General features: G+C 40.0%; 2 protein-coding genes across 2 annotated transcripts; one reads left to right on the top strand and one right to left on the bottom strand.

The window, feature by feature from the left end:
• Positions 1 to 21,616: 21,616 nt before the first annotated feature.
• On the top strand, positions 21,617 to 23,620 carry LOC131692317 (uncharacterized). The gene is made up of 2 exons (XM_058979299.1): positions 21,617 to 21,897; positions 21,949 to 23,620. Exons 1-2 carry the CDS (start codon positions 21,775 to 21,777, stop codon positions 22,435 to 22,437), a joined length of 612 nt encoding a protein of 203 aa, XP_058835282.1. The 5' UTR covers positions 21,617 to 21,774; the 3' UTR covers positions 22,438 to 23,620.
• A 23,155-nt stretch (positions 23,621 to 46,775) lies between these two features.
• On the bottom strand, positions 46,776 to 49,049 carry LOC131692316 (serine protease 53-like). Its single transcript, XM_058979298.1, has 7 exons — positions 48,846 to 49,049; positions 48,691 to 48,785; positions 48,532 to 48,641; positions 48,060 to 48,474; positions 47,821 to 48,004; positions 47,188 to 47,762; positions 46,776 to 47,129 (listed from the first exon to the last, which is right to left on the bottom strand). Exons 1-7 carry the CDS (start codon positions 48,976 to 48,978, stop codon positions 46,941 to 46,943), a joined length of 1,701 nt encoding a protein of 566 aa, XP_058835281.1. The 5' UTR covers positions 48,979 to 49,049; the 3' UTR covers positions 46,776 to 46,940.
• Between the last annotated feature and the right edge of the window lie 23,040 nt (positions 49,050 to 72,089).

The following is a 72,089-nucleotide window of genomic DNA, read 5'->3' as shown; positions in this document are numbered from 1 at the left end:
GCCGCCCCTACCCCCCCCCCCCCCCGCCTTGCCCTTACACCTCCCTCCTTCATCACTTCCCTCCCCTTGTACCACCCTCACGCCCGCATTTTCTTCATCCACCCCGTATACCGAAATAAGATGAAGGATTTCTGACGCATCCTCCACTCCCACTCTACTAACCCCCCATTCCACCAACATTTCAAAATATAATCACATGAAGATAACATTGAACTCATGCTGATTAAGCTAATTAAATATTATTCTTTTGCCTTTCTCATATAGAAAGGTTATGCAATTGCTCCAAAAACCGACTTTCTATCCGAGGCCCGGAGGGCCGAGTCTCATATAACATTCGACTCAGTTCGCCGAGATCGCAAAATATCTGTGTGTATGTATGTGTGTATGCATGTATGTATGTATGTATGTATGTTTTTTTTTTTTTTTTTTTTTTGAGAGCAGTAAAAAAATTTTCAGAAAAACCCTGAGTGAGGAAAAATGTACAAAAACCCCATTGTCAGGGAACGGGTTTGGGCTGCCATCACCCGACCCGCTAAAAACCACTGCTCTTGCCCGGAACCTGATTCCTCCCCGGCACTACCTTACGGCATTACTTCGGGGAGGGGTTTTTATGTGCATAGCACGCACTCTAATTCAACTGCTTACTAGTTCGTTTCTTCCGTAGGGTGACAGCCCCACTCCTCTACACACCACCAATTCTCTACCATCCACACAGACTGGCAAGCTCTGCATGGCAGTTGGGAAGCTGGCTGTGAGTCGAGGCTTAGTACTCCTCCCCTACGAGTACAGTCTGAGCGGCAAACTTCTGACTGTCTATTTCACCGAGCCCTGCGGCTCGCTTGTGCCGGTTAGCACCGCAACTCCCTTCTCGCACCATTCAACGCCGTTTACTCTTTGAGCACCAGACTTGTTCGCGAACTACTCGGTCTAGTCCCCGACGATGGACCTAGCCTACTCCGACGGAGAATTCCCCGGCGAGAGAAGTTCTCCCGAAACCGAGCCAACCAACCAGATGTCGAGGTCAGTTCGGCGATTCCGGTGGAGCAGAGCGTCCGGTTCGCTGATGCCCCGACGACCTGCGACTGGTGGTATTTCGTCGCGGTCTACTCAGTCTAGTCCCCGGCGGTGGATCTAGCTTACGCCGACGGAGAGTTCCCCGGCGAAGGAGGCTCCCCCGGTACCGATTCTTCTTTTGTTTTAGCACCACAATTTCATGAGCTCTTTGGCTTCCTCTCGTTCCGTTTCGCCCGATCTACTCGATCTAGTCCCCGGCGGTGGATCTAGCCTACTCAACGGGCCATACAGTAGGTGCTGAGGTCTATCCGGCGATTCCGGTTGGAGCGTAACTTCCGGTTCACCGGCGCCCCAGCGACTCACTGCTAGCTCTGCGACGCGGTCTACTCGGTCCAATCCCCGGCGGTGGATATAGCTTACTCACGAGCTACCCGGAAGGATGTCGAGGTCGGTTCAGCGATTCCGGTGAAGCTTGACGTCCGGTTCCCAGGCGCCCCGACGACCCAACTCGGTGCTACATCACGCACTACTCAACTGGTCCCCGGCGGTGGACCTAGTCTACACAGTTGGAGAGTTCCCCGGCGGCGGAATTTCTCTCGAAACCCGATTTGCGGTTTCTTGTTGGTCTCTACGCCACTTCCTCTGCAACTCGGAGAGTATGCTCGAGACCACTCTGTTGACAGCGTCCCAGGTATGTTCGTCACGGCACATCTCTTCGACGATATTGTCCGCTGTCATACCAGGTATACCCCTACGAACTTCTTCGAATCTAGGGCATTCGAAGACCGCGTGTTCCGGTGTCTCCTGCACGGTCGCACAACCCGGGCAAAGGGGTGACGAAGCATGTCCAAACCGATGCATGTACTTCCGGAAGCATCCGTGCCCGGACAAAAACTGCGTCAAATGGAAGTTCACCTCTCCATGCTTCCTATGTACCCAGGCCGATACATTTGGGATGAGTCGGTGGGTCCACCTTCCTTTCTCCGCGTTGTCCCACTCCTGTTGCCATTTAGCCAACGAGTCCGCTCGAACCTGTCTCCTAGCGTTACGTGCATTTCTCCGCTGATAGCATTCCACGTCCTCCGCCAGGGTAATGCAGATGGGGATCATCCCGGCGATAACGCATACTGCCTCCGACGATATTGTTCTGTAGGCACTCGCGACTCGTACGGCCATCAGTCGGAATGTCCTGTTTAGCTTTTCACGGTTCCGCTTGGTTTTCAGCGCAGCACTCCAGGCAGGAACCCCATATCGGAGTATCGATGACGAAACAGTAGATAGCAGACGTCTCGTGCTGCTTCTCGGACCGCCGACGTTTGGCATGATTCTCGCTATTGCGTTCGTTGCCTTCGCCGACTTTTCACAGGCGTAATCAACGTGGTTGTTGAAGCTCAACCGGTCGTCGATTATAACTCCCAATTGCTTCAATGCACGTTTCGATGCAATCACGTGCCCTCCGACGTCGATCTGCATCCGTTGGACCGATCTGCAGTTACTAACCAACAACACCTCCGTCTTGTGGTAAGCTATTTGCAGCTTGACCCCGTTCATCCAGCTCTCGATCGCGTCTATTGTCTCCGTCACCGACACCTCCACTTCTTCAAGTGTCTCACCCATCACCGTTAGTGACACGTCGTCCGCGAAACCTACGATTTTCACTTTCCTAGGCAGCTGCAGCGTTAACACCCCATCGTACATCCCGTTCCAAAGGGTTGGACCGAGAATGGATCCCTGAGGAACGCCCGCTGTGACGCGCAATGACTTCTGTCCTTCGCTCGTCTCGTACAGTAGCACTCTGCTCTGAAAGTAGCTCTTCAGGATCTGGCACAGATAGTCGGGAACCCTCATTCTATGCAGCGCTGCAGCGATGGCTTCCCATTTGGCACTGTTGAACGCGTTCTTCACATCTATCGTGACCATAGCGCAGTATCGATCTCCTCTTCGCTTCTGTTTAGATGACTTCTCGGCACTCTCGAGCACTATCCGAATTGCATCCACTGTCGATGCTCCTTTGCGGAAACCAAACTGCATCTTGGACAGTCCGCGCTCACCTTCCGTGAATTTCGTCAACCTGTTAAGAATGATCCTTTCCAGGAGTTATCCGAGTGTATCCAGCAGGCATATGGGTCTGTACGAGGTCGGGTCGCCAGGTGGCTTCCCTGGCTTCGGCAGCAACACCAGCTTCTGGACCTCTCACATTTCGGGGAAGTTGCCTTCATTTAGGCACTTCTGCATCACTATCCTGAACATGTCCGGATATGCCAGGATCGCAGCTTTCAGTACCACGTTTGGTATTCCATCCGGACCAGGGGCTTTCTTTGGTTTTAGGCGCTTCGATGCTTCTACTAGCTCGTCGTTAGTCACTTGCCGATCCATGTTTGTTCCTTCTTCCTCGCCGTGCGGTGACGGTGGCCATATAGTTGGGTCGTGCTTCGGGAAAAGACCCTCGACGATTATCTTCAGCTTGCTCGGACACATTTCGGCTGGCGTCGTCGGACCCTTCATTTTCGCCATCACGACTCGGTATGCGTCACCCCAGGGATTGGCGTCTACTTCTCGGCATAGCTCCTTGTGGCACTCTGACTTGCTAAGTCTGATCTCCCGTTTTAGAGCGGCCCTAGCTTCCCGAAACGATGCCTTATGCTCTTCTCTATCTGGTTCCGACCTTGCTCTTTGGGCCCGCCTTCTGGCTCTGAGACAAGCAGCGCGTAACGTACTAAGCGTCTCGTTCCACCAGTAAGCTGGACGCCGTTTGTTGCGTGGTTCCAGTTTTCGCGGCATTGTGGCGTCACAAGCCGCCACAATCCTTCTTGTTAGGTCAGCCGCATCCACGTTCTCGATCCCGCCGTTCGGCCGAAGTGCCTCAACAAAGAGGTCTTTGTTGAAGGCTTTCGTCTTCCACTTTCGTTCGCCGGTCACCCTTCTCTGTACTGCCGCGGGGTTCCGTTGGCCGATACGGTAGCGAATCTCCTGGTGGTCACTATGCGTATACGTTTCGCATACTCTCCAATCCATGTTCGCCGTCAATGAGGGACTACAGAATGTGACGTCTATGATGGACTCCCTCCCGTCTCTCCGAAATGTACTAACAGAGCCTTCATTGCACAATCGTACGTCTAACTTCGCTAGAGCTTCCTGCAGGATACACCCTCTTGTGTTGGTTACTCTACTGCCCCATTCCACAGCCCAGGCGTTGAAGTCACCACCAATGACTACCGGCTTCCGATCGATCAACTGCTCGGTTAACTGCTCCAGCATTAGGCTGAACTGCTCTACTGTCCACCTTGGGGGAGCGTAACAGCTACATACGAAGATGCCGTTGATTTTGGCTATCACGAAACCCTCATAGGAACGTTCTACCACTTCTTGGATAGGGAATCTTCCCATTACTTGTATCGCTGCGGTTCCTGATCTATCCGCCACCCAGTTACCATTATTAGGGGGGACTTGATAAGGCTCTGCGATCAAAGCGACATCGCACATAGTTTCTGTCGTAGACTGCCACAACAGTTGCTGTGCGGTATCACAGTGATTCAGGTTTATCTGGGTCATCTCCATCACCGTTGGCCTGCAGTCGCCTTCTTGTACGCTGGGCATTTAAAGCCACCCGTCTGATGGTCGTTTCCTTCCGCTGGGGTGCAAAGCAAGCACTTCGGCATCTGCGTGCAGTCTCTCGCCATTTCCAGCACATCCCGGATCTGTCCGGGCCTTTGCAAGCCCCTGCTAAATGTCCAAAGCCTAAACATTTGAAGCATTTCTCTGCTTGTTTGTTTACTCGTGGGGCGGCTCTCAGTAGGCATCTCGACCATCCAACTGTAACCTTACCTACCTCCAGTGCCTTGTCTGCAGCGGTTACCGGTAAACGTATCATCGCTATCTGCGTTCCTCCGTATCCCTTCCTTAACCGGATCGTCATGTGCACCTCGCCCAGTTTGCACTGCTGCTTCATAGCACCTCTCAGCTCGTCTTCCGTCGTTATTTCGTCGAGGTCTTTGCACACGATTACCATCTCCGGGCTTAAGGCTTTAACTTCTGCCTTTCCACCCATTGATTTAGTTATAGTCTCCTGCAAGGCAGAGCTACTAGTCGTAGTATTCTTCTTAAGCTCGAGGAGCATCTCATTTTTTTGGGTACGCCTGACTCTTAACACGTTTTCCCCCAAATCTTTCAGCTCCGGGTCCTCTCTGACCTTTTTGAGCAGTGCTGCGTACGTAGTCTCGTCATTTGCTTTGACGAGCACGGCTTCTCCCTTAGGCGCCTTCTGACGAGTCGAGGGTTCTGATTTCCTCTTCTGCTCCCCTTTTCGCTCCTCCTTCTTTTTTTGCTGTTTCCCGCGTTTCTCCTTCCGACCTACAACGGTGCTCCAGCTTTCACCCTGTAAGGTGGCGTCCTTTTCTTCGGCAGCAACAGCATCCTCGAGCGTCTGCCTCTTTGACCCGCCTGGTCTTTCTTCTCCTGGTGAGGATCTTGTCCGCTTTGGAGTTATGGGAACTGGCGTGTTCTCCACTCCAATCTGCCTCTCCTTACCCTGTTTCGGAGAGGCTAGGAGGACAGTGGCCTTAGCCGACGCGGATGCTCGCTCAGCTGAATCTGCCCTCTGCGTTGCCGTATCGTACTCTTTCACGGCAGACAGTAGCGCCTTCCGGATTTTGATGACCATCTCCTTAATGTCTTTGTGGACATTGTTTCTCGTGTCCACGAACTTGTGGAGCTCCTCCACCAAGTGCCTCGCTACCACTACCTTTGGCGTTTGTGGGGTGTAGCTCCTTCCGCTCTGCTCCGGCTGTTTTTGTTGCTGCTGTTGCTGTTGCTTCGGCTTCCACTCCTCCTGCTCTTGCTGGGTGACTTCAGCTACTATTGGTGGTGGTGACCTCACCAACCCACCTCTGGCAAACGGATTTGCCGTGCCTGCTCCATTTATATCGGTTGCTTGTTGTTTCTCCATTTTATTTTATTGGGTCCCAACTCCGGGCCGCTATCTCCACTCGCTGCACATAGTCGCCTCTCGCGATCCCATGATTATCTATGCTGCCGAAAAGCAGCAGTGAGGTCATGCAAGGGTTGACACCATCTCTCATGGGGAGTAGTGTTCAGAGCCGGATCGGCGTAAATCGGGAATGCTTCAACCGAACCTAGTACCACCAACCAAATGATGGCGAGTTTCGAACGTACCCGGAGACCTGCCAGGGTTTTGTTGGAATGGAGGCAGCCATGCTGTTAGCCCACTCGCCATTTCAAGTCGGTGTCATCCTTCCTTACTCAGGGAGTAGAACAGCACGCCTGTCAGCCCTAAGTCGCCATCCTTTTCGTCATCCGTGTCCTGTCCGTTGCCGTTCGCCATGGCCTGTATACCATAATCAAGATGTTACTGGCGTCGATCCTGATGTGCCGGTTGGCACTCCGGTTGGGCTAGAGTGCTTTTATTGCCCAGATCTTATATGTATGTATGTATGTATGTATGTATGTATGTATGTATGTATGTATGTATGTATGTATGTATGTATGTATGTATGTATGTATGTATGTATGTATGTATGTATGTATGTATGTATGTATGTATGTATGTATGTATGTATGTATGTATGTATGTATGTATGTATGTATGTATGTATGTATGTATGTATGTATGTATGTATGTATGTATGTATGTATGTATGTATGTATGTATGTATGTATGTATGTATGTATGTATGTATGTATGTATGTATGTATGTATGTATGTATGTATGTATGTATGTATGTATGTATGTATGTATGTATGTATGTATGTATGTATGTATGTATGTATGTATGTATGTATGTATGTATGTATGTATGTATGTATGTATGTATGTATGCATGTATGTATGTATGTATGTATGTATGTATGTATGTATGTATGTATGTATGTATGTATGTATGTATGTATGTATGTATGTATGTATGTATGTATGTATGTATGTATGTATGTATGTATGTATGTATGTATGTATGTATGTATGTATGTATGTATGTATGTATGTATGTATGTATGTATGTATGTATGTATGTATGTATGTATGTATGTATGTATGTATGTATGTATGTATGTATGTATGTATGTATGTATGTATGTATGTATGTATGTATGTATGTATGTATGTGCGGATTTGTTAACAAAATGTCCACATCGGTTTCTCGGAGATGGCTGAACCGATTTTTACAAACTAAGATTCAAATGAAAGGTATAATATTCCCATAGGTTGCTATTGAATTTCATTTTCAACCGACATCTTGTTCCGGATTACGAGTTGAAGAGTATGAGTACAACACAAAATTTATTGATTTGTCCACATCGTTTTCTCGGAATTTTCTGAACTGTTTTTGACAAACTTGATTTTAAATGAAAGGTCGATCAGCTGCTGTTGAATGTTGTGTGGATCCGAGTTCTGGTTCCTGAATTACAGGGTGATACGTACGATCACGCAGCAAATCCCGATTCTAACGAATTCTGCGATGAATGTAAAAAGGTGAATTTTTTCCAAAATGTAAACACATTTGTTGAATTTGTAGATCTAGGTCACCAACAGTCATTCAAAGTCTCTTTGGCCACACTGGCCACCATCGACGGAAGCATCCAAATTCAGAATAACGGTTATATTGGTTTCTCGAAAATGGCTAGACCGATTTCATCAACTTAGTCTCAAATAAAAGGTGTTGCGTTCCCAGAAACCGATATTAAATTCCATCTCCATCCGACTTCCGGCTCCGGAGTTACGGGTTGTGGAGTGCGATCACATAGAAAACTCCGATTCAAACCGATACCGCGATGAATGCAAAAAAGGTGCTCTTATATATACTTACCAAGTGCAATAAGAATGAAAGACATTTCCATAATGTTATATTGTACGAACCAGCTATTAAATCATAGTGTGGAGAAATGAGAAAGGCGCAATTGCACCTTTAGGTGGATTAAAACAGGTTTTTATAGTAAGGTTTAAAAAGCTTCAAAAGCCTGGCCTGTAGTGTATTGGCACTGTGTGAGACTGGTGTCGGGCCATTAGGCCGAAAGCCGTTAGGCCGAATGCTGCAAGGCCGAACGCCATTAGGCCGAATGGGTCATAAAGCCGAATGTCATTAGGCCGAATGGGTCATTAGGCCGAACGCCATTCGGCCGAATGGGCCATTAAGCCGAATGGGTCATTAGGCCGAATGGGTCATTAGGCCGAATGGGTCATTAGGCCGAATGGGTCATTAGGCCGAATGGGTCATTAGGCCGAATGGGTCATTAGGCCAAATGGGTCATTAGGCCGAATGGGTCATTAGGCCGAATGGGTCATTAGGCCGAATGGGTCATTAGGCCGAATGGGTCATTAGGTCGAATGGGTCATTAGGCCGAATGGGTCGTTAGGCCGAATGGGTCGTTAGGCCGAATGAGGCAGTAGGGCCAAATGGCTCATTAGGACGTATGTACCATTGCGCTGAATGTCATTTTATTAAAAGCATCGTTTCAGAGACTTATTGAGATGACGCGTTGATAATCGAAGGTGCTTGGCTTTTCTCTGAAGAGTGCTGTATATTCCTTAACATCGGTTGTGATGGGTTTATTTATATGTATTTTATTTAGAAACTTTTTTTTAATTTGCTGATTGCGGATACCAATACGTTATTCATTAGCATTGCATGTATTATCCGGAACATTAAGATACACAAGCCGTATGTCATGAGATCAAAAATTGAGTGTATGTCATAACGTCCGAAAAATTAAAGTTTCAACCCAAATTGTTTCCGATGTTTACAACGTACCCCTAGTGCGTCATAAGGTCTCTCTGGCACAATGACGCATATTCGCTATCAGTTTTAATATTAGCAAGCGTCTCAAAACATCTCGTCATAAAATTTCTTTACGAGTACAAGTGGAACCTCCCTTTGAGTACTTAATTCCCTCACGCTTCACCATTCTATTGACGATTTTCCTAGTCCATTTAACGAGCTACTTTCTCCCAATCTCGGTGGAGTTGCATGATTTAAATATCTTTACGCATTTTTGCTCGTAAAAAATAACAGATGCATATAGCAACGATCCTAGAAACGAGCTTAGCAACGAACAATAAACAATTGCTACCTGCTTTACGAGCCTGATTGAAAATTCGATCATCAAATTTGTTTGTCAAGGCCGCAAAAACTGAAGGGACCGTTCTTTCTTCTTTACTTCAAAAGATCTAGTATACGATGTACCATGGAATTTGGAATACTTCTTTGTGAGTTGGTAGTCTCGATTAACCTCTGATCGTTAGCTAGTTAGTCCCCGCTGCGCTGTCTTCCTATATACCCTCCGTCTTTTTGATCTGTATATTCCAATGTATTGAATTATCAACAAACCAGGTCGAAACGTGGCATAACCAGTCGAAACTTGTTGGAGCACCGCATGTGAGAACATGGAAGACGATTGACGAACTTCGTTTGGACAGATAGCTGGTAGTGTATGGGCGAATGTGTTCCTTGTTGGAGGAAGAACCGCACAGAGGAATGAATACGCTCAGAAGAATGAACGACTCCGTAAAGTCGTTAAAAATTTTAATACCTATGCAATTAATGAATATATTATTGCTTTTGTAGGAATCATTCCCGAAATAAAATATACGATGTTAACTGCAATCAGATGGAGTCCAACGTGGTTCTATAAGTTTTAGCTAAACATTCCCTAGAAAATATAATGTCGAAGAGTTTTCCCTAGAAATTACAATTACCAAACAAAACCATTCTGATTATAATATCAATATCCGGAAATAATTTCTCAGAATGTACCGTTCACCAGAAAATCAACCCCAAAGTATATTGCCAATGATTGATATTTCAAAATAAAATCCCATTTATAAAAAGCATTGGCAATAAAAGAAAATTAAAATAAAAAAATCAGTTTAACTTAATATAACCACTAGCTATAACTATTTTTCGGTTGTTACACTGCTCTAGCGCATGCGGCCTAGCCGCATAACCGAGGACAAGGATCCGAAGCGGCGTAAAGCCGCTGAGGATCCGCCGGACGAGGTGGCCGCCGACCCGCCGTCGGAAGCGGCGGCCTTTCGCAAGAAAACCTGTGATCCACTCGTTTGCCCGGATTACTCAAACATAGGGGCTTTTTTTTAGTTTAAGTCCGACGGAGCGGAGCGATGTCGGACAGCACTTGACATAAAGCGATGTGGCGTAGCCGCATTAGGCGTCGCTTTCACTTATTTGTTCCCTTACAGCAACGAGAAAGGTGTTGTAAATATTCTAAACATTATTATTGTAAGTTTTGAAAAAATCGTAAAAAGTCCCCCTTCATTGAAAGTTTTCAGTTACAACCGCAATACATATTTATCATTCTCTTTGGTTTATTCGGCCTAATGACCCATTCGGCCTAATGACTCATTCGTCCTAATGACTCATTCGGCCTAATGACCTATTCGGCCCACTGACCCATTCGGCCTAATGACCCATTCGGCCTAATGACCCATTCGGCCTAATGACCCATTCGGCCTAATGACCCATTCGGCCTAATGACCCATTCGGCCTAATGACCCATTCGGCCTAATGACCCATTCGGCCTAATGACCCATTCGGCCTAATGACCCATTCGGCCTAATGACCCGTTCGGCCAAATGGCCTTCGGCCTAATGACCCTTTCGGCCTAATGACAGTCGGCCTAACGGCATTCGGCCGAACGACATTCGGCCTACCGGCTTTCGGCCTAATGACCCAGCACCGTGAGACTCACGACTCATGTTGGTGCCTAACCACTAAAACCAATCCTTACTTTTTTACGCCCTTCTTCCTCACGGAACTACGACAAGGTATAACTTCGAGGGGGGATCGCTGTGCTTTCGTCGCACCTCTTTCTTCTGCTCTATCTCGGAGCATTACTTGGTTCATGGAGTGGCTGATTTATCTCTCGACTCTTCTCTCGCTTCTTGTCTCCATCTATTATGTCGCTGTTTAGCTCTCGTCCCCGTGATCCGTTTAGGTGCTGATTCCTTGAGTGATTTAGCTCATGTTTCTGTGAGTCATTCAGCTCCCGGCCTTATCACGATCTACATGGATAGTCCCCAACGGTGAGCTCACCCTACTCCGAGCGATAGTTCCCCGACGGAGAAATTTCCCGCGACACCGCGTCCTTGAACCATTTAGCTCCCAGCTTTATCGAGATCAACTTGGATATTATCCTACTCCGACTAAGAGTTCTCCGGCAACAAAATTTCTCTCGGTACCGGTGTTTGTTTCGTTAGCCAATTAGCTCCCCTTTTCGTCACGGTTCTGTCCGGTAGTCTACGACGGCGAATCTACCCTACCGTGAATTCCCCGGTGCTAGATTTCTCCCAACACCGATACCGATTTGTGGTTTCCCGGCGGCGTTCTAGCAATGGCGCTACTTTGTTGGTACCTTCGCCACTTCTACTGCAGCTCGGAGAGTATACTCATAACCACACTGTTGACTGCGTCCCAGATATGCTCGTCGTGACATATCTGTTCCACGATATTGTCCACTGCCACATCAGGCATACGTCCACACATTCCAGGCAAAGGGTTCAGAAGCATATCAAAACCAATGCAAGTAAAAACGGATTAAAATGGATATTCACCTCGTCATGCTTCATACACACCCATACCGAAACATTTGGGATAAGTCGGTGGGTCCACCTTCCTTTCCCCGCGTTGTCCTACTCTTGCTGCCACTTAACCAACGAATCCGCTCGGACCAGTCTCCTTGCATTACGTGTATTCCCCGCTGGTAGCATTCCACGTTCTCGTCCAGAGTGATGCAGATGTGAATCATCCCGGCAATTACGCATACTGCCTCCGACGATAGCGTTCTGTTCGCGCTCGCGACGTGAACCGCGATTAGGCGAAACGTGCTTGTCAACTTCGTCTGGTGCTGCTTTGAGTTCAGTGCAGCAGCCTAGGCCGGTACGCCATACCTCAATATTGAAGGTGGGACACCCGCCAGGAGACGTCGTGCTGCATTTTGCGCTTTCGATATTCGGCATTATCCTTGTTGTCTTTTTTTACCATTTTTTTGTTAACCATTTTTGTTAACGACCTATTGAGTTAATTTGTCAACAGTTTTTTCGGCATTTAATTAGCAAGGGACTGGAAGGTGAAGTATATTTTTCAATATTTAGAGCCATAGAACTCAAGGGAGAGCAATGTGTTGAAAGGAGAAAGTTTAGAAAAGCGTGGAAGGATCATATATGCAAGCTTAGAGCTCACCGGCGACTTAACCCTTTGTCTGCTACCGTAGGGGTCAGGGTCTTTTGGCATTAGAAATGCGAATCACCTGAGTCTACGGCATGTCCGAACAAGCGTAAAGTAACTTGTTACTTCATGCTGTCGGAACCGACAAAACACGCATTTCTAATGCCAAAAGACCCTGACCCCTACGGTAGCAGACAAAGGGTTAAGTCGCCGGTGAGCTCTAAGCTTGCATATATGATCCTTCCACGCTTTTCTAAACTTTCTCCTTTCAACACCTTGCTCTCCCTTGAGTACTATGGCTCTAAATATTGAAAAATATACTTCACCTTCCAGTCCCTTGCTAATTAAATGCCGAAAAAACTGTTGACAAATCCTTGTTGTCCTCGCAGTCTTTTCGCATACATAGTCGACATGGCTGTTGTAATTTAACCGATCGTCGACTATCATACCTAAGTGCCTCAGAGCCCGCAACGGTGGAACTGCGTGTCCACCGATGCTGATCACGACACCCTAGATTTTTTACGGTTACTGACCAATACTACCACTGTCTTGTCAGTTGCAACTTGACATCGGCCATCCAGGTTTCCACGATGCCTATTTTCTCTGCCGTCAACATCTCCACTTCCTCTCACCTAGGATCTCACCGGTTATCGTCAGGACAACGTCACCTGCAAAGCCGACGATCTCAACTCCCCTGGACAGTTGCAGTGTAAAAACTCCGTTCTACATCATATTTCAGAGCGTTGGCCCAAGTATGGAGCCCTGATCTACTACCACCGTTACCCTAATCGAACACGTCACATAGACTTTTCAGAAGCTTGCACAAATAGTCTGTGCAGCGCTACGGCATTAGCCACCTAGCTGGCGCTGTTAAACTTGTTCTTCACTTCGATCGTTACTACAACGTAATAATGATTATCCCTTCTCTTTTGCTTAGATGCTTTCCAATGTAATTCAATGGCGTCCACCATGGAGATCACTTTCCGGAATCCGAACTGCCTCTTCGATAGTCTGTTCTCACTTTCAGCGTATTTCGTCGGCCTGTTGAGGATGACCCTTTTGCGAAGTTTACTATTAGTATACAGCAGGCATATAGGCCGATGCGATGTTGGATCTCCTTGTGGTATCCCTGGTTCTGGCAGCAATACTGTTCGGTGTATCCGCGGTGTAGCCTTCGTCCAGGCATTTCTGTTGAACTATACTTGGGTCTTCAGTGCCACGTCGAAGTTGCCGGGACCGGACCAGAGCTTTCTTCGCGTTCACTCCTTTCATCACTACAAGAAGCTCGTCGTTGGAGACTCGATTGTCACCAGCACTTCCACTGTCTACATCAACGTACGGTGTAGGTGGCCATCTGGTTGGGTCGCTGCTTCGGGAAAAAAACCCTCCACGATAATTAAGTCAGTCAGATTTTAAGTTTGTCAGTGTACATTTCAGCTGGCATCGATGGACCCTTGATCTTGGCCATCACGATACGGTAAGCGTTGCCCCAGGAATTAGCTTCTACTTTTCTGCACAGCTCCTTGTGGCAGGTGAACTTACTTAGTACTCTCTCGCGTTTGAGAGAGGCCCTAGCCGCACAAAATGTCACTTTACGCTCTTCTCTGGCCGCATCAGATATTACTCTCTGAACGCGTTTTTTGACTTCTAGGCAGGCAACACAGATGATGCTGAGCCTTTCGTTCCACCAATGCGCCGGACACCGGCAGTTCCTCGGCTTCATTTTTCTCGATATTGGTACATTACATGCCCTCGCTATTGTTTCCAACAGCTCATAGGTATTCGGAATTGGAATGAAGCTGTCAGCACGAACTGCTTCCACAAGTAGGACGTTATCGAAGTTTTTTATTTTCCGCTTACGCTCGCCAGTCCTCGCTGTCCGCGTTACAATGCAATGCAATCAATCTTGTAGTGGATCGCCTGGTAGTCGTTACGTGTGTACTGTTCGCCAATTCATGTTTTTCATCATCGACGCACTATTGAATGTTACGTCGATGATGGATTACCAGTCATCTTTACACAATCTTCTAATCTTTCCCAACAGCTGTGTAGTCAGCAAATTTAAAAACTGATGTCTCAGTAAAGTGAGATTTGTTTGCTGATTTTCGGTGGAATATTTTCCGATACTCAGCTATTTAACGTCACTTTTACCGAGATCTCAGCAAAAAAGTTGTTTGCTGAGAATTCGGCAAAATATGCGAAAAAAGCTGAGATTCGGCAGAAAAAAATTAAGTGTGTAGCCTTACATCCAGCTTTGCCAAGGCTTCCAACAGGAACCTCTTGCGGTGGTCAGTCTGCTTCCCCCTTTCCAAGGCCGCAGCATTAAAATCTCCTCTTACAACATCCGGCGTTCGTCCGACTAACGAGTCGACTAGTGCGTTCAGTTACCGATTGTATTGCTCTAGTGTCCACCATGGGGGAGCATAACATACGAACACGCCGTTGATCCTGTTGATCACTTTCTTCTTTTTCTTCTTTTCATCCTTTTCTTTCTGTTTTGTTCTTCTCTCTCCTACGGTTGCTACGGGTGCCCATCAACTCTCCATATGTTGAAGGTTTTGCTGGGTTTCACCAACTTTCTTGAGCTGCATCAGCTCCTGCTCCCCCTTACTTTCATAGAACGGGAATACCGGTCACCCTACGGCGTCTCAAAGACTTCTGCTTCCTCTATCTCTGTGATCGTCTGTGTCTTTTCGGCGTTTTCAACGCTCTCCAATGACGCCATCTGTTCGCATTCGGTTGTTGCTACGGATTAGATGCGAGTGATTAGATCCCTGATCTGTCCGTGCTTTTCACGAATTCGTAGAGCTCTTCGATTTTTTATTTCAGTTTCATCACTTTAGATAACCCAGACTGCTGGAGTCTTATTGGTTTGTCACCGCTCGTGCTTGGTATGGCATACCTGGACTGTTCCCGCTGTTGCGGTTATATTTGCTGTTACACTTGGTCACTTTGCTGAGTCGGCGACCCCGTTAGCCCATTCTCGCGAACAGGTTAACCACACTTGCTCTCTTAGATTTTTTATATTTTTGTTGTTTTTGTCTTCTTTTTGGATCCCAACTCCAAGCCGCTATACAGTGAGGTCGTATGCGAGGATTGACGTAGTCCTTCGTGGGATACCGCGTTCAGAACCAGATCGGCACTAGTCAGGAGCGTTAAAATGATCCTATTTCCACCGGTTAAGGGGCCTGGTTTTGAACGTACTTTCAGTTAAGTGTAATCCAACCTTACCAGGGTAGTGGAGCGTGGCTGTCGGTTGTCGATCCATTGTTCAATTTCGATGTAATCCTTATTCGCATAATTACGATCTTACTGACATCGATCTTGATGTGCTGGTTTTCACTCCAATTGAGTGAGGGTGCCTAATGCTAAAATCTTGGATAAAATCATAGCGGAAACGGCATCGACTCGCTTCGACGGAGCCGCTTTCGGATTTATATGGCTTTTTATAGAGGTTTAGAAGAGCTCAACATTGCCATGCCTCACCATAATCTAGCAAGACTCTCTAACTCGCAGCAGGACGTTAAGCCCCTCAGCTCTTGTCCTGAACTCCTGTTCCTGAGGCCTCTACTGTGTGACTGCATGTGTAGATGCGCGTATCTTAAACTCATACATGTGTCTCAGAGATCGCTGAACCGATTCGCCCAAACTTAGTTTCAAATGAATGGTATAAAGCTGCTATTGAATTTTTAGTTGATCCGACTTTCGGTTGCGGAGTTACGGAGTTCATTATCAACAATTCCGGCACATTTCTGAATTAAAGTCGTATTGGTTCTTCGGTGATGACAGAACCGATTTTCATAAAGCAAGTCTATTTGGAAGATGATGTATGTGTTTGTTTGTTGCACCCCACCTATCTCATCACCCCCCCTGCCTCTCCCCTTATAAAGGGCGAACACGAAATTATTGTGACACCGAAAATGTCATGCCAATTTTCTTATAATGTTTAAAATCAAACTAAAATTTTAGGGCAGTTTTATACATATATTTACTTCAAAAATCAAAAGAAAAGTTAATCGATGGAGCCTTGAGTGTAAAATTGAACGCATTTTCGCTTGATGCCCTCCATCAAAGTCTTTACAGTGTCATTCGTGCCAGTTTCTCCGTTTTTTCCATTTTCTTAGCATGTCCTTCTCGTCTTTGACTGTCTTCTTGCTCTTCCGAAGTTCCCGCTTCATCATTGCCCAGTACTGCTCCACCGGGCGCAGCTCCGGACAGTTTGGCGGATTCATGTCCTTTGGAACAAAATGGACAGAATTGGCCTCATACCACTCCAGGACACTTTTAGAATAGTGGCATGATGCCAAATCTGGCCAAAATAGCGGAGCTTCGTCGTGCTACTGCAAGAACGGCAAAAGGCGCTTCTCGAGGCACTCAGATTTGTAGATCTCGCCATTTACTGTACCCTTTGTCACGAAAGGCTCACTCCTCAGTTCGCAAGAGCAGATGGCCTGCCAAATGAGATATTTGGAGGCGAACTTCGACATTTTCTTCTTCTTAAATTTGTCGTTCACATAGAACTTGCTCTTGCCGGTGAAAAACTCCAACCCCGGAGTTTGCTTAAAATCGGCTTTTATATACGTTTTGTCGTCCATCACAAAGCAGCCATATTTTGTCAGCATCTTCTCGTAGAGCTTCCGTGCCCGAGTTTTAGCCGTCGATTGTTGCCGCTCATCGCGGTTTGGGAAGTTATGTACCTTGTATGTATGTAGTTCAGCTCTTTTCTTTGCATTCTGGACGTAGCTCTGCGACATGCCGATCTTTTTAGCCAAATCACGGCTTGAGACGTTGGGATTTGCTTTAATCATCCGTTTCACCTTTCCCTCCGTTTTTTTCTCCCGGTCCCGGTTTTCTTCCAGCTCCTTTGCCGTGGTCCAACGTCAACCGCTCCTGGAACCGCTTCAACACTCTGGAGACGGTTGAATGGTGAATGTTCAACATTTTTCCCAACTGCCGGTGCGACAGGTCAGGAAATTCCAAGTGTTTGGAAAGAATTTGTTCTCTCGACTCGCGTTGGTTCACCTCCATTTGCGTTGAATCGAAAAACACGATTTCTAGTTTGACAGCATGTAAATAATACACTTCAATGAGAAAGTGTGCAAAATTTGGTTGATTTTTACCCAATGGTGAAAAAGTTACGCCCTGTTGAATGTGTCGTAATAATTTCGTGTTCGCCCTTTATCCAATCCCCCTCCATGATTCCCTCTCCTCAGTCTCATACTAATTAAGCTAATTAACCCTTTCATGTCCAACTTTTTTCTAGAGTATATAAGGTCTCGGAATGCGTAAAACCTGTTTTGCTTAAGTGTTGGAAGCTGCTTAAATTTTTCTTTCCGATGTTCAATATACTACTGCAATATTTACAATAGTCCAACTGCAAGGAAAAGGTAGTTTAAAATAGTCTAGAATAATAAGGTACACTAATGTTTCGATTATATCACGCCTAGTTATATATAGGGATGGATGTATGTATGTATAAAACAATGTATATGTATTCATTGAAATATATACATACTGATTTAGATATGCATACTAAGGTTTGTACGTATACATATGTATATTCAGAGATACATGTCTACATATATGGATATATAAGCGTGATATAATCGAAACATTACTGTATATCAGTTTCCAAAATTATTTCACGATAAAGAAAATATATTAACATTTAATTTTCTATTCCAGCGGAATTTAGTCAAGCTAATTGAAATAACATCGGTTCTATACTGCCTACGATCGCAAATCAGTCCCATGAATAGAAATATTATTGTAAATTCCGTAGAAATTGGGACAAATATGCGATCATGGGCAGTACAGATAATTCTGACAGATTAACTGAAATATGTTAACGCAGAGAACAGACATCCATGATCAAACAAAAATATTTAAAAACGTGTGTAACCATTTGAAATAATATAATGAACACTAGCGCCGCCACACCAACCTATCCCAACTATCCGTCAACTTCATTCCGGAACCGGTTCGAAATCCTTAATGGATAGTATGGAATCTTGCTCAAAGAAAACAACCGATTCCGACTCTATCGGTTGATGCATTTGAACTGGAATTCATGCTGGAAGTCCGAACCGGTTCCGGACTAGTTTGACTGGGTAGAGGAATAATCGCTGTCAATTTTATCGAACCACAGCCACAAGGAAAACATGACGGCAGTAGCGCGCCTGGTTTGGATATCCCAACTACCTTCGAAACCGTTAGAGATTTTACACAAGTTGAATGCTGAAGATGGACGTCTGTTCTCTGTGATGTTAATCACAGTTAAAAGATTTACTTGTTTTTCTGACCAAATTTAGTTGAAACCAAAAGTTATGGCTGTTTATAAACGTTGTTGTTTATAAACAACGTGGGCTTTATGCTTCATTTGGGGATAAATGTTATATTTATTTGAAACAAGTGTGTCAGCGTCTACGTGTTGCTCACAAGGTTCGTGATAGTCGTGCGTTTGTGTGTACGTGCAAAATGTAATAATAATGTAATGAACATATTCATAATTATATTAGCTCTGATTGAATACTTTGGATGAATGCACCATTAGGTGGTTTAAAGCAGGTTTTTATATCATTGTTTCATTTGGTCGTTATCTTAAGTCAAAATGTCCAATTTAACATAAAAATATAGGTACTATTTATTGTTTATTTCTACTATACATTATTTTAATAATGTTTGGAAATAAATAAATAAATAAATAAATGAATAAATAAATAAATAAATAAATAAATAAATAAATAAATAAATAAATAAATAAATGAATAAATAAATAAATAAATAAATAAATAAATAAATAAATAAATAAATAAATAAATAAATAAATAAATAAATAAATAAATAAATAAATAAATAAATAAATAAATAAATAAATAAATAAATAAATAAATAAATAAATTGTGTAGCACTTAAATCACAAGAGTTTTTTCAATGTTCTGCTTGTAAATTATTTCTTAGCTAGAATATGGGTTACCTAAAGACGCACATATCGATACTATAATGGTTTCCTGATCAGAAGATCATAACAAAATCTATTAAAACTGTATCTCTCGTTTAAATTTGTTGTACTTGTCTATTCTTTTAGCTAATAACGATACAATTTGTTTGGAAAATTGCGTTCTGTTATAAACTTATTATTTCATTCTGATCAGGCAAGTGGTCACTTTGAATCCATTTTCTGATCACATACTATTTTGTGGTTATTGACACGATGTCAAACCATTCGCAAAACTTTACCTAACCTGAACTGGAAAAGCACTGAACAGGACCGATAAATTTTGCTCTGTGCAGTCATTGTCTGAAATGACAAAATTCAATTATTTTATGGGAATTTGATTGAGATTTATCGGTGCTGCAGATTGTGCCAACACGGTCCCGAGGAAGTGGCGACCAGATTCTCTGAGGCTGCAGTGCATTTTCATCTCTTCGAATGGTTCCTCAGGAATGAGTGTGTGTATGATAATAAACGAAACGATTACCGATTTGCAAGCGAATAGAATGCATACTCCAGCTGATGTCAGCAATTTGTGTTCGTTGGGATGCCTTTGTGGTGTTGATTTGATGGCTTCGGCGGGACCCAGGCGACGACAATGGTCAAAACATTAAAGAGTCAGCCATGTCAAGTGGTTGCAAGTTGACAAAGATATGCTGAAAATATGTGTATATAAACTTATTGGTAGGTTGGGTTTTATAACATGATTTTAAATTAGTTATGGAATTTGCGTTTCAGTTTCGTCTCATCAGAATCTGAAAAAAAACTTAGTGACAGGACTAAGCTAGGGCCGGATTGATGCTAGCTCTAAAAAATGGAGATACAATTTGTGTTCCTGAGCAAACTCCTAGTCAAGCGTGAAGTCCGCTAGAAAAGTAGCCTATGATAAGCTAATGAGAAGCAGGCTTATTCAATGCTCCGACACATATATCTTTTTTCCCTGATGATGTAGTAAAGAATTTTACAATCAAGTAGGCTACTGAAATCGATGAACATTCGATAGACTCTCTTCAAAATCGTGACAATGCAGAAATGTTATCCTCTATGGCTCGTCACCATGTTTTGAAGATACCCGTGCAATGTGCCGGTCACAAATTTGAAAAGTGGTGAGACTAGTAGTCCTTGATTAATATTGTGTGCGTGATCATTTCGTTTGCTCATTTCTCTACTGAGTATACATTTCGTTTTGCACAGTCACTACAGAGACAATCACAATGAGGTAATTGGTTTTCACTATGAAAATTACATTTCAATTTCAAATTTATTTTCAATTTTAAATTTAAAAAAAAAAGTCAACTCCCGTCGACATCTTCGATAAAGAAACCGAAAAAAGGGAAGCTTGTAATATTCGTGATTATTTCGAAATTATTGAAGATTCGTTCGGGTCAGCTGTCGGAATGAAATGTCGTGCGGACGGGTGTACAACTGTGTTAACTTGTATAACCGTTTTCAACCTTGAGCGCCATTTTGCCGGTAAACATCCGAGAATGGCGAGGGAGCTAGGAATCGTCGTTGGTTCGCTGCGGAAGCCCCAAAAGTTGACAATACTGATTAACAGGCAGGAATTCGTTCAAAACTGTGTAGAGCTTGTGACCGTATGCCATTATCCGTTGAATATTTTTACTAAGAAATGCTTTCGAGGTATCATAGATCCAATCGCAACTAAATTACAGCTTCCATCCTACGAACATCTCGGCATTTTGTGAATCAGCGGAATCGACATTCATTGAAATTATTACCAAGGAGTTGAAAAACCGAATGTTCTCGATGAAACTGGATCTCGCTACACGCCATGGACGGTCTGTGATTGGTGTAAACGTTCAGTTTATCCTAAACGGGATTGTTACAGTGCGAACCTTGGGATTAATTGAGACGACGGATCGACACACTGCTATCAATATACAAAAAGAAGTTATGCAGCTTATGGTTAAATTTAATTTAAAGGAAACCCAGCTTTACACTATAACAACAGATTGCGGCAGTAATGTTTTGAAATTTGTACGGTTGATGATTCAGGCACTAGAATCGGCTTTCCAGCTTGATGCAGAGGACCAAGTTGTAAACCAAGACAATGCCATTCCAAACGATTCCACGGACTCTAGTAGTGATGAAGTTCCGGAGGACACCGATGAGGAAATGATCACTGAGTTAGACTACGTGATTAATTCTGTAAGATGTGGAGCACATGGTGTGAACCTTGTGGTGACGCAAGCACTTTCAGACGCATCTTCGACTAAAATAATTGGAAAAGTAAAGGAACCGCTAGCAAAAAGAAACTTCCTTTTCTAGACTGCACGACGCGATGGGGTTACACCTATCTCATGCTAAACTGCTTAGTAGACCATCAGCAGTTTATAGGGGATATACTGCCAGATGCTTTGAATGATATGTTTGATAAGGACTTCTGGGAAACATGCAATTTGCTCCGTGACACTCTGAAACCAGTTTTCATACTAACAAAGAAGTTACAAGAACAGGACATCACATACGGAGATTTTTATATTTTGTGGAGAGAGCTGCTACTTGAGTTGAAGGACAGGAAGAACTCATTATCTGAAAGACTTATTAATGCAATGGAACAACGGGAACGCACATATTTCGAGAACGACGCATTTTTGGCTGCAATTTTCATGGACAGGAGGATAAATTACATTGGGACTCCATTTTTGAACGAAGAACAGCAGAACCAAGGAATGGTCAGTCTAGGTTTTTTTTAATTACTACAATAAAAATATTTTCACTTGCAGCAACATTTACAAAAGCTTTGGGAAGCAATGAGCTTAGAATCTGCTAAGCCTTGCACGTCATCCACTACAACTGCAAAAGATAGTTCATTCCAAATCACTCAATCTGTTCAGAAGGTTAGTCGATTGGAACAATTTCTGCTGGAAAACATTGCATCTGCGGCTACCAGCGACGTATCCACAATGGCGGTTAAACTGAAGAAGTTTGTGGTTCAAGACCGTCTACCGATTGAAACGGATGTTCTTCGATGGTGGGAACAGAACAAATGCAACGATCTGGATTTATACAACTTGGCTTGTATAGCTCTGGCAGTACCATGCACTCAAGTCAGCGTGGAACGAGCGTTCAGTGGATTCGCGCAGGTGTTTACCTCATTTCGCACCAGATTAGGGAAATCGAGAATGGAGATGATACTTTTTATTAAACTAAATTCAGATTTGTTCCGCACATATGATGTTGAAATCGCTCCTGATAGCACCTTATCTCAATAATATACGATACATCAGTTCTACAAATGCAATTAATAATCGCAGTAAATACATTATTATGAATTATTATATTTGAGGCTTATTTTGTTGAAAATCGATCTCGGCCTACAGTTGAAGAGTTGCATGTTGTATATTTTATCCGTTCATGGAAAGTATTTAGATCTGTTCTAAATGCACTAATTCAGGTTCAAATAGGTAGAGTAACTATAGAAATAAACGAATATGCTATTCGCATTGATCCCCGGTTCACGGCTGCTCCAAAATTCACGAGTGGTGTGCTTACTTTCTGGTGTAGGTCAGTTTTTTGTCGAAGTAGCAGTACTCTGGTTTTAAAAGACCTCTGGTGACCTAGAACTGCAAATTTAAGTAGTTTGAGAGACACATTTTAGCGAAATTTTCACCTTTTTTGCTTTCATCGGAGTATCGGTTTGAATCACAATTTGCTATGTGATCGCACGCCCCAAACCCGTAACTCCGGAACCGGAGTCGGATCGGGATAAAATTTAATAGCCATCTACGGGGACGCAACATCTTTCATTTGAGACCAAGTCGTTGGTTCGGTCTAGGCGTCTCCGAGAAACCGATGTGACTGTTATTCTGAATTTGGATACTTCCGCCGGGGCTTCCGAAACCGATGATGGTGGCCAATATGACCAAAGAGACTTTGAATAGCTGCTAGTGACCTAATACTACAAATCTAAGCAGTTGTGGTCACATTTTGGAAAAATTTTCACCATTATACTTTCAGTGCAGAATTTATTAAAATCGATATTTTATGCGTGATCGTACTCATCACCCTGTAATTCCGGAACCGGAAGTTAGATCCATTATAAATTCAATGGCAGCCTATGTGAACGTTGCACCTTTCATTTGGGACTAAGTTTGTGAAAATCGGTTCAGCCATCTCTGAGTAAAGTGAGTGAGATTGTGTTCGCGTACACACAGACGCACATACACACGCATACATACACACACACAGACATTTGCCGAACTCGACGAGTTGAATCGAATGGTATATGTCACTCTGCCCTCCGGGCCTCCGTTAAAAGGTCAATTTGCAGAGCAATTGCAATACCTTTCTATTGAGAAAGGCAAAAACATGACGACAGTAGCGCACCTGGTAAAGATATCCCAACTACCCTTGAAACGTTGAATACTGAAGATGGACGTCTGTTCTCTGTGATACCTTTATCACTACTATCAAAATGATGCAAAACCTATTAAAATGGGTGCAAATTAAACATTATATTATTTTTGTTTCGAGTGCTTTACCGTCCACACGTGGCTCGTCAAGTTTGTGGCTGGCGAGCCATTGTCTATAAGTGCAAAGTGTACTAAACATGTAATCAACATTTCCACAATTATATTGAACATAACCAGCCATAGTAATGGTTAGGAGAGGTGAGAAAGGCACGATTGCACCACTAGGTGGATTAAACAGGTTTTTTTGAAATGTACGTGAAAATTTGCTAATTTTTTTTCATGGCAAAAACCACTTCAATTTATTTTAGATACCGTCAAACGGGGTTACTTGCAACACTTTTCAACTTCAAAGCGGTATAACTAAAAATGCTGTAACATTAGAATAATTTTCAATATGTACAAGCGCTAATGGGAGTATAAAGACTACTAAATGGTATTTTACAAATCAAAGCATCATTCCCTGTTTTCACGATGGACAAAAATTATGCCTGTTGCAAGTAACCCCGCATATGGGGTAACATGCACCACATGAACTTCATTGAAGTCTATTGCTGTATATTTTTGTTTACCTTTAGTACATTGACCAAATGTACGATAATTTGGATACCCATGTTATTTACAAAGAACAGCGACCAAATGTACTATAATTTGGATGCCCATGTTGTTTATAATCAACAACGTTTTTGAACAGCGGGAACATTCGATTTATTCAAGAAATTCGTAGGAAAGGCTATCTAACAGGGTTTTAACCCTGCATTTCAGAACTAGTAAGTAACAAGTATTATCCATAGAACTATAACTTCAGTTCTATCGCAATTAACGTGATTAGATTCCACTGGAACAGTGCAGTGAAACTATCAGTGAACGGCGAGAACTAAATTATACTACATCTTTGTTGTCTTCAGATATTATTGATAACAGATAACCTATTAATTTACACTGTCAACGACTATCTTTTCCATGCAATCGGACTATTATAAATGCTAGAACAATCCAGTTGAGTCAGTGGTGGATCCAGGGGAAGGGTTCAGGGGGTCCGGACCTTCCCGAATTTTTTTTTATCTCATTGAGAAATTTTAAAATAGTTTCTATTTTAAATTCATTCTAAATTCCAAATCATTCCAAACCAGATTCCAAAACTGATTTTAAAAAGAGGGGTATTAGATATTACGTATTGTGCATTGAATATTTCAAAATCGAAATTTCGGACCCACTCCGAAATTTTTTTCTGGATCCACTCCTGAGTTGAGTATGAGAAGATAGAAATTGAGCATTTTCTAGTATTGCTAGAGAAGCAAGTTCACGTAAAGACGACTTCCTGGTACTGTTCTGTATTTAAGGAGCATTTTCATATTCTAGTTGTAGGTCCGGACCTTCCCGAAATTTTTTTTATCTCATTGAGAAATTTTAAAATAGTTTCTATTTTAAATTCATTCTAAATTCCAAATCATTCCAAACCAGATTCCAAAACTGATTTTAAAAAGAGGGGTATTAGATATTACGTATTGTGCATTGAATATTTCAAAATCGAAATTTCGGACCCACTCCGAAATTTTTTTCTGGATCCACTCCTGAGTTGAGTATGAGAAGATAGAAATTGAGCATTTTCTAGTATTGCTAGAGAAGCAAGTTCACGTAAAGACGACTTCCTGGTACTGTTCTGTATTTAAGGAGCATTTTCATATTCTAGTTGTAGGTTAATTTGATTCAAAATGCTATACAGACTATTATTTGAAACGCTCAATCAGCCAGATGGCTAAAGTCATAATAGTAATTAGACAAAATACTGTTGCATGTTACCCCACATGGGTAGTTAATATAGTTAAATCGTTATCTTGCATATATTTGAGAGGGTAAACAAACATGTATCAAACAGTAACGTTTGTTGTTGTATACTTGATCTGTACGTGAGATAGAAATGAAATGCTCTTATCATTGAAGTGGACCAAAGCACGACATTTCACTTGATTTTTTATTGAAATATCTCAAAATACAGAAGATTACCCTGTCGCGCTAAAGAAACCGAAAATAATGACTGGTAGTACATGATTATCTTTTAACATATGCTGGCTTTTGACAGCTATAATGCTAAATTGCAAACACTACTATTAGCGTTGTTAAATTAATCTGAACAGAAACATGTTGAAGTGTTGCAAGTTACCCCGCTGTTGCAAGTTACCCCGTTTGACGGTACTGTAAACCGGGGTGACTTTGATCATTCGAAACTTTTTTCGTAGATCGCTTATTAAACCAGAATAGTCGATCGAATCATTTTAATTTAGAATGATTTTTACTCTAAACATATAAAATACTGTTTTGTTATACTTTTTGAGTATATTGTTCGGTTTTGGGGTACAAAAACTTCAAAAAACCGAAATTTGACTTTACCTTATTTTTGCGAAGCTTCGTAAAGTGTCTATTTTTATAAAACAAATAAATCTCAGATTTGAGCAAAAGTAATAAATTACAAGCGAGTTTTTATTTTCCTTTAGATTGGGATATGCCAAATTTAGTTTTAAGAGATTGTTTATTTTAAATACATTTTTTTTGTAAAACTAGTTGGCAATTATTTCAAATTATTTTAATTTAAAATTCACAACATTTTTTTATTGTTCAATATTCCAACGTGTTAAAATGGATGAAACTTTTTGTACATTGATAAAGCACTGAAATAAAATAATTTTAGCAGTTTTAAAGGTTTTCAGAATCTTTTATTCTAGTTGGACACAAATTATACTAATTTTGGTTACTCGAATTTTAAGTACATTGAAATACTTTGTATAATACCAATTATCATTTATTTAATAATGAGTATCTTTCCAGAATTAATTTAAGCAAACATTTGAATGAAAAACATTGACATCAATAACTTAATGTGGATGAACGTGCAGGTTATCAAAGTCACCCCGTAACACGAAAACGGACTTCAACTTGAAATAATTTTTGAAAAAATAGCTGTAAGCGGACAATTTTAAGTAAAACCATCCAATCTTGTTCTCCATACATCAGTACATGTTTTAAAAATATTAAACTTGAAAAAAATGTGTTGCGTCTAAAAATATGTAATGATTACTTCGAAAAGTGATCAATGTCACCCCGGTTTACGGTACTTGTCGTAATTGATATTACTATTAATATTACCCTACATCATAATTGTGTTGATATGCGCCATGGAAAGGATATTTTCGTATTTAAAGAAGTTCATTGAACACAATTCTCTTTCCAGGGGTTTCGAAAAATCAAATGTTTCATTAGAATGGTTCCATTTTTACAGAATCAAGAAGTCAAACATAAGTATTATTCAGTTCGAATAGTTTTACATGAAAAAAACTGAATTAAAGGTAATGCATTTGATATTGTATGATATTATTAATTTAAACTACCTACACTATCGATATCAATAAAACCGACTACAACGTCAACATATCAACATATATCCTTCGTCAGACATTATATCAACTGTATGATAGCTCAGAAGAGAAACTAATTGAACTGTTCAGTTTTCAACTGTGCACAAAATTTCAAAGCTCACTTGTTCCAAAATTTCTAAATACAGTCGCCTTGCTTTGCTCCGTTCGCTATGTGCTCCTTTTAACAAGGTGTAAATATTCGAATAGTTGGCAAGGAGATATACTAGGTACATGGAGAATAACTTGGAAGAAATTCACGCGAGCGATATAAGAGAACGAAACATTACTGCGTGCCTACTTGGTTGTTGAGATTTTTTTACTCCCATACATTAGGCTTCAGAGGAGCGATATGAAGCCTGAAGAGAAGCAATGAAATCGAAACATTTGGTTTGGCTTAGCAAGCCAATGTAAGATGCACTACACACCAAAAATAATGAAATTTAAACGACATGTAAATCAATACGGATGTAAACATACAAAGCTTGAACCAAAAATTAGATTGAAAATTAAGTTGAATTCGATGCACTCAATGGAAGCATCAAAAAGCATATGAATTTACACTTTTGTTCGTGTAATATTACATGTCATTTATTTTACAGCAATATTGGATTAAAAATACATTAAAGTGCATTGGTATCCCGTTCAATGAAAATGTAATCTTCAATTGACGTGTAAAATTAAACTAAAATTCGTTGAAGAAAGCACTACAAGTTGTGTGTATTGGTGGTGGAACTTAATTTTACATTTATATTCATGCTCCAAATATGTGCATGAAAATAAATTTAAAATCACAAAATATTTTTCTCTGTGTATGTTATATTGCTCCTTAGTCCAGAGCACCAGTTACCCAAAGGACTTTGAAAGCTACCCAGCAATCAAAGATGATTTTCGAAAAAACGTCAACGTCCCCCCATCATATTGTTCTAAACGAAAGCGCATCAATATTTTAACATTTACAACTCGTTTGCAGGGCATGTGTGCACTCTAAACACCTTTGCGACACAGTGTGTCATCGAAACAGTATTCTCTAATAGTGTCATAAATAATTGAAGCTACTAATAGTGTGAAAACAAAACATGATACCTGGTAAGTCAAAGTGAAAAAGTCGTTCAGTGCGAGTGTTTCGTCTTTCTTTGCAAGCTCTCGCACATTTTTGTTCAAGAACAGAAGAAAGCCTAGAATGCAATACAGAACCAACATTTCAGGTTCATGCATTTTTCATCTCTCCCATCTTCCATCGCTCAGCTCCGGTATAATAGAATACTAAGACCCTGGAAAAGGGGATTGTATAATTTTTCTCTTCATACCACACTATGCACACGGGTATTGGGGGAGGGACGGGTGAAGCAACAAGTTTCCCTTCTATTTTTCACATGGACTTATTTGTACTCGCCAAGTGCCAACCGGGTCCCGTTCCAGCTTTGTATCGCGTCACGTGTCGAGGCCCGGTGTGAGTTATAGCACCCAAGATTTTCAGGTTGAGACCAGCGGAGGTAGACTTCTTGGCCTGGCAATCTACTCCGGGCAGTTACCTATTCATAACTCTCGTTGTTGTGTCATTTTTTCTCCCACTCGGGGCTATTCTATTCACAAAGGATGGTATTATCATTGCAGCTGTAAATTGTATCCTGAATGTGTTCTTCTGCTGGCTTGGATTGTATTCATACAGCTACTGTCGTACGTACGTGTACCCCGGCTGGCGCACAGGAATTCCGATTATTCACCGTTGAGCCACCCACCTACAATCCGTTTGGTATCTTAATTCGGCACGCTTTCAAGTCCGTACACCGAACGCCTTTACATCGTGCTTCATTTTTTGTATTCACATGTATCGTTGGTATCGTGCAATAGGGACACAACTGAAAATTTAAGGTTGAGAAAAAGCGTTTAAAAAATTCGATTCAAAAGTAGTAGAATATGTCCACTGTTTTCTGACAATTTCATAAAAAGTTTTAAACGCACTTTGACGTACACAGTGAAACGAATTTCAAAGCGGATTGTAGTGGAGTGAAACATTTCACAATTTGTTGTCGTTTGTCATTTGAATATCTATCTAAAACCGATTTTTTAGCTGTTTCCCTATTTCACGAAAACTACGGTCTGTATTTTCGTTAGTAACGGAACACCTTCCGTTGTACCTGTTGTATTCCAGCAGCGGAATCTGTAGAATGCCTATTCGTCGTTAATATTTAAGCCAGTCGCCTCCAATTTCACTGTTTGCGTGTATGGTATCTCGGAACACACTCTTTCACGAATGATATTCTCATCTTCCGTTGGTATCTTCAGAAACCCTCCCGAAAGAGTTCGTAGGTGAATGGAAATTTTTCATTTTTCCGCTGTCTTCGGATTGTTTATGGGAAATGCGTACCTACCGCGTCGACGTTACTGGCTACTGGAAGGAATGTCGGGCGGATGATACGTTTATTCTTCATGGCTATATTAATATGACCGAATGCGTCCGCATAAACAAGGGACCGGATGTTCTTTATATATAGAATCTCGCAAACGGGCACTATAATTTGTCTCAACATCATTTCATAATTTGTGTTGTTTTCTGTTAAGGAGTTATATACTGTTGCATTCGCTGAAAAGGTTAATTTTCGATTGTCTCCTCTTTTGTTAAATGTACTTATTTGTTTGGATTATCTGAAAGATGGTTTCTCATTTACAAGATCGGTTCCGCTAAACCTAGATTCTCACGTTCATTCCAACAGCAGCTCTTTTCATCCACAAGAAGTGATCAGGCTGTCCAAAAAAATGATGTACTAAAAGTCATGGTACCTAATCCTAGAATGTAATATATGTATATTTGAAGCTCTTTTGAAGGACGAATATTTTTTTAAGTTTTTTTTTTTAATTTAGTTTTTATATCATCGATAGATCCTCTAAAACATGGTGAAAGAAGTCGAAACGCCATTTCCATAAGTAATTTAGTTATAGTTACAAAAAAATTTAGTTTTGTGTTACAAAGAAATACGCCGCTCTATTCGTGAATTACTGATATTCTGCATTTCCAAATAGCTCCTCTCGCTATAATTATAGCAAACCCGATCCATCAAATTGATTTGTTTCCTGGTGGACGTCCATTACCACAAAGAAAACATCGAAGGCAGAGCAGAATATAAGTCCATCGATTTACCTTCCAGAAAAGCCGGTACCCATCACGCCCCGCCAATTGAACCAGAAATTGATTTCCGGCTGTAAATATTTTATTAGTAGTAATTCAGGTCGGGTCCGCTTGGCGTCCGTGCTGATCCACTGCGAATGGCTGCTGATTGCATCAATCCTTCTGTGGTGGTGGCATTTAAACTGGAGGGACTTCCTAATGTAGTAATTTTAATCTGCACCATTTCTCAGGAACGAAACCCGCAAAAGAAATCGCACCCGACCGATCCGAATTTCGGGATAGTGAGCTGCATTGGTCGGTGGAAAGTGGGCAAGTGAGAAATGGACCCGGTTGTTTATCTAATAGAAAGGAAAACCTTTCAATTTTCTAAAGTGAAAACGAGGAGTTCGTCAATCCTTTCGCCTCGCAAGAATCTTCTTCCGAATGGTAGCAAACTGGTTGGGCACAGAAGCTTGTTGGGTTGAAATTAGGAGATCCGCGCAAGCCGCAAATTAATTATTCATTGACCTGAATTAATCACAACGATGCCGGTGGCAATTCAACAAGATGTACGATGGTGAGGATTCGTTCTGGATAAGACATGGCTTCATATGCGGTGGCGTGAATTAATGGAAAGGAGTTTCTTTGTCCATAATTATTTTTTATTATATTCTTTTTCTATATAGTATAGATGAGTAAAAATCCTACTCTCATTATTCTCATTTCAGGGAGCAGTCCTCCCGGGGATAAAAAACCATGAAAAATATGGAAAACCTGAAATTTTCCTGGAAAACCTTAGCACAAGGTAAATTTTATATACAACTTTTTTACACATACCAACAAGATTGTACAGCATATGAACATAACATGCAACAATCAGAAAGCAGCGCATTCCTTAGACATATCTCAACATGTTTTAACAGGTGAACATGTCTCTAATCGCAACAGAAAATTTGTTAACGGGATTTTGAAATATATATTTTGAAGTATATCAAAACTAAGGAAAATTTGTGATATTTTTTCTTGGTTTTGGTATTCTTTTCTATATCAAAATCCAGTTAACAAATTTTCTATTACGATTAGAGCCATGTTCACCTGTTAAAACTTGTTATGATATGTCTAAGGAACAACCTTTGATGATATGTGGACATGTAGGGCCTATTAAATCAGAGTGTAAGTGATTTTCCTATGGAAACATAGCAAAAACACGATTTTTGATTGGAGACACCTCTAAATCATGTCCAAATTAAGCCATTTTTGGCGAAAGTTATTAAATTCACACCTGGAACAAAAATTTGGGCTGACCCATGTATATTTTAAAACTTTTTCAAAATGTGGAGAGGTCTAATGGTTATAGTTGCATTTTAAATTATTTTGGACAGAGTTTTATTTATTTTTTCTTTGCACTAAAAATCCAAAAGATTAATCGTTGACTTAATTCTAAATATTTGAGTTAATTAAATAAAACCGACAATTTAATAAAAAATAAACGCTTTAGATTCCTATACAAGTTTAGAGGGACAAACAATTTGCTCCCAACCAGTGCGATTTCCATTCAAAACCCTTCGCTCAATGAAGCAACGGAATATTGAAACAGCAGACCCCGTGCTTCAGTAGATGCACGCACAATTTCGAAACGATGACCCCACCGTCGATCTCAACTTTGTAAGCGGACATTTAGACGCGATAGCCATTCAAACAAGCATTGTCACCACTAACGTCATTTGCTTGCTTTAGACAGAATATTACAGAATCATATTCTTTCAAAATCTTTACAATACTTAGCGGATTATCTTTGGTCCGAAAGAAGCTTAAGTATAGTCCAACCGAGTTCAATCAATGTTTTAAAACGAGAAATCGGGATCTGGGTCTATTCAGTAGAGTTTATTCATGCCCGGGCCTAAAGCCTGGCGCAACGTGTAAGCTTAAAGAATACGAAGACTGAAATTACGGGAGATATAATATGTTTAAAGACAAGCCAAATGATAGTAATGACATTCCCAACGGTTTTTAACCGAAACTGTTTTGTTAAGTCAGCAATACTTTTTACGTGATTACTTATAAATGAGGAAAAAAATGCACAGGGAATCAGTAGATAATCTTATATATAAATATTCATAATGAAATGTGAAAAAGTTAATTCTTATACAGACATTTTCCAATACTTTTATCATATTTGTTTCATATGAATTAGTGGGAAATAATCGAAGCCTTTTGAACATTCATTATAGAAGGGCGGCAAAATTAACTTTTCGCCCGGAGTGTCAAAAAACCTCGCGTCGCCACGCCACTGCATTAACATTTCCCTCACTCACTCTCAATAAAAATCAACTGATTTGTGTATCAATTTGTATTCTTCCTAGTTTTAATGGAGCGTTATAATCTCTTAGTTTTAGGAATTTAAAAGTGTGAAACAAAGAAATTGCCACTATCAAGTTAAAGCAAACGTGCTTATCAAATGAACGAACTTACGAAATTTTTCAGCAGATTTAAAAATAATCGAAGCTTTTTTCTGATGGCTGAAAATGAACCTGATGCGACTCGTGGTAAATAGAAAAAATATTCATTCAAAAATCCGTTTTATTCATTCAGTTGAATATCGTACAATAATATTCATTTAATTAATTATCTAGGTAAATGTTTTCAAATGCTGGTAAAGCACATAAAATAATAATTATCACCGCTTACATTGTCCTAGGGCCTACTGTGATGTGTGATTCGTTGCTGCATATTCGTTTCGTGTAATAATCGGAGACGAATGAAAATCAGGGATGAATGAGTTTGTTCGTTTGACGTTTTCAGTTGCGTCACTGAATATTGTAAATGAATGCGGCTGAATATGATGAATCAATGAATTTGAATAGTGGAACCTGGGGCAATTCGGAGCTACTTAAGCAAATCGCAATTTTAGGTGAATGAATGTGAAAAAAGATATCGGTCAAAAGTTATAATTGTTAGTTTAAAACCTCAGCTACATTTTGGTACCATAAAAGGTTCATTTGCATCACTCAATGGCAGCGCTAGGCGACGATTTGCAAACCTCTACGTTTTTCCATCCTTTTACAATGTAGGGGTAATTCGGACCTCCTTACGGGGCAATTCAGTCATTTTTCTTTAATTTTTTACAATGGAATTATGTTTACCTATGAATTAGTTACAAAAGACACTCCTTAGGAAGCAAAAAAAAAATAAATGGCTTTTCAAAAACTTAATCTGGTATGTCACTGCTGTCGATTGGCGGCCCATGTATTTTCTTTGCTGTGGCGTGTGCAATGGTGTGCGCAGCCGCAAGCCGCTGAACGATGGTTGACGGAATAGGGGGTCCGAATAGCCCCGTACGCTCATATCGCACAAAAGTGGTAAGCGTCTAGAAAATATCTCTGTTTTCACCCAAACAAAAATCATTACATAAAATAGCTTTCCAAAACACCTTTTATTTTTTTACTTTATTTTGTTGCTTTAATCACGGTTTTTCTATTATAATGATTGGAGAATGGCAAAACTACGAAACGTTGTATCTCGTTTCTACAAGGAACAAAGAATCAACTTCAACTCTCAAAATTAATGTTTCAGAATAGCGGTTCCACGAATATGTACGATAATCAGAAAGTCTTGCTATTTTCTGCGAAATCGAGGGGGTCCGAATTACCCCCACTGCCTTAATAGCCCCGGCTTCCCCTATTTGTAACTCTGTTTGTCAGTCCGCGTTAGTTTTTCTTTTGTCAATCTGCTTAGTTGGAATCTTCGTCCAAGTGAGTAATTTAGAGGTTTTATGCGACTCGACACTGTAGGGGAATGACCTCCTTTCCACAGGTTATCGGCCTATTGTTTGAAATTGTCGTCAGTTTTTGTTCAGTTCATTCCCTAACTTTTGGAGTGGATCATACAAAATGTGATACCGGAAAAATGTTTAGGTAATATACATGAATTAGAGATGGTCGGGTTCGGGTTTTTAGACCCGAAACCCGGACCCGACCCGAACCCGACAAGTTTCGGGTCGGGTTCGGGTTTTATAAATTTATGCTTCTCGGGTTCGGGTCGGGTTCCGGGTTTTCAAATTTGAAATTCTCGGGCTCGGGTCGGGTCCGGGTTTTTTAAAATTTTGAACTGTCGGGCTCGGGTCGGGTTCGGGTTTTTCAAATAAGGAATTGTCGGGGTCGGTTCGGGTTTTGAACAAACCCAACCATTTCTTGACGCTGTCTATACACAAAACCCAATCTCTTTTTATACTTCGTGATACGAATGGAAGACACATATAACCGTACCAAATGGTAGCACCTTTAAATCACTAGAATTCGTCGTATTTTCTGGTGCTCAAATATAGTATTTTTTCATTCTTGACTGAATTATTTTATGTTTTAAAGGAACATTCATGAGAGAGCATTCAACAATACGTGTCTCATATCTAAAATCTCTTTGCGATTTATTTTTAATGATAATTAGTAATAAATCAAGTCAACAGGAATTTATCGGAAACTATTGATTCAACTGTCTGTTTTAAAATATTAATTTTGACAGGTACTTTAAAACCGATACGTAGGCCGCGGTCAGAGTAAACGCGTAAAACTCAGCTAAAGTGTACAGCAAATAGTGTCTAAAGCAAAGCGAGTAGAAATCTACGGGAAGTATAAACAATAAAAAACAATCTATTGATGCGCTCCTGATTGGTCGTTTTGACAGTCGCGAGAAATCTAGCAGTGGGTGTTGCGAGTGGGTGCGCGACGTTAGGCATACATACGTTAGGCATAATGGACGTTAGGCACAATGGACGATTGGCATAATATACGTGTTTTCAGATTAGAAAAAAAAAACGCTTCGCTATACCATACCTTCGCATAACTTTAGCGAGAGACTCCAAAATGAAAAATACCATGCGAGATATTTAGTCCTTGCAAGTGTAGAGTTTTTTTTCTATTTTTTCTGTGGACGAGATGAAGAAAATGTCCCTTCATTTAAGGGAACAGTTTAGGTATAAGCTCATTTCAAGCCTCTTAGATGTATTACCAATACAGTTGCGTCCAAAGATTTAAAAAAAGAAAAATAATGAACAGACATTAAGTTTTTGTTTACAAACAACATGGATATGAAGGGGTTGATGTGCGTTATTTTCATTTATTTCGTCTTCGGCATATACCGTACAGTTAATTATTAATACAATTGTTTACGTCAATATGAAAAATTTTCAATTGCTAACTTATAACTAAATTTAGTGGTATGCAGGTCGTAAACTAGAGCAGTTTCGTTGAATTTGCTACAACATCTGTTCACCGGATTATTCTGGCCATAAGCTGTACGATGTCTAGGAATCCACAAAGGCGGACGATTCCTTATACCACGAGGAGGAACAAACAATCAATTCATACCTATTCATACCTTAATATAAAATAGAACGATTTTAAACAAGAGTTTCAGCCTATTTTAGAGATGTGTAATTTGTTCTACATCTTTTATTTGAGTTATTGAGGTATTTACAATAGAATAAAATGTTGATCGAGTTTTATCAGCTTCCAGAGTAGTTCTACAACATCAAAAAATTTAAAACATTTGCGCTCTTATCACCCGAGGCTGTTATCACCAAAAAGTTATTTCCTTAAAGAATACTTCAACTTATGCTTAACGTCCATTATGCCAATCGTCCATTATGCCTGACGTCCATTATGCCTAACGTACGTATGCCAAACGTCCGTATGCCTAACGTATTTATGCCTGATGGGGTACACCCGTTGCGAGTGCACTTAACGGTAATATTTTTTGCTACATATTGAATATTAATTGTCCATTAACCCTACAACGGTTTCGTGACTTTTTATCTAAGTAAACGGTTTTGTGGGATACATTCGTACCCCAGAACTAAAATCGCTCTAATATGCCTAATTTTTATTAAATTTATAATTAAATTGGATAGTTCTATTCTAAAACATACAATTTTACACAAGTTTTTCGCTAACTATGTATCGATGTTATTCTTTTAAAAAAAGATATAAGAATGTCTTCGGAATTATGTAAACATGACAATACATTAACGTAAATGGTTTTGTGGGGTGCATTTGTACCCCAAACAAACTTTAAGCGGGCACTGTTAAGTTGGTCAAATGCAACAAATAGGTTGTACTTGCTTTAATGGAAGTTTTATAATAATCAAATTGATTTATGATAAAGATTGCTTGCAGTTAAAATAAACTGTAACCATTGACTAAAAAGGGCGTTGTAGCCCGGCGACGATTTCACAATTCCCATATATTGAAATCACAAATTTGGTGGTACTGCTGTGGCCAATTACCATAGCTAATTTAATACATGTGATAAATTATACAAAACTGCCTTGCAGGAATGGTTTTACATTTCTTAGAAAAGAAATGCATAGAATTCGCTTTTGATACAAAATTAGAAATTTTGGTTAAGTACGACGGGCAAGGTTGTCTGAAACTGTTAACATTAAGTTTTTTGTTTCCCCATGAGTTAGCGACCGATTTATTCTACATTTCGGTTAATATATCGACGATTTATAAGTTTCTCATAACATTACAAATTCGACGTTCAATAATAGCAAATGAACTATAATGAGATATAACTCAATGCGTATGGTGCTACTTCAGATTCGAATGGTTCTACTATTCTAAGATGAGCCTAGGGTGCCTAAAATTAAAAATCTTCGAGATCTTTGGTGGATTCTCCATGTTAGCAAGTTGGGTACGGATCGGGTTTCTCAAATTAAAAATTTTCGGGTTCGGGTCGGGTTCGGGTTTTCAAATCTTAAAATTCTCGGGGTCGGGTCGGGTTCGGGTTTTACAAAATTTTAATTCTCGGGTACGGGTCGGGTCCGGGCTGTCTAATTTTAAAATTTTCGGGCTCGGGTCGGGTGCGGGTTTTTCAAATTTTATAATTTCGGTCTCGGGTCGGGTTCGGGTTTTTCAATTTTTAAGCTCTCGGGTTCGGGTCGGATTCGGGTTCGAAAAAATTGAAACCCGACCATCTCTAATGAATATATGAATATATATGAATAATCGTACCAGAACATCTAATTTAATTGTTGCCTCAATATAGGGTGATGAGCCTATTTTCACCATACTAAGCAAGGTGCCTCACTAATTCGGTAATTTCTTGCCTTACAATCAATGGAATGCGTAAAAATTGACATCAACCGCTTTGCTTCGTTGTTAAGAACCAATATAATAACACAATTTCGTTGAAAACAGTAAAATTCTCGTGTTTGAGCACAATGAAAACTCGAATCGAAAGCCCCTATTGTTGCGCTACCATTTGACTCAATGCGTTGAACAAAGATGGCTGACACTGCTCTAACCAACGGCTTCAAATGGGTAGGGTGATAATAGAAACATGGCGCAAATAGGCTCATAACCCTACAACATGTTCAAATGATACACTTTTAAAAATAGTTTTTCGATATTTTCTAGTGATACTAACCATAATGCTTCAACATCGCAGATAGTTAGTGTAAAGAAGCTTTATAGTTGGTGATATTCCGTCTACTAGGACCAATGTTCTGGATTGAACTTCGAGGCGCAGTTTCTGATTGCCACTGGAGGGAAGTTAACTTTTTGTACATGTCACCAACCTGGCTTTTTGTTCGGAATTTTCGTCAACCCGGTACAACAGTCCCTGCTGCGTATACGCATTCCGTGAGTGAGTCACTATGTAGTATTGAATACTTTACTTGTACAATAGACTGACCTACTAGGGTGATGAGTCCAGTTGCGCCATGTTTCTATTATCACCCTACACGGCTTCAAATCCGTTGGTTATATCAGTGTCTGCCATCTTTGTTCAACGCGTTGAGTCAAATGGTAGCCTAACAACAGGAATTCGAGTTTTCGTTGCACTAAAACACGAGAATTTTACTGTTTTCGGCGCATTTGAGTTATTACATTAGGGTGGGTGCTCCTATAATTGAGGTGTACCAATAGTTGCAGTAGTGGGTTATACGCCTAACTAACGTACCAACCATCAACACATATATTTTATCGTTTCATCGCACTAAAATTATGCGACAATAAAACTGTTATCCTTGAAATTTGCTCAAATAACTACTGAAAAAATGATTTTCTTTGAATTTTGTGCTCCCTTGCACCTATAGTTTATATAGTGTACCTACCCGAGCAGAAGAAAATAACTGCGGAATACTAAATATAGGTATCAATACCAACGACAGTTTACCACAATATGGTATTAATGAGCTCTACATAAGAGGTAAAATATCAAAAAAAAATAACACAACATGTTCTACAAATAACTATTTGATAATGAAACGAGTTATTATAATACCAGAATAATAATAAAACATTTTTCAACCTCCCAATAACAAAATTCACCCTTTGGAGGTATTCAATAAGGTATTGATTTGGTATTTGTAAAAATCACTGGAATACATAAATAATACTGAATTGAAGTATGTATTATACCTCATTGAGGTATTAAGCAGGTATTGAAAAATGTTTCTTCAATACCTGCTTAATACCTCAATGAGGTATAATAATCAATTAATACTAAGTTTTGGTATGAATACCAAAAAATAGTATGCACGAGTTATTGCCCAGTTATTTTCTCCTGGTTGGGTATAGTTGCAAGTCCCATACGAAATCAATGAGATTCGCAACAATAGGAACCAAAATTAGCGATTGCACCACTATTGTTACATGTGTTCCTATAGTGGCACAAGCGGTTTTGAATACATATATTGGTTATTAAACCATCTTTATATTTTTCCTATGAAGTCAGGATTGAAAGCTTTCGTTTAATGTATTAACATTGCCCATTGCCTATTCGTCTATTTTTTAGCTTAAGTTTTCTTAAGTATGGGACTATTAGTACATCCCACGGTGTGTTTGGTAGAATAATTTTATTCGAAAAAACTACAAGGGGCAGCCCTATGGGGTTGCACGAACTGTAGATGTAGGACTATACTTCTTAATGTAAAATATTTATTTTATTAGTACTTAGTGTGTGGGAAAAAAACACCCGGACCGGTGAAGAAAAATCAAATTTTAGACAATATAATCACATCTCATGTATAGAACAAGCTTTCTAGTTGCTCTCAAACAGATCCTAAAAGTTCAAACACCCATGCAGTGGCGGCGCGAGGTGTTTTGCCGCTCGGGGCCAAAAATTAAATTTGCCGCCTCTTCAATAATGAATTTTTAAGAGTTCGATTATTTTCGACCTATTCATATGAAACAAATATGATAAAAGTATTAGAAAATGTCTGCATAAAAATCGTCACACTTCTTCACATTTTATTGTCAATATTTTGTTATTAATATTCATTGTGAAGCCATCACTTGTTTATATATTATTAAATTTTTAAATCGTATCTTTCTTACTTTTGCTTCATGCACAAGTTTTACCCTTTTTGTCTATGATTGTTGAAAAATTGAGTTTGTTACCGTTTTTCAGTTGATATGTTTCGGTGATAAATAATTAAAACCACAGTTTACCGTATACGTTTCGATTTCCCCCCAGCGACGGCAAGGCGGGTGAGTGAATAATTTTGAGGATGGCTGAAATTAAATAGGGAAGTAAGCTGAAACGTAAACGGTAAACTGTGGTTTTGATTAATTATCACCGAAAAATATAAACTGAAAAACAGTAACATTCATGAACGGTGACTAAAACCTGGAAACAAAAATTGAGTTTGGAAGCTGCATTGTATAAACATTTCCGGCTTATCATTTCACATCACAAATGCATTTTGGTGATAATCTATTAAATTTACTTGAAATTGATTTTTTAGAACAGTGGTTTTCAATCTTTTTCGTTCAACGTACCTCTTTCTGAAATTTTTTGCCATCATAACCCTGTCAGAAAAAAAGCTTTTCAATTGAATGAAAACAGAAACCTGTTCCTGAGCACTCGAGTGCACTCTCAGTATGTATTTCAATTTATGACACACTGAAACGATATATGAAGACAAACATCCGACGGGAACGTATCAGGAATCAGAATATACTGGCTTAAATGGCACGTTCCCCGTATGTAGTCAGGGATTTAGACTGTCTTCGACTACCTTTTCCATTTTTGATTCATAGCAAAAAAAATCGTGTTTTTCGGGACCTTCAGCGCTAAAAACTTTTCTGCCCGGTCATTTTTAACCGATTTTCAATTTCTGTGTTCTGGAAAGAACGAGAAATGACCTTCCCAACAGTATGTGTTATGTTCTTTAAAATACTCATCATAACTTAACTGGCGCCATTCTCCATTTTCTACTGTGCTGCCGCGTATTGAACGCAGAATTCTTCTCTACAAACCGAGTAATCGTTAACCTACTTCCTTCAACATCCCAGCTTCATGGAGAGCAACAGGGAGTATCAGTGATTTGAAAAAATCAAGTTTTGCGCGCATTCTTAGGCAATTGGATTTTAGCTGACTACGCAAACCATGCTCGCAGCAACAACGTGCCTTTTTCCTTTGTGGCTAAAATCGTTTTCATATGTAACTAGTATTTGAAGAAGCAGCAGAGGACGAAGGTGGTATGGCAACGGATCCTGGAGAATGCGCAGAAGACGATAGGATGCCGGCCCCTGATTTCCATCGGCTGAAAAACAACAAACCGATCACACTACTTAGCGTTCGTGGTGCACTCCCAAGCGGGATTCATGGGTTCCCGTGCCACCACGGACCAAATATTCGCAATTCGGCAGGTTCTGCAGAAGTGCCGCGAATACAACGTGCCCACACATCATTTGTTCATTGATTTCAAATCGGCGTATGACACCATCGATCGATTTCAGCTATGGCAGATAATGCACGAGTACGGTTTTCCGGATAAGCTAACAGGATTAGTCAAAGCGACGATGGATTGGGTGATGTGCGTTGTTCGAGTATCAGGGACACTCTCGAGTCACTTTGAATCTCGAAGAGGGTTAAGGCAAGGTGATGGTCTATCGTGTCTGCTGTTCAACGTTGTGTTAGAAGGTGTAATAAGGAGAGCGGGGATAGACACGAGTGGTACGATATTCAGGAAGTCTGAAACCAGCAGGATTGGACTTGCCATCAACGTTTCGAAGACAAAATACATGAGAGGAAGAGGTTCTAGAGACGACTCTGTGAACCTCCCATCCCGAGTTCGGTTGACGGTGACGGATTCGAGATGGTCGACGAATTCGTGTATTTGGGCTAACTGGTAACCACCGATAATGATACCAGCAGAGAAATTCAGAGATAGATCTTGGCGGGAAATCGTTCCTACTTTGGACTCCGGAGGACACTCCGGTCGAACAAAATCTACAAGACGCTGATTAGACCGGTGGTCCTCTACGGCCACGAGATCTGGACTATGCTCGTGGAGGACCCTTGGAGTTTTCGAACGAAAGGTGTTGCGTACCATCTATGGTGGCGTGCAGATGGAATCCGGAACGTAACTCAGGCGAATGAACCATGAGTTGCATCGGCTGCTGGAAGAACCATCCATCGCGCATACCGCAAAAATAGGACGTTTGCGGTGGGCTGAATACATCGTAAGAATGTCGAACGACGATCCGGTGAAGATAGTTCTTGAAGGCGACGCTACAAGAACAAGAAGACGGGGCGCACAGCGAGCACGGTGGATCGACCAGATAGAGGACGACCTGCGGACCCTTCGAAGACTGTGAGGCTGGCGACAAGCAGCAATGGACCGAGTGAAGTGGAGACGGCTTCTGCATACAGCAAGAGACAACAAGGCCTGAACGGTAAGGTAAGTATTTGAAGATATGTATATGAATTCGTTGTACCATACCCCACCGATTTCCACCTCGAAACCAAAACGACTAATACGTTCTCTACCTGCTACCATGTACCTTGTCTTGTCAGAGTTTATCGTCAGTCCGATTCTTGCAGCTGCCCTTTTAAAAGGTAACAATGTTTCTTGCAATGCTCTGCGATCAATACCAATGATGTCGAAATCGTTCGCGAAGTCAAGAAGCACGTGAGATCTCGTGATGACGGTTCCGTTCCTATGCACATCAGATCTTCGTAATGCTTGATTTTATCCTATCCAGCATCATACGAATCAGCTTAATCAGTTTAGTCGGGATACCACGCTCAAGCATTATCTGACACAGTTCGTTTTGTTTTACTGTGTCGTATGCCGCCTTGAATACACAGATGGTGAGTCCGCAAATTGTTTTCCTGGAATATATCCAGAATTTGTCGCTGGGTAAACATTTGGTCCGTCGTTAACTGTCCTTCTCGAAACCCGCTTTGATATTCGTCGACAAAGCATTCAGCCAACGGGCGCAGTCTACCCAACAGAACACGAGAAACTACCTTGTAGGCAGCATTGAGGATCATTATGCCTCGGAAGTTTACAGCCCTTCTCCAAGATTGAGCATATGAGGCCATTCAACCAATCCGAAGGCATTTTTTCTTCCACGCATATCATCCCAATCACGCAGTGGATTGCTTCGCACAGCCAGTCACTCCTAATTTTTAGAAGTTCAGCCTGGATTCTGCCCTTCCCAACGACCTTATCGTTTTTAAGCTTTCGCATAACCTCCCGTCTAGAAATCACTGAACAAAAATAAATTGCAGGTTTGTTTACCCCTTGCTAATCGCCGGGTCTACTTACTCAAAAAAAATCTTCGGTCGAACAACGTTCGCTACCGCATGAAGCTAAACTTCTATAGAACACTTATTAGACCGTTTGTCTTATCTACTACGCTGGTACCGTACCCGCAATTTAATAGGAAAGAAAACACCTCTCCAATGGAATTAAAAGATTGAAAATACAATGTATTCTTTATGAGTTAGAGGCATTAAAAGAAAAACAAATAGTTCACAGAAAAGTTCAATAATTCCGTAAAAATTGAAATTTGATTATTCGTGTAGAATGAGAGATTCTTAACCATGGACCAAGCCACCTGTATATGATAATGCTCCCTGGTTTAATCCCAACAAATTAGTCTGCATACTCCCACTACTACCTTGCAATATGTATATAGTTTTGTTCTATCGCATCCATCATCCCGATCCCCAACCTTTTTAATCGTCAATAGTTGCCAACATGAAATAAATTGATTTTTATCGTGATTAATGAAACTTGAACAATTACTAAAACACTATAGAAATTTATTGAGTAGGAAATGCCGCCCCCTGATTTTGCCGCTCGGGGCGGTTGCCCCCTTCGCCCCCCCCCCCTTCGCCCCCCCCCCTTAGCGCCGCCACTGCACCCATGGATAACCCCAAGTTTGTAGATGTGTTTCGATGCCACAGGATTGTAAAATGGTTAATAGTACGTCATGAAAATTCAATTCTTCCGTGACAATTTTTTTGCCTGCAAAATGCCCCGTGTGTATGCAAAGCTCATGATTTGTTGGGATATTAGCATTGATCGGAAAAAGCTTTCCAACGCTGCGCATTGCATACATACAGGACATTTTGCAGGTCACCAGAAGCTGTTCATTTTACCACCAGAAGCTGTTCATTTTACCACCGCCACATGTTCATTTTACCCACTCGCTATAAACATTTTGGACATGTTTAGAAATCAAGAAAACATTTTGAACATGTTTAGAAATCAAGAATCATGTTTGAAAAAATGTTTTTATGACGAAATATTTTTACCAGATATGTACAAAACATGTCTAACAAGAAACATAAGGTGATTGTAATATCTCATTCACTTATTAGTTAGAAAATAACGACTTTGCTTAACATGTTCATTTTACCACGAGTTCCCCTACCTACCAACACATTCGCCCCAAACATTGAACCCAAGCGTACAATGCAAAATGAGTCAACGCTGATGATGATGGGTAGAGCGAAAGAGACAACTAGTACCACCACGACATTATTAGCGCATTTCACCAAAATTCCACGCGGCCTTTCCCGATTGAAAGAAATGGCCGCGCTTACCCCATCTGTCATAATATCGTGTTTTTGCATAGCGAAGGGCTGAATGATTTTGTTCCAAAAAACAGCCCTGCGTTATGCAACACTTTGTGCAGGTTGATTATACCAGTTGCAAGTGGCGCTAAATTCACCAAGTTCCGTAAAATTCCTTTTAAATTACAGAATTGATAAAATTGCTTAGATGAGCTAAACTAATTAATCAAATCCTGCTTTAAAAACTGTTTTTGCGTTTAAACCAAAATGGGAAACTTATTACTACCACTACATTACTTAACTTCAAGCGCAAATAGCAAATACATGTGCTAGTTAAACCAAAAATTTACTGGCAACATTACAGCGGCATTTAGGAAGCAGTTGGAGCGGTCGCCTATTGGACGACACAGGGTAGCGTCCCTCCACAGCCAGTGTAACGGACTTCTAGCTCAGCTACACTGGCTGTAAAAAACACAGCGCAGTGATCTGCTTCGCCAGCCGTTCAACAGGGAACTGAGCGTGTCTGGCCAAGTCCGTTCTTTAAATAGTCGATGATGACGTCATTCATAGAAGCGTTGCGCGCTAGGTACACCAATTCATCGTACAGGGCTTGGGAAGCGCTATCTTCTGTGTGTTAATGCGCGATATTTTGACAAGGTTGTATATTATTTAATTTTTTAATGCTATGACATCAAAAATCTTTGGGTTTATCTATTGGAATCTATTCTTAGAAATGTTTTGGGGCGATTTGTTCAAAAAATTTGAAAATTTATCGTGAGATGGCTGAATTATATGCGTTTAAAATTGGACCACTTTTCGTTACATACCATTTTGTAGAATTTGCAGAGTGCACCCCCATATCGAAAACACAGACGTAGTCCTACGTCAAAATCGGCATCGCTAAACTTCAGCATATGATAGAATGGGCTTTTCCCTTTCATTTGAAAGTAAAATTAAAATATTCTGTCGGTGGCTCCAGAACAACTTTTATTTTAAAGTTTTTTTGTTTGAAAACTTAGGTATTTCAATAAAACTGGTTCACATTTTTGCCCCTAGGTAGTACTTTAAAAGTAGATATAGAAAGTATCACCTTTACCCGAAAGACGTGTTACTGTTAATGTCTCCAGATTCTGAACTAAACTGGCAACTCTGTCTTCTTGATATGTTGTCTTTGCTCTTTTCCCATATTGCGAATCTTTTCTAAAATCCACATTGTGACATTTCAGCCATGCGCCACCAAGCCGTGCGCCGAATTACGCGCATGTTCACTTTGCATTAGTGCAAGTGAAAAAACGGTTTGACGTTTATTTTTGTTTCGTTCGCACTCATTTGTTTCACATATAGCAAAAAATCGACGAAACGCTAGTTTATCTCGGGATAGTCAATGTTGTGAGGGAAATCTTCAATAAAGAGACTTGTATTACTTTGAGAATTTACTGAATGCATGGTTCAGCCTGATATTTTCTTGTTCGTTTTCTGTTGTGATCCGTGTTCAACGAGTAACGACTCCGGAATTTCTTCTTAAAGGAAATTATGAAACTTAGTTTTGTTCTTTTTTCTAAGATTATATGAAGTGTGTTCGATTTGGAAATAAAATTTGAGGACAAGCAAAAATCTATAAATTCCGATGAAATTAATCTACCCCAAATAATAACAAACATGGATCCAAAACTCGAAGAGCTTTTTTCTCTTTCAATCATCTTTCTTTTAATGTTGATAAAGACAAACAGGATTCTAAACCCAAAGTTGTACTAAAATCCGTCGTTTATTACAATATTAAACTGTCTACTTTAGTTCATTCAAATATAATGCTTTTAATTTAAGCCAATTGTAATTTACCAGGCAGGATAGGATCTGGAAGAAGGATCATTCTAGTTTACATTAGCTATCTCCTAGAGCGAGAAAAGAAATGAAAACACATTATAAAATCCGTTACTACATCAATCAACATCTTAAAAAGGTGTAAGATTATCGAATAAATTTGATCAACACCTTTCCACATCTCCTTTTTCATAAAGTGTCATTTTCGCCCAAGACCCGGAGGAATATGAAAATATATTTTTTCTGCTGAGAATGGGACTTTGTATACATTGAAATTTATCTGAATTTACTGTTCATTTAAACCCAACATTTTTCTGTAAGTCCCTGTTAATCGACTTCCGGGGACACCTAAAAACTGATAAAATTTTAATGACTTTCTCGGGTGATTTTACATCGATTTTTAACATTTTACAATGTTGTAGACAATGAGATTGTTCATCAGATACTCACTTTTAGTAATTTTGAATGTCTATAGTACCAATTAGTAGCAAAAATGTGAATTAATTTCATTAAAAAACTTAAGTTTTTAATCAAAAAACTTTAAAATAAAAAGTTGTTCTAGACCCCCCGACAGAATATTTTAATTTTACTTTCAAATGACGGGGAAAAGTCCATTCTTTCATATCCTGGCGTTTCAAAGATGCTGAATTTTTTTGAATAAAGTTGTTCGACAAAGACACCATGCATCCACCCTAGTTCTTAACTACGAAGCAAAGCTGTTGATTTAATTTTTTACGCATTCCATTGATTGTAGGCGAGAAATTAACGAATTAGTGAGGGACCTTGCTTAGTATGGTGAAAATAGACACTATCTAGTAGGTATAAAAAGAGATGCGATCAGTGATAGTTAAACCTATTCAATGATGTAGTTCATTCTTAAACTCCTGTACAAAACTTGTGGATCATACAAAATGTAAAAACGAAAATTATGGTTAGTTGATAAATTCATTGACTCAACTAAAATATCAAAATTAATAAATAGATTCTAGTACTTGAATTTCAACTTTAATTATTTCATGACCATGCATACATCATTTGCAAATAAAAAACTTTTATTATTATTCCTTTAACATCGTATTTTTGATCGTTTAGAGAACTCTAACTGTTATCGATATTCGAATACTCTCTTTCTCTTTTGAAACATTAATCTATGGTGAAAATATCAACCGATCATGGTTTTCTTCCAATACAATTTTCTCGATCCATTTCACATGAGGGTATATCCGAGTTCCAACTAAATCAGCCTCGCATCCTGCGCTCAATCTGGAGACCACTCCAAACAGATACGGTAAATATTGATAGTAGGCAATGTTTGACACTGGACCACCGTAATCCATCTGAAATTTGATTGGTAGTTAGTATACAAAATCGTAATTAACCGACTTGTTCAGATACCTTGCAAACTCTGGGAACAAGAGGTATCTTGTTATCTGCACATAATAAATTCTTACGTTGATAACTTGGGTTCGAGCACCTTCCATTACTACCAATACTGGTTTCTAAACCGTACTGTTGATAGTTGTCTTGTTGGAAACTGTCTATATCTGAAAACATACTACTATATGTAGAGTAGTACATTTTTCCAAATTGATCACGTATTTCTTCTTCTCGCCAGAGACAAGCTGGACGTAAATCCGTGTCATACTTTAAATACTTGCTCAATTTAAGTAGAGCAATGTCGTTTTCCGGCCTATTCTTACTATAGTCTGGATGAATGTAGATACTCTCGATGGAAACAATTTCGTTCACATACTGCACTATAATGTACCTTGGGGCACTTTGTTTTTCTCTGGCACAGAATGCTGAAGTTATGGCAAAGTTGTAATCGATGAGAGTAGCTCCACAGTTATACGAGTTCTGGTCAGTGTGATTCCAAAGAAGGCCTAATCGATGGAAGGGCGCCGATGGAGGAACGCGAAATTTGCTCATTGCTTTTCTTCTATTGCTACAGAAAACGGTACGGGTGCAAGCTATGGAAGGCTGTTGAAAATTGGTATGTTAACTAGACAAAACAATGGAAACACCTACCCGCATAGTTCATGGGTCGTTTTATCTCTTGCTCTATCCATTCCAGATATGATGAGACTCTCGTGTAAACACCTGTCGAACCTTCCGTACAGGGCGTCCCGAATGAAACAATTCCGACTAGCAATGGAATCCATGCTCCGTTTATATCAGACCGCTCTGTCTGAATTGGACCGCCTGAATCTCCCTAAAAGCGACATCGAAAGATCACGCGTAAAATTTTAATGTCAAAATATTATTACCTCACACGTGTCCATGGTTTCGCTTCCGGCACAAAACTGCTCATGAACAAGACCGTTAGGCAGCGACCGTTTATCAAATGGTATTCGTTGCATGCATTCAGTTAAATTGATATGGGATAATTTAACTTTTTGCAAGGTTGGGCTCAAATCTTCTGCGAAACCCGTTGTCCCGAATCCGACGGCACTTAGTGTTTCCTCCGGAACGTCCTTCTCCAGCCAAAGACATGCAGGGCAGACAGCATCGGTTAGGTTAGCATCCTTTTCCAGTTCAATCAGTGCAATGTCAAAATACTTTTTACTCGGTCGGTACTTTGGGTGTACGCGAATATCTCGAATTGGTATCTGTTGAGCAAACTCATCGTCCTCCGTGCTGCCCGTGTCTGTATCGCCTAGTCGAACTGTATCTGGTGCTGTCCTAAAAAATCTCGAATATCCTGGATCACAAGTACTTAGATGTGGTGATGCTTATTACCCATATCCGTTGATTGCACAGTGAGCGGCTGTTAAAACAAATCTCTGGGTAATCAATGTTCCTCCGCATAAGTATTTTATCTTATCATCGATAGTCCACCCAATGGCAACCTGAAATCACAATATTAGTAATCACTGAATAAAGTATAGGACACTTTACCATGTGTTGAAATTCGCCCCTGAAAGCTCGTTCTCCTCCAAACGCAAAAAGGACATTAAACCTATCAGTGTCATTGTGGAAGCGCATTGGGCAATCTGTAGATTATGTTACTAACTATGAATAGTGAACAATATCGAAGGATCACTTGGACTAACCTGCCATCGTATTACGTTGATATAATCCATCAGGAGGGGTATCAGTGAAATACCTTTGGGCAGCAATGGTCTCAAACATGAAAAAGAGCAGAACTCCAATCGCGATGCATCGTACTCTTCCAAATAATAACATTATTATCACCACTAAGCAAATACATCGATCCGACTCGAAGTTGAACACAGAACTGTTTTATTAACAGAATCCCAACGATGATCTGTGTGATCAGACCGGCTTCGCGTTGTAATATTTGTGTGCATCCCCGGACCGAAAGAGTTTTGCCGCATGTGATGTGATGTCTGAAAACTGGTTTCATTCGTATCAATACTACGTTCCATTTCTACTGTTGGTTTCTAGCTGTGATGGCCGTGACCTTCATGAAATTGTTGTTGTGGCGGACGGTTATACCCTACTTAGCCGAATATTGCGATTCTCAATAAAAATCATTCTAAAATTATGCAAGTAAGTTACTGATTTTTCGGACTTGAAATTATGGCGCACGGATATAATAAGTAATAAGTAATAAGTAATAAGTAATAAGTAATAAGTAATAAGTAATAAGTAATAAGTAATAAGTAATAAGTAATAAGTAATAAGTAATAAGTAATAAGTAATAAGTAATAAGTAATAAGTAATAAGTAATAAGTAATAAGTAATAAGTAATAAGTAATAAGTAATAAGTAATAAGTAATAAGTAATAAGTAATAAGTAATAAGTAATAAGTAATAAGTAATAAGTAATAAGTAATAAGTAATAAGTAATAAGTAATAAGTAATAAGTAATAAGTAATAAGTAATAAGTAATAAGTAATAAGTAATAAGTAATAAGTAATAAGTAATAAGTAATAAGTAATAAGTAATAAGTAATAAGTAATAAGTAATAAGTAATAAGTAATAAGTAATAAGTAATAAGTAATAAGTAATAAGTAATAAGTAATAAGTAATAAGTAATAAGTAATAAGTAATAAGTAATAAGTAATAAGTAATAAGTAATAAGTAATAAGTAATAAGTAATAAGTAATAAGTAATAAGTAATAAGTAATAAGTAATAAGTAATAAGTAATAAGTAATAAGTAATAAGTAATAAGTAATAAGTAATAAGTAATAAGTAATAAGTAATAAGTAATAAGTAATAAGTAATAAGTAATAAGTAATAAGTAATAAGTAATAAGTAATAAGTAATAAGTAATAAGTAATAAGTAATAAGTAATAAGTAATAAGTAATAAGTAATAAGTAATAAGTAATAAGTAATAAGTAATAAGTAATAAGTAATAAGTAATAAGTAATAAGTAATAAGTAATAAGTAATAAGTAATAAGTAATAAGTAATAAGTAATAAGTAATAAGTAATAAGTAATAAGTAATAAGTAATAAGTAATAAGTAATAAGTAATAAGTAATAAGTAATAAGTAATAAGTAATAAGTAATAAGTAATAAGTAATAAGTAATAAGTAATAAGTAATAAGTAATAAGTAATAAGTAATAAGTAATAAGTAATAAGTAATAAGTAATAAGTAATAAGTAAAGTAAGTAAAAGTCACAAACATCAAACTTTTTAACATTAATTCTACATATCACATTTTTTTCATTAAATGTCTTAATACCTCAACTTCCCCTATTTTTGCAGGAATGAAACTTTTCTCATGTAATCCCTAAGCGTATTTAACACTAAAAGTAGCAAATTAAAGAAGAATGTATTGTTAAATGGATTTAATATGTGCTATTTAATGATAAAAATGTGAAATCGAGGCTTAATGTCAGAAAATTTAATGTTTTTGAATTTAACCAGTAACGAATCTATTTTTATTTTGTTCCTAAGAATTTTCCACGTTCAACAAGGTCCTTTTTATTGAAGTTGAGTGAAGAATAATAGAGATATATGCAAGAGAAAATCATAAAATGTAATATGAATGGCGAAATGCCCTATAACCCCAACTTCTCGTATTTGAACAAAGGTCAAAAAGTTTCATTCGATTTATGAGATTTTTTATATCAGAAAACTGCAAAATATGTATGATTCGCATCACAGAGCGAAAGCAGAAAATTTTTAAAAAATTGAGGATTTTGGAGACAAAATGACCCAGTACCCCACTTTTCCCTGTTTTTCAATAAACTAAAATATATCCATTCAAATACCTATTAGACATAAATTGTTGTTTCCTGAGTGCTACTTCAAAAGTTATTGCATTTAATATATTTTGCTTACATATGTTCCCATAGTACCAATTTCAAATATTTCAAGCAAAGTGGGCGGAAGACTTGAATTGTCCAAATGATGTGAAATTTGGCATCTGAGCTTACTTTGGTATTTGTCATAATATGAGGGGGGCCTTTGAGAATCCAAAAAAACTTTTTTTTACGATGCCCTAATTTACATACAAGTTCACATAATATACATAATATATGTTATACATACATACATGAAATTTTTTTTTGTTAACTTACACACTCAATTTGGCTCGGAAATTTTCCAACAGCTGTGTAGTTAGCAAATTTAGGAACTGATATTCCAGTGAAGTAAGGTTCATATTTTTCGAGTATCAGGTATGAAACGTCAGTTTTACTGAGATCTCAGACAAAAAATTGTTTATGTTTACTGACATACAGCTGTTGAGGTTTCGACAAAATATGCGAAAAAACCTGAGACTCGGCAGAAAAAATTAAGCGTGTACGTCTCCTGCACTCACATATACGAGCATCGAAAATGATATAGTAAAGTATAGTTTCAAATTTTTCATGAGCTTTAATTTCGTAAATCATGTAATTTGTTTCCACAATAACGATCGTCGATAGCCACACCGGGCCTCAGGACTTACATTACTAATAAGTCCTTCTATGCACAAATTTGTACGAATCTTGATAAGAGAAATTAGGTGTATTTAACTCTTTAAATCAAATCACGTTGGATTAACCCGATTTAAATCATCGATTGGTAAAGCAATAACAATTGTATTGTGCTAGTAGTGCAAGTTAAAGAGGGCTCTCTCAGTCTACCTTCTGACCTCGCACAACGCAGAAGCAAACAATCCTTGCGCTACAGTTCAGCAAGCCAGCGCGTTGTTCTTTATCCAGTGCACAAACAGTACTGAATCGTCACCTCCGGCTTCGCAGTGAAATGAGTCTGCCAAAGGAAACAAAAGTGCCCGTGTTACGGGATAACACAACTTTGATCAACTTGAAGCAAACTCGTTTTAAACGCACAGTGCAGGATGTGGAACAATTAGTTATAGTTAAAATGGAGCCTAATCTCGCGGAAGTTAGGTAAGTTCAGTTACACCACGTCCAAAACTGTGTCCAGATTACATTTAGTAGTTTAGCACAGGCAGAAAACTTCATTGCAAAGGACAACATGCAACACGAGGTCGAATTTAATAACATCAGAGTGAAGCTCCCCGTGTGTATGGAAAATGACATGGTGGACGTTCGTAGCCTTTATTTGGCACCGCGCACAATATCAAACGAATTTTATCACCGGTAATAAGACACTTGGTGAAACTTTTTCAACGGTACTCCCAACGGCGTTCATATTGTGAGGATGCGACCAGATAAACCAATACCTTCTTACATAACTATCGAATGCAAATCACCGAAGGATGGCGTAATCAACGAGCAAAAAACGCTCATCACATATCCCGGGTAGACCTCTACATACCAATTCTGTAACTAGACAGCCCACTACGGAAAAACATGCACCGAAGCAACTAGTCAAAACTCATCTACTACAGCCAACTCTAACAAGCAGCCGCCGACACATACAGATAAACCAAAAACAACGACCCAATTAATCAATAATGAAGGGACAACGATCACGACAACCGCATTCAAACCAACAACTAGCATCACCAATAAATAAGCAAATACCGACGACAGTGATCAGCAGGAAAGCAGTACCGATGATAACATGGACGGGAGCGATAACGCGAGAGAAAGAAGACAGAATGACACCTCAGCTGCGACGGAAAAGGCAACTATTGCTCCACCGCCAAGGAAAAGGATCTCAACACGCAGCAGCAAACTGCGTCAAGAAGATCTGGCACACATTCTTAGTATTTTTAATATTTTCTTATAGTAAAAACTTTAATGATTCACGGCTCAGTTGTGCTAAGGCATTGAGACGTGTCAAATAAATCTATAAATAGGGGGGGGGGGGGGTGGTTCACTGTTAACAACTTTCAAAAAATCGGTTGTTCTTTTTTCCTTTAGTCGATAACTATATTATCTGAAAATTTAATCCTGATGGTCGAAAGTCGTACTGAGAATAATTTCGGAGTATCCGTCCAGTACCCACCGCGTGCGTTGTGATTGTGCTGATACCAGTTTATATGGGAATTTGATGCGTAGCTGCACTTTTCAAATCGTAACTCCGAAACCAGAGCTCCGATCCAAATAAAATTGAATAGCAGCCAATGGCGATACACCTTTTATTTCATTATAATATTGTTCGAATCGGCCCACTGAGAAAATAAGTAAGATTATTTGGCAGATACACACATACAGACTTTCTCTAATCTCGACAAACTGTCGAATAGTATAAGAAACTCGGGCCTCGGTAAAAAAGTCGAAATTCCAAGTGATTGCATAACCTTTCTATATCAGAAAGGCAAAAAAGTACAATATCAGGTAAGTCCCAAAAAATCGATTTTTGTCAAAACATCAAAACTCGACGTTTCATGCATTTTAAAGACATTGGCATCAAAAATACGAAATGAATTTATGAAATTTCATGTGGCCCGCTATTTGGAAAAAAATATTGCTACGGCTTACATGTAAATATCATATGTGACTGAACGATTCAGTATATATTTCCGGAACCATATAACCGATCCATACGAAATTTTGTGACAGTCCATGGGGATAATATTTTTTTAATTTGAGACTAATTTTGTGCAAATCGGCCCATGCATGTTCAGTCATGGCCGAATAACCGATGTGGCTTTAATTCCGGAACATGCCCGAAACCCTTCAGACCTTCGGGATCGTCGATAGTGGACAATAACTTCAAGGAATGTTTGAATGGCCATGATTTAGATATGAAAATCGGAGTAATGTTATGTCCATTTCAATAGATTTTTATCCTCTGTGGTATTACGCCTTTACCGGTTTATAAGGAAAGTATTGTGGCCTTACTAACCAACCCTTAACTCCAGAACTAAACCAGATCTGCACAAAATTCAATAGCTGTCAATGGGAGTGTTATATCTTTCATTTTAAATAAAGGTTGTTAAAATCGGTCAAGAATTCGCTGAGAAAAATGTGTGGCATCTACTTGGAGCTTGGCAAATTCCCTGAGGCATCAAGAGCCGTCATAGACGGTTAATGTGGTTAAAATAATGTTGCATATATATTCTAATATCAAGGGGGAGCTGAGCCAACTCGGACCTAGTAATCAGTCTTCCCAAATGAACATCGAACACCATGTTCGCTCTAGTTCTGTGCTCATCCTACACCATCATTTCGTGTGCAAACTCGAACGCGCTAATACGTACCAAACCACGAGCACATGTTCGTCTGCACAACCGAACCTCATATACGTACGCAGTGTTCGTACACACAGGTTCGTGATACTAGTTTTCTCTTTCTCTCATCCATCATCACTAGCATTGACTCATTCTGTTTTGTGTGTGCCTTTCTTATGTACGCACACGGTGTACGTACATGGTGTTTAAGCCTAAGTTTGCACATCGTTCGCTTGGGTTCGGTGTTCGATGCGAACCTGTACACAAAGGCAAAGCATGTTTGAGGTTGAACGCGTGTACGAAATTTTGTACACTGGTGCAAACTTGTCGATGTTCATGGGAAGACTGCTAGTAAGGGTTTATGAGCTATAGAACTGAATCGTGTCAACCGAATCACAAATAAATATTTCTTCCTAAAAGCCTGATCAATCGCGCACATTTTTTTCTAAGGCGAATTTTGAATTCGGCGGTATAAACCTGCGTTGAAGATGTGCTCCTTATGTTATACTAAACTAGCTTAACAGGGAACTGGGAAGTACACAAGCCACACCCCCTCTTTTTCCCATTTTCATAACTACGTCTATGTTATTCAGCAATTCATTCTGAACATTTCATTCAAAGGTACCAAGTCTCTGCGATGACTATATTCTCAATTATTTAGGTTTAAAGTATCGGTGTCGTGGTATACTGACAGTGTTGGAAAAAGTAATCAATTTCTGCATTTGGATTTTACCATAAGTTTTAAAATCGTTATAACTATTTTTAGAAACTCGTAGCAAGTTAGGGTCTTAGACAAAGTTGTTAACCAAGGTTTGAACTATAGTTAAAGTTGTTTTTTTCATATTGAGTGAAATAGCGATCTTTATTAACGTAAATGCAAAATAATTAATTTCCCCATATAAAATCCCATACAAACTTTGAACGCCATGCGCAAACCCGGGAAGCAACCAATCGCTATCAAATTTTGCACAGGCATTTGGGACCACAAAAGCAACTCAAATAGTGCTGTGCCCGCTAGTTTCAATCATTTTGAAGTTTTTCCATACAACCGCGAGCCACTCTAATGGACATATCTACTAGAGTAATTAATCTTTTTATAAAACTCGAATACCATGTTAATCATTAGGAAGTTGTAAAATTATTCACCATTGGATTATTGGAATTGTTATTTATAAAATTAGCATGACATTCAACTTAAGAACTAATGTTGGGGAGACTTGACCAAGATTTTATGGGCAGACTTAACCAAGTGGCAATAAGCTGAAGAAAGATACACAATTTTTGATATTTACTATTATGTGGTACCCACTGGTAATGTTATTCACGTCACAAAAAAATTCCACCGTTAACAACGGTCTATATCTTTATAGTAATAGTCAACAAAGTTTGCAGTTATATGGCTGATTTCGTGACGTGGAACATGCAATGTAATCATAGTACAGTAAATCCCAAAAAGAAAATGCATTTAAAAAAATCAAAATTGATGAAATACAATCCTTTTATATTTTTTCCTGGCACTAAGGACCTCTATAATAAGAAAAAAACTTGATTACAGCATATTTTATGCCATTAGTTTTTGTGCTGATACTTCAAAATTCTCTTGGTCAAGTCTCTCCACGTCGTAGCCAAGTTTCCCCGCGGTGTGGAGACTTGACCAGAAAAAACGATCACGGAAAAACTTTTATAACTTTTGAAAAAGTAAATTAACAATACTGCAAAAAATCATGAATACGCACAATACTTTTGAACATTACATTTATATGAATTTTGAAAGATTGTATTTTTTTAGAGATTTGTGTAGATTTAACTGAAAACCTGGTCAAATCCCCCCACGTTCCCCTATGGAATTACGTCAATGATAAAATCTATTTTTTAGGGTGTATAACAACTTGATAGCACCAAGCCGAAAATTTTCCCGAGTTCGATATAAAGCAAGGGACCTCTTGAAAACCCTTAACCTGCAAAGTTCAAAATAAAGGAAACTGCCACGCTGTACTGATACCAAAATATTGATATCGATGCTATGAAAAATAGATTCGTAGCACGCGCCTTCCAATCAAGCCTATGGAGAGGAAGTTACACTTTTAGATCGTATCTTCTTCGATTGTAATAAGAGCACATAAATCGTATCTAGTTTCACCCCAAGCCCGATGCGTTCGGTTTGGCAACCCATGGATTAGATTCGAAGATAGCAAGCAAACTTGTATCGCCCGCCTTCGCTGCTTAGCTCATTTCGAATCTCCCTCGTCGATTGCCTCTGACCTGACAAAACAAATCATCCCTCGTTCCCTTCCTACATCTGCACTTCCAACAAGGCCAATTCGTCTTCATTTCAGCCAGAACTGCAAAAAATAAGAAAAATAAAATGCTAAATATATATTTATCACCCTCCTTAGCCGTTCCTTGGCCTGCAGTCGGATCTTTTTCCCTTCCGAGATCAAAACGGTTCGGGCTGAGCCTCACCAGACAGCGCGAAGTTGGTTGGACGCAACGACGACTAACGGCTGCGATGTTGCGAGGCGCGTGGCAATTATTTCCTGCAGCGAAGCGTTCAGCCAGCCCGTGAGTGCTGGAAGAAAGCTGACCAAACACGGTGGCCTTTGCTTTATGTTTCCTTTCTTCACCGGAATACATATACATATACATATTGTAATGCGCGGTGGTCAAGAGGAGAAAAGAACCGATTCGGACGGCAATTGAAATCGGATGCTAGGCTATCATCGGTAAGAATTTCCACGCCACGATTACTACGCGTGTTAGGGTGTATGCAAATAGAATGAAAAACCTGTTTTAATCCACCTAGTGGTGCAATTGTGCTTTTCTCATTTGTCCAAACTACGATTCCATGGCTCATTATGTTCAATACAATGGTGGAAATGTATATTACATGTTCAGTACGATTTGCAAATAGTACATACAACGGATCGACAGCCACGATTTTGAGATACTATGTGTCGACACTGAAACATCGCTTGAAATCAGCGGCGAATCAAGGAGGAAAATCCATTAAGAAATTTTGATCTAGTTACAATTTTAAAGTAGCAACCCCTTACTGCATACTCCTACCTAAGTCTATACAAGCCAGAAAAATTAGGTTGACGATTTTCAGACCGATTGCATAACCTTTCTATATGTGAAAGGCAAAAATGTGCCAAAGTTAAAAAAGTCAATTTTCGTCAAATTTTTTTTTCGAGATTACAACAAATCTCAACGTTTCATGCATTTTAAAGTCATTTGGCATCCAAAATACAAATTCGATTTTGAAATTTTCCCTTACTCCCCCCATTGAGAATTTTTCATTTCAGTTTATATGGGAATTTGATGTGTGGTCGCACTCTTCAACCCGTAACTCCGTAACCAGAAGTCCAATCAACAAAAAAATTAATGGCAGCCGATGGGAAGGTTGTACCTTTCATTTGTGCAAATCGGTCCAGTCATCTCTGAGAAACAGATTTTTTTTCCACACATACACACATGCACACATACACATACATACATTTTCCGATCTCGACGAACTGAGTCGAATGGCATATCACATTCGGCCCTCCGGGCCGGGATTAGGTTGACGATTTTTAGAGCGATTGCAAAACCTTTCTATATGAGAAAGGCAAAAATCCAGTATAAGTCATTGAAGTTTGTGAACTGTAACTGAATTCGTGGTGTATCCAAACTAGTTGGGATTGAACAATAAAATCTTAAAGCGAAACATTGTAGTTGTCGATGAAAAAATAAGGTGATTTTGTTCGACCTATTTGATACCCAATTATTCTTTAAGGTTATACTGCCTTCAATCGCAAGTCAGTGTGGTATGGATTTGGGACTTTTTATGAAATATAATATATTTACATGCGATTATAGATAGTATAGTGTTCTAATATTATTTTTTCTCTAAACTATTGGGGGAAGGACACATAAATTGCTCTTTGCTTTATCATTTTAAAGACGTATAAAAACTTTTTCAGTGTATTTGGATCATGGAGAAGCTTGCAATGAAAACTTTTCCTAACAACAAAATTCACTTTTCTTAAACAAATTTCAATATTCCTAAGATGGTTAGATAATAATTTGTATTGCCATATTCGATTAAGAGAACGAAACTTGAAAAAGGTTCTTACTTGTAGTCTCGCAACAGGATACATTCCATCAGGGTGACGGGTAATAACTGTAAAATTCATTCCCAAATTTGGCCGCGTAACTTATGAGGAGGCAAAAAGCTTTAGTCCGATCAGTCTGACCTCCTTCCTTCTCAAATAACTAGAATGTTTAATCGACCACCACATTCGGGATGTTAGCTTGGGCGAACATCCGCTGCATGCAATGCAACATGCGTATTAGCGGGGGAAGTCCACTACCACCCTTTTACACAATGTTGTCTGCAATATTGAAAAAGCTTTTTTATGAAAGCAATCAAGTTGAGGAGTTTTTCTTGATATTGAAGGTGCTTTTGACAACGTATCTTTCGAATCCATCTTGGAGGTCGTGGAGTACCTTCATATATCACGAAATGAATACACGCAATGCTTAGCAACCGAAATTAGTGCTCATCGTTAAGACAAGTAGAGATAAGGAAACTGAGTGTCTGCAGATGTCCTCAAGGCGGTGTGCTGTCACCACTTCCATGGAACCTTGTCGCCGACGGCTTGTTGAGGAAACTTGATGAACTTGCCTTCCCGACATATGGTTTCGCCGATGGTTATCATATAATGATCACCGGTATTAGCATTAACACACTTTTTGATTTGCTGCAACTAGCATTATGCGTTGTTGAGCAATGATGTCTTCATGTTGGACTATCAGTTTATCCATATAAAACATTAATGGTTCTTTTCACGCAACGAAGAATTACAACCGGAGCTCGTCCGTTGCAGTTCTTTGAGTCTGACATTATTGTCGCAGATCAAGTTAAGTACGTTGGGATAGTTCTTGACTCAAAACTTAATTGGACAGCTTACATCGTTTTCAGAATCAAGAAAGCTTGCATGGCCTTCGGCCATTTTAGACGGGCTATCGATAAATCTTGGGGACTCAAACCCAAATACCTTCAGTGGATCTACACAACAATTGTTAGACCAATACTGGCATGCGGGTGCCTTGTTTGATGGCAGGAGAGAGAAGTAATGACAATCCAATCTAAGTTAAACCATCTTCAGAGGATGATCTTGATGAACCACTATATGCGTTTCTGAAACAAGGAGCACTTATGCGTTCCGTCTTAAAGTTACTGGGCTAACCCAATAGATCGTGCAACTAACCACACAAGACTGTGGCCCCAAATGGGTACTTGGGATGAGTTTACACTTGGTCCCAGTGACCTGACACTCACATATAGTTTCCTTTTTAAAACTTTCAATGTGAGAATTCCTTCTCACGCAGAATAGCTGCCCGGCTGGACAGAGATTATGTAGTTTGTTATACTGACGGTTCTTTGTTGGAGGGCCGAGCCGGTGCTGGAGTCTATTGTCGTGAAATGAGATAAAACCAGGCTCATTCGCTTGGTAGATACTGTACCGTATTCCAGGCAGAAATCTTTGCGATTCTGTGTGGCGTATATTCGGCACTTCAACAGGTAATTTGCGGTAAAAAGATCTATTTTGCTCTGACAGTCCCTTAATGCACTTATGTCGACAGATTCGAGATCAACTCGAAGAACTTAGTCCGGTCATATTGTTATTACAGGAAATGAATGGGCGGATGAATTGGCTAGAGCGGGCGCTGCAACCGATTTCGTTGATCCAGTACCAGTTTTACCACTTTCGACAAGTTGGATAAAGCACGAAATTCGCTCTTGGGCTGCATCCGAACATGCCAATCATTGGCGTACCTTGCAAACTTGCGTTCAAACAAAGACTTTACTTCCGGATGTGATTACGATAATGCCAAAGAATTTGCTGCATTTTTCAAAGCACAATTGCAGTATTCTAGTGATTTTCAGCCAAATTCGGTAACATTTGAGGTTTTGTCCGATTTTTGTTTGAAGATCCGCCACTGTGCGACGGCCTTTGACTTCAACCGGATGCGGAATGCGATCAAAGCGAAAATAGTGGCATTTTTAAAATGTAATTAGTTTAAGCAACCACCATTGGGGCCACGGGGCCTGTTGGTGAAGGTAATAAACATAAACATAAACAATCCTTACTATCAATGTTTGTCAAGAAGGACACCGGTCTCATGAAACTCAACTTCGTTTCTTTCCAAGTTAGTTCCGAGCGAACTAAAGAACACTGCACTCAAAGCGTCTACTGGAGTACTCGTTCGGGAATTTAATTTCGACCAGTCCCGGTCCTGTGTGCGGGACTGAAGAAAGTGTCTTCCAGACTTCCCTCTGCGGCAAGTACCCATCCTTTCTGAATAATTCAAGCACTGAAATGTTCCCCGATTCCAGTTCTCCGTTAATTGTACCGTATCAGCAGCAGATGCCTTTCTTCCTGCCTGCAAACCGCAGCTGTTTACGAGAGACACCTAGTCTAGCTGCATTGCGTACATCCCACGTAATGTCGTCTCTTCGGTCACCGGGACGCACACTTGCCGCCAGCCGTGAGGAAGCCCTTAGTCTCCCCACCACAGTCGAGCCCTTCCTGCCTGCGACCACCAGCCGTCCCGGTCCTGTGGTGGAGATGGGACGAGGGGTCTTCCGCAAACCTACCTCAGGCAAGTATAATACATCTGTGAGCTCTTCCTTGCCTCAAAGCTCTTCGATTTCCAGCATTAGTCAACGACGGGCTAAACAGCTGCTATACTACCAAAAGGTTTGTGGTATTAATTCAATCGTTGAGCAATACCGTCTTGCAGTCTCCGATAAGAGTTTTGACATCATTGTCTTCGTCGAAACATGGTTGAACGATGACACGCTTTCCAGTCAGGTGTTCGGTACTGAATACGAGGTGTTTCGTTGTTACCGGAGCCCTAGCAACAGCCGAAAATCCACCGGAGGCGGCGTATTAGTAGCGGTTAAAACCAGCTTGAAGGCAAGAATCGTCGAGAACACTTCTTGGGTTTGTCTAGAGCAGGTTTAGATGATTATCGAGCTTGGCGACCGTAAGTTGTACTTGTGTGCGTTGTATGTTCCACCCGACCTCGCTCGTGATACCGAATACGTTGAAGCACACTGCAGATCAGTTTTTACTATCCTCGAAGATGCTAACGCTGTTGATGAGATCATGGTACTAGGAGATTTTAATCTTCCTAGCATTTCATGGAAATCTTCCCGTAATGGATTTCTTTATCCGGATTCGGACCATTCCTTTCTCCATCCATGTGCACAGAGCCGTCTTAAGACCACTCGGGGCCCCTGGGCACAACTGAACTGAGGGGCCCCAATAATTCAACAGATATAAATTGCTGTAGAGTAGGATGATCTAAAAATGATCCCCAGCATCAGGGAACCATCAACACCACTTTGAGATTTATTTTACTATGTGAAAGTATTAAAAATACTATAGAAATCAAAATATATGGAGAAAAAATTTTATGTTTCCATCATTGTAATTGTCCAGGTACGGTCGAAAAACGGAAGATAATTTTGATAGATCTTAAAAAGATATTAGCATTTCTGACCAATTTGACCGAAATTGGCAAATGTCCTAACACACTATATGCGGTTGTAGGAGTTCGAACTCATGTGAGCTACGTATAGAGTTGCGTTATTTGTTCCCCATATGATATAATCTGACCTTCATTGATCTAAGTCTAAGACGATGTTTGAAACTGAAGAGTGCCTCCGTCAATAATGAGGGATGATGGAGTAAGGCGGGTTAAACGTCAACACTACAATGTCGACGATTCATTCAATAATTGTCCTTACACTATGACAATCTAGGAAAAATATTTAGCAATATTTAGCCAATAAAATCCTATTTGTTAATAATGACGACTACGTGATTTTCAAAAGTTACATTGATTCGTATAATGTTGTTCTCAATTTCTTACTGTTCCTGATATGATGCAGCTGGATAAAGTCAATTGCCAGCTTTATAAAAAAGCCACATTTTTTCAATCATGATTCAACTACATTTACAGATGACAATATTGAATATTGCAGCCATTGAAATCAATCGATTTTATGTCAAATCAAATTGTGCGGTTAGAGGTTCATCCATTCTAGATATTCGCATTTTTCACCGCAGAAATAGAACGATTCTTTGAAATAGTGTCCCTTCCTGTAAAAATTGTTGGCGAAGTAGATTTTTGTTACATATTCTGACAGAAGTTTTGTGCTTTCTTTTGTAGTAAACGGTTCTGAGAGGCGAAGATAGCAAACAAGTACACTATAAGCAATATTAGTATTTTCATATTTAACGAATTAGTATCTCAAAGACGGCGCTATTAGTTAAGTGGCAAGTCTCTGGTGTCGGTGATAGGCACTCAGTACAGAAAGAGACCAAAGGATAAAAAAAATAATATCATTAGCTCTTTCACCTTTCAAAAGTACAAATATTCGATACCTTCATTGTTACTTAAACAAGTAAACATAGCAAAACATCGAAATTACTCGAACCAATTAATATGAGCAACACAATTCATTTCAATAATTCATTACCACAACTTTTAGGAGATCATTCATAATCAGAGATGCAACCATCTACCAACGGAGCTCATCAAAGACGATAATCATATGCCATATCACTTAGACTGCAATATTATATAAAATGTAAACTCAAGCATAAATGAATAAAAAATTGAATTTAAAAACATCAATTCAATACCAGTCGAAATAGGAAACAAATCGAATGCATGCTGCACAAATCCTTGACTACCTATGGAATACGTTCCATTTGAGCCAATATATTCTGATTCCTGATTCTGATGGCCTAAAATATTTTTGATAGGGCGGATAGTCGTACAAAAATAACATAATTGGTACTGTATTACGACGGCTAGTGGAGAATGCGAAGTATATTGAGACCTAAAGAAGTTCAGGATTCATTTTTAGAGGTTTTCATGTAGATTTGTCCATTCACACACACACACTGAATTCGCATCGCAATTTTCCAACAGCTGTGTAGTCAGCAAATTTAGAAACTGAAATCTCAGCAAAGTGAGATTTGTTTGCTGATTTTCGGTGAAATATTTTGCGAGTATCAGCTAACAAACGTCACTTTTACTGAGATCTCAAAAAAATTGTTTACTGAGATCTCAGCTGTTGAGATTTCGGCAAAATATGCGAGAAAAGCTGAGAAGCGGCAGAAAAAATTTAAGTGTACAATCCCTGATGTAATGAAGAAATGAAAATTTGCCACATGCGCGGATCGCTTGCCAAACAAGGATTGTGTACCGAATTTCGACATCTTTCTATTCCACTTTCTGTACAACTTTCTTGTATTAATTTTGCCACCTTGTTGGTTGCCGCTTCTGGTTGGTGTCTTTCGAACTTTCTATATGTTGTAGAAAACATTTCATTGTTTTTGCTCAAAATGAATTGGATCTTGAATCGAAATGTTGGGCTGACGTTTGAATTGGTCCAATACCATCCTGGTCATGCAGTTCCTCGTTTCCTGCCGCTACCATAACTTCGTTTGATTGTCTGATGCTCTTAAAATGTGACATGGCACATGGGTTAAGGTGCAATGTGCGAATACGAGCAACTGATCCATTATTACCCACACGCTATAGAGTTGCAAACAATTGAATGCCACTATTTTTTTTTTGAACAAAGCCTTCATCAGAACGATTCTAATTCACCCTAAGTTGGGGGCCCTTAAAAGCCCGGGGCCCCTGGCCCTGGCCCAGTGTGCTCATACGTAAAGACGGTACTGCATGTGCAGTAGGGTGGGACAAAAAATAGATTCCAGCTCCGAGCAATTTTTTAGGTACCATTTGGGTCCTAGAATAACTGTGCAAATTCTTAGCTTGATCAGTGAAACTATATTTTTGCGCCCACTGTTTAAAGTTTACATGGGATTTTGTATGGGAAAGTTAACTTTTACAAAATAATTCCTCCAGGAGTCTCCCATTACTTCCTAAAAATAAATCGTGATGTGGCTTGTATAGGAAATTTAACAAAAAAAAAAGTCTCGAAAACCACGAAACGATCTGATGCTTGAGAAAAAAGTTATTAAGCAGAAACCGATTGATGCTCTGACGATTGATAAAATATTCATTTTTTCTAGCACCACTGCTGTTGGTTGTCCAATTATGCGCAATTTTGTTTTAATCCTCTGTTAACGTATCTAAATCGTTTATCTATACTATTTGACCACTTCACAAGATTTTGAGAGATAAATTGAGGCTTCTTTTGTACATAATAAGAGGAAGTTAAAATTTTTTGTATATAATAAAACCGTCAGAAGCAGTGATGCTATAAAAAGTGAAATTTTCATCAATCTTCAGGGCATCAATCGGTTATTGCTTAATAACTTTTTCTACAACCATCAGATCGTTTTGCAGTTTTCTGGACTTTGTTTCCTTGACAAATTGCCTACAAAAATCATACATCTGTTTATTTTTAGGAGATAACGGGCGACTCTTGGAAGAATTAATTTGCAAAAGAGAATTTTTCCATACGAAATCCCATGTAAACTTTAAACCGTGGGCGCAAAAATATAGTTTCACCGATCGAGCTAAAAATTTGCAGAGTTGTTCTGGGAGCTAAATGGAACCCAAAAAGTTACTCGGAGCCAAATTTTATTTTTTTCATATAACCATGTCCCACTCTAATGTGCAGTGAGGCTACTTGACAGATATAGCTCAGCCACGTTACAAATCACTCCTATTGCCAATGAGAATAGCCGCCATTTCGATCTTTGTTTTGTCAGCGATCAGGTTTCCGCCACATCAATAGTGACAGCTATCTCCCTTAGTAAAACCAGTGGTACATCATCCTCCACTGATCGCCACGATTGATAGATCTGTGGTGCATGATTTCGATATATTACCGCTTTCTGTCTCCTACAATTTCCATAAAGCTGATCATCGCAGTATCGCAGACCTTCTTTCCACCATCTATTGGGAAAATATTCTGGACCCCGAAGATGTCGAAACCGCAGTTCAAACCTTTTCAAACGTTCTGTTGTAAGCTATTGACAGGCACGTTCCAAAGAAAGTTCACCATCGACAAACCGGCCCTCCATGGCAAACGAGTACATTGCGACGGTTGAAGTCTATCAAGAGAGCTGCGCTGCGGGGGTTTACCAAGTATCGCACAATATCACTCAGAGACTATTACATCAGTCTTATCGTAGGAGATTGCCAGGGGCCCTTCTACGTCAGGAATACCTCAAGGAAGCCACTTGGGACCGTTGATGTTTCTGATATACTTCAATGATGTACATCTAATTCTGAAGAGTCCACGATTTTCCTTCGCGGATGATGTCAAGATTTTTCGCATAATTCGTACAATTGAAGATTGCAGATTTCTCCAACAGCAGCTTCAAACCTTTGCTGACTGATGTACCATGAATTACGTGTATGTAAACCCGAAGAAGTGCTGGGTAATATCATTTTCACGGAAAAAAGATTCGATCTATTTTAAGTACCGTCTTTTAGAAACAGAAATCGAACGCGTCAGTCACGTGAAGGACCTGGGAGTGATTCTGGATTCTCAACTTACGTTCAAACAACGGCAAAGCGTCTCGAGCGCTATTCATCCACCAGCCGTGTATAGCTTGCAAAGATTTCCTTCTCGGTATTGTGCAACCGTGCAACCCATGTTGATAATAAAAAGAAGCATCCGATATAGCTCTGGTCCTCACAAGTTCCTACCTCACGCTTCCACGGTCGAAAGATGACAAATGACCGCCAGCTGAAAATTGCATGCTTAGCTGGTAGCGCTGCCTGGGCACTGTTGTCCTTCTGACATCAGCGAAGTGAGGAGGTGCGTAGCCGAGTGTCTCTTCACCAGAAAGTGCGGCTCAAACAGCGTCTGACTGGCATCCAGCGGCTAGATAAGCAACGCTGCCTCGCAATAGGTATATCTAAGGTTGCAGCCCCACCAGCGTGATGTAGGTAGCGCGACCCAGGTAAGTTACGGTACCGAAAAACCCAAAACACAACGAAAGGCAAGAGTAGAGCAAAAAATGAACTGGATTTACGGAAAACGACGCGGCAACGAATAAAAGATACCGATTGGAAACTCGGATCTTGGTACGTAAGAACTTTGAATGAACCCTTACGCGCAGGGCTCCTGGCTCGCGAACTGCGTAAGTTGGCGTGCAAATGGCAGAAATACAGGAAGTACGATGACCCCATTGCGAACACTTCATTCAGGTACCACATCTACTACAGAGGTGGTGAAAGAGCAGAACATGGAGTTGGTTTCATAGTGATCGGAAAGCAGATGAAACGAGTTATTCGATGGAAGTCGATAAACGACCGAATCTATGTGTTAAGAATTAAGGGCAAGCTCTTCAACTACAACTTGATCAGTATTTGTGCGCCAACTAATGACAAGCCCGATGATTTGGAGGACGCGTTCTATGAGAGCTTAGATAAAGCCTACGGAGAGTGCCCAAGAAAAGATGTTAAAATAGTCATCGGAGATGCTAGCGCACAGATTGGGAGGGATCAGTTCTTTGATCCAATTATTGGTACGCAGAGTCTTCATTCTGCTTTCTAACTTTCGCTGCTGCTAGGAGAATGGCAATCAGTAGTACCTATTTTGCACATAAGGATATCCGAAAGCACCTTTGGAGACATCCAAGTGGCAGCACTTATTTCCAAATAGACCACGTACTGGTAGATGGACGGCATTTCTCTAACGCCATTTATGTGAGAACCTTCGGAGGCTCAAACATCGACTCAGATAATTATCTCGTAGTAGCAAAGATTCGTATACGATTATCCAGCGTCACGAGTCTAAGAAACAACAGAACGATGCGATTCAAAATCCACCGTCTTTCGGCTGAAGGTGTAGCAACTGAGTATCGCCAGAAGCTGGATGAGCGGATAGATGAGACCAACGTAGTTGTGACTATAGCGGCTCGAAAAGTAATAGGTACAGCCCAGCGGCGCCAACGAAGCGGTTGGTTCGATGAAGAGTGCCAGAGAGTGACGAACGAGAGCCAAGCGTCCACAAGCCGGATGCTAGTGACTGGTACACGCCTCAACAGAAACCGGTACGGGGAAGCGAGAAGTGCCGAGAAACGAATCCACTGCGAAAAGAAAAGGCAGCACGAAGAAAGTGTGATTGCTGAAGCGCAAGAAAGCATGGACCGGAATGATATGCGGTAATATTATGCAACTGTCAACGGTGGGCGGAATAAATCAGCGCCCGCTCCCGTTATGTGCAATGACCGAGAAAGAAATTTGCTAACAGACAAAAAAATGGGTTTCCGGTGAAACAGATAAGACTGATGCGTGCGACGTTGGATGGTTCCAAATCAAGTATTCGGATTACAGATGAGATCTCATTTGTGACCTTAAATGGACTGAAGCAAGGCGATGCACTTTCAAATTTGCTGTTCAATATTGATCTTGATGGAGCTATCAGAAGAGCTAGTGTGCAACGGAACGGAACTATCATCCTATGCTCCTCGGCTTTGCAGACGGCATTGATGTAATTGGAAACGATCGTAGAGCAGTGGAAGAGGCCTTCGTGCCTTTTACGAGGGACACAGCAAGGATAGGCTTAGTCATCAACACTGCCAAAACAAAGTACATGGTCGCAGGTAAAGAGAGAGAGGCAGGTCTAGTGGTGTTGGTTCCGAGGCAGATGATGGATGATGATGTGTTTGAAGTGGTCGAAGAATTCGTTTATCTTGGTACACTTGTGACTTGCGAAAACAATGTTTCCCGTGAGGTAAAAAGACGTATTGTGGCTGCCAATATGGCCTTTTACGGTCTACGTAACCCGTTTATGTCCCTCAACCTGCCAACGTCAAAAAAATTCACCTTACACAACACACTGATCCTCCCTGTCGCAGGGAGGCAGAGCATTCGGAGTCTTCGAGTGTAAAGTGCTGCGAAGAATACTCAGTGGGATATGCGTAAATAGAGCGGGACGCAGACGCATGAATCATGAGTTGTACTGCTCACTAAAGCATAAGAGTCCCATATGGGTTTTTGTCGAAAATGAGTTAACTGTTGTATTCTGTATCACCACTGAATCACAATGGAGGAATTCCACGAAGATCCGTCCGAAAAGCTTTAAAATCGTGACCGACCATCTTAGTTTCCAATGAAACTTTACACGTTTCACCGTCATGCAAGACTAAATATTTTCCGCAGGTAATAAGATTATTTTGACTCAAGAGCAACTTTTCAAAAGGGCGTAAACGTTTCTACGTGTATGAATTTCAAAAAAAATTGTTCGATTACTGTATTTTATACAGCAAAACTATCTGAGAACGAGTTACAGGGAATAAATACTTCTGTCTGAAAAAAAATATACGCTAAAAAAATGTTGTGTCATTTTTCAAAAAAACAAAAATTTATGATAAAAATTTAAATTGCGAAAAAGCCCATTTTTTTAAATTTTTTATATTTTGTTACCAAAAACCTAAAGAGAAAAGAAACATTTTGAATGTGATTGAATGATGGAGAAAAAATCGGTAAAAAAGTTTTCCTAACAATAACTTCGTGCATGTTTTTAAATTTCATACTAATAGACTAATCTCTTTGACATCAAGGCGATATTGTGAAACATTTTAAAGTTACATGAAAACAACCAACATATGATTTAGCTATATAGTTTAATCAACAGACCCTGTGGTTGAAATATATTTTGGTTGCTTTCATGTAACTTTCAAATGGTTTACAATATCGCCTTGATGTCAAAGAGAAAGTTGCACGAAAGTTTACGGGCGTTTTGAAAAACCTATTATTGTTGATGGAGAAACGCGACTAACTTATGAAAAGGTCGTAATAAAACAAAATAATTGTGTTGTTAAAACAAAAGTTAAAATATCTCGAGAACTACTACATTTTAGAAAATTTTTGTTAAGAGCATTTCGATTTAAAATGGCGTTTAGAATCATATCCAAAAAGAAAATTGTATTTTTGACTGCAAATAGTAAGAATTATAAAAAAAAATGTCAAAAGTTGTTGTTAGGAAAACTTTTTTATTGAAAGCTTCTCCATGATCCAAATACACTAAAAAGGTTGTTGCTTTTACGTCTTTAAAACGATAAACATTAAATTTTTGACATTTTTGATGGGGTAATACGAATAACTTTTAAAAAGAGCATAATTACACGAATTAATTGTTTTTGAAGTAGCAAAATTTCAAATATCTCGAAAACTATCGCATTTTGGAAGATTTTTGTTAAATGCATTTTGATTTTAAATGGTGCTTAGAATTATATTCTGTAATAAAATTACAATTCTGGCAACACTGTCTAGTGCTAAAGTCTCGGTTTTTATCACGCGTCAATTTTGCCTATTTTTATCTGAATTTTGCTTAAGATAATCAAATATTACCGTTAATGCGAAAGAATTATTGCCCGCCGATTGAAGACGAGTGCTATTCTCCCGATTACGTCTCGTTTCGGAGCTCAATTTTGTGATTTTGTTTCGCATCAAATCAGAAGAAGCCACCATTGTTTCTGCTTTCCTTCGTACCCTCGCTTTGTTCTGTCATCATGACGAAAAACAACAAGTGCGATGCTGACTCTTGTTCGGGTTCTGCTGGCTCACGTAGTCAAAAGATTAGTTGCGAATTTTGTGCTAATTGGTTTCACCACAAGTGCGTAAATCTCAATAACATTGTGATCAAATCTCTCCGCGAGTGCCCCGGTATCTGCTGGCTTTGTCCCAAATGCCGCATATTGGATAAACGTTCGCAGTCACCTACTGAAACATTAAACCTGATCTTACAACGCACTTCGTCAACGCTTACTCTTGTCGGCGGTGTGATGGATACACTGCAAAACTTTTGCAAGATGTACCCGCATAACTCTTCGCATCCAAGTTGCTCGCAGCCCCAGCCAAGCACCCATGTATTCAACGAAAGCGGAGGACCCTTCAAGGACCGTCTCGACGAGTTTCAACTCAACTTGAGCAATATGTTCGACTCGATCTTCGCCGAAAACAACAATAATAAGCGGCCTCGCACCAGCAGCACTTCCAGACCTTCTCTGCCTCCACCTGATAAGATTGCGAAAGCTGACGTTCCAGTAACCAGTGCAGTTCTTACAAATACTATAGTTCCCGTACTTCCAGGTGTTACTAGTAGCTGCCATCCGACTACAACATCTGACCTACCCGCCACCAACGAGTCAACAAATTTTGCTTCTAGCGTATTCGATATAACTGTTGCCCGCGACGCAGTCATGTTCGTCGATAATTTGCATTCTGCTGTCCCTGCTGCTATCGACAACACAACTTTCAATCAAAGCGCTGCAACCACCGCCTCGTCTGCCCGAGGTTTTACCACCACCACTACCACACCGCACACACAACCAACTTCAAATGTTTACATTGCTCCCAATTCTGAGCACACCTGTTTTGCTAATGCCGCCTATACGCCTGCTACCGCCACTATTCCCGCTGCTACTCCCACTGCTGCTGCCGCCGCTGCCGAAGCCATTTCAATTGTCGCCGATCCGATTCCAACCGACACCGATACCAATACCGCCCCCGCCACTACTGTGGTACATCATGCAATTCAGTTCGCTCCAACTGCCTCCAATGATGCCAATACCGACATCACTCCATTGCACCCGCTACCAGCCCAAATTACCATCGCCAACCGCCCCGCCAACACACATATTTCGCTGCCGCCAATTGCCACTGCTATGACCATCAGCCCCACCGATACCCACACCAACGAGTCAAATCGAATGCACCACATGTCACTTGCAGCATATTCGTCGTCAGTCGGATTCACTGTTCCGTCTACATCAACATCAACATGTAACAACAACTATGCAGCTCATGTCTCGCTTGCAACATCAACGCAAACTAATGGCAGGCAAGCTATATCAGTAATTTCAAATGTACCATATACCGGCCCCAAACAGTTCATGATCCAACCCGCGCGTCCCCAACAATTAACATATAACGAAACTGCTTTCCCCCAAAGAACCATTATTAAAAATCCCGCAATAGCCCAAAATAGTAATCGGAATTCCTCTCTCTTGGTAGCTCCCCCCGCACAGCAATTACCTAAAGCTGAGAAGTGGTTCTACATCACCAGATTTTTACCTAATGAATCAGAAGATAACATTTGTAACTATGTACACGCTAGAATTAACTGTGACAAAAAGTCAATATTGTGCCATAAGCTCGTGCGCCAGAATCTTGATTGGCCGCTCTCTTTTGTATCGTTCAAATTAAGTGTTCCTGCTGATTTCGAAGAAGTAATCACATCTCAAGATTTCTGGCCAAGCGGTGTGACAATTGCTCCTTTTTTAGAGCACAACTCCAAGCAATCAGCGCAACGCAGACTGAATCCGTCCCTTCCCCCACCCCCTCGTCTGAAAGCCATTCGCAACAGAAACACTCTTGTGCAATCACCACAATCTCCAGCAATTATAACACGGCTAATTCGTCAATCATGCCCCCGCTCCCCAATGTACCATCAGCCGGTGTCAGTTTCACACCAAGCACACCAATTCCAGACAACCCTAGTTTAGACATATACTACCAGAACACAGGCGGCCTAAATAGCTGTGTAAGTGCGTACTGTCTTGCTTGCTCTGACAGTACTTACGATCTGTATTTGTTCACCGAAACTTGGTTGAACAGTAGCACACTATCGAAGCAAATTTTTGGTAGCTCTTACACGGTGTACAGGCAGGATCGCAACGATCAGAATAGTTCCAAGGTGAGAGGAGGAGGTGTTTTGATAGCATGCCGCTCAAAATTCAAATCTCGTCTGGTGCCTCTCTCTAATGTCACCTGTAACGTCGAACAGCTC

The sequence above is a fragment of the Topomyia yanbarensis genome, chromosome 3 (assembly GCF_030247195.1).
Source record: "Topomyia yanbarensis strain Yona2022 chromosome 3, ASM3024719v1, whole genome shotgun sequence".
Lineage (NCBI taxonomy): Eukaryota > Metazoa > Arthropoda > Insecta > Diptera > Culicidae > Topomyia > Topomyia yanbarensis.
Note: the sequence above shows the minus strand (reverse complement) of the source record. Positions and strands in the feature narration are given on the sequence as shown.

What these genes read in the sequence shown, in the direction of transcription:
- LOC131692317 (XM_058979299.1), top strand. Translation starts at nt 21,775, where the DNA reads ATGGAACAACGGGAACGCACATATTTCGAGAACGACGCATTTTTGGCT. An exon ending in AACAGCAGAACCAAGGAATG is followed by an intron (nt 21,898 to 21,948) that starts GTCAGTCTAGGT and finishes TTTCACTTGCAG; the next exon opens with CAACATTTACAAAAGCTTTG.
- LOC131692316 (XM_058979298.1), bottom strand. Translation starts at nt 48,978, where the DNA reads ATGTTATTATTTGGAAGAGTACGATGCATCGCGATTGGAGTTCTGCTC. An exon ending in TGTGCAATCAACGGATATGG is followed by an intron (nt 48,475 to 48,531) that starts GTAATAAGCATC and finishes GAGATTTTTTAG; the next exon opens with GACAGCACCAGATACAGTTC. An exon ending in AAACCATGGACACGTGTGAG is followed by an intron (nt 48,005 to 48,059) that starts GTAATAATATTT and finishes TGTCGCTTTTAG; the next exon opens with GGAGATTCAGGCGGTCCAAT.